General features: G+C 40.6%; 1 protein-coding gene across 3 annotated transcripts; it reads right to left on the minus strand.

Annotated features, from left to right (window-relative positions):
• Window positions 1–4,162: 4,162 nt before the first annotated feature.
• Window positions 4,163–40,474, minus strand: TPD52L1 (TPD52 like 1). Of its 3 annotated transcripts, XM_065888595.1 has the most exons (7): window positions 40,361–40,474; window positions 30,643–30,791; window positions 17,287–17,388; window positions 13,546–13,560; window positions 11,897–11,935; window positions 9,238–9,298; window positions 4,163–4,291 (listed from the first exon to the last, which is right to left on the minus strand). In XM_065888595.1, exons 1-7 carry the CDS (start codon window positions 40,406–40,408, stop codon window positions 4,163–4,165), a joined length of 543 nt encoding a protein of 180 aa, XP_065744667.1. In that variant the 5' UTR covers window positions 40,409–40,474. The 3 variants fall into 3 exon arrangements, with proteins under 3 accessions (XP_065744667.1, XP_065744668.1, XP_065744669.1); XM_065888596.1 differs by lacking the exon at window positions 13,546–13,560; XM_065888597.1 differs by lacking the exons at window positions 11,897–11,935; window positions 13,546–13,560.
• Between the last annotated feature and the right edge of the window lie 27,684 nt (window positions 40,475–68,158).

Here is a 68,158-nt window from a genome sequence, read left to right on the forward strand (position 1 = left end):
GATATAAATCTGGGCATGCGATCTCAAATGGCATTTCTCCTCCTCTGTTTTCCCCTGGCTGATTTATATTCTTCAGACCTTGATTATAAGATATTTATCACCAGATGAGAAATATATGAGTTATTACTGGGTCACGGGACCTTATGGAGCGAACACATCAGACCCGACTTCTTCCCCTCATTTCCCTAGCATAGGGTAAGTAATCTGCCTGCTTGCCTTTACATGTTGCACAGCCACTGAATGGTGAGGAAAGGAAGGCTATCCATGCAAACCTGCTCAGTAGTTTGGTGGGAGCGTGATGCCTGTCCCTTTAATTCAAATGTCAGTTTCCATTTGAAGAAGGCCTAAAAAGGCTGGCATGGTGAGGCTCCTAGGCACCGTTTCTTTGGAAACTCTTGGCAGTATCCATGGATACCCAATCTGCCGGAAGCAAGGTGCGTGATCTCTTTAGGAGCAACACAAGCGTGTACACAGAGCTGATCTGCACTGAAAAGAGCAGCGCTGCTCTGCACTGAAATGCTGCTGCATCACAGCAACAGTATGTAAAAGGCAGTAAATAGTTGAAAGTCAGCGAAGTCTGGTTGTTCATTGGAGATACGGTTTAGAAGAAAACAACTATATCTATCAGTGTTTTGGAGTTTTTTTCTCCTGGCATGAAAACGTGCACACAAAATAACCCTTGATAAAGTTCAAATATCTGTAACCGGAAGATTTCCTGTGGCCCTGGAGTTTTATTTGGGTCGTTTGCCTGTTGTAATTTTCATAAATCCACACAGAGACTCTCGAAGTCTTTACTGGGGTCAGACTTAATACTGGTCACAGTCATTATCTCAGTTTTCCATTTACCTACCAAATGAGGGTTCACAGTCCTAAACCTTCCTTATTGGGCTAATATATTTAAAAACAGAAAATGTAATGGTGTTATAAATAAAATATCCTTTAATAAGGACAAAATGAAGATCAGTAAAAGAAGATAGCTATTGCATTCACCAGCCGATGTCTACAAATAGTTAAGCATTATCAATCTAATGTTTTTTTCTTCTTAGGTACCTGTGCTACTTGTCTGGAATTGGTCTTCTGAATAACAAACCCTAGAACTATGTTGCCGAGTAAATAATTATTCTTGGGTTGAACTGTTGGTTGGCAGACCGGCTCCCCTACGTGGAGGGCAAGGAGAGACTGCAGAAGAGGCAGCCACTCCAGCTTAGTAGGTGGCCAGTTCATAAGCAAGGCAACTTACGTATGCAGCTTGTCTGGGGCGGCCTCAAGACAAGATCTCTGCACTCGCCTGTCAGAATCTTGAATTTATATAGAAGCTTTAACTGGCTTCAGTCAGTCATGTGTACCGTCCAGATGGTCTCAACCATTACCGTCACAAGGCAGCTTCCTGAAACAGCTCCTAGTGTGGGAATGGTAGGTGGAACACACATTACACGCACAGGGATGGGGGTGAGTAGCCTCCGATTGCCTGGGCCCAGCTCTCTGGTCAGCTGGTGGTCACATCCTCCTGATGACCTCCAACATGAACTCAACAAAAACAATTCCTTGTTACCTCTTGGTAATGAGGAAGAGACTACCCCGCACTCAAAAAGAGGAGCAGCTGGAAGGGTTGGTCTGCAGGGGGCACCTCAGGCTAGTTCTCCCTGCCTGGTCCCTGGGGCTGATCTGGGTCGGGTGGAGGTGGGGGTGGTTCTATCTCCAAAACAGTTCCTTGTTTTCCCATTGTCTGTGGGCTACCATTTCCCAAATTACAACAGACACACGAGCAGCTCCTGAGTAAGTAAGCAGTGAGAAGATGAGACCTACCAACCAAAAACTGATTTAATTATTCTACTCACACATCTCATGACAAAATGAAAAAAGAGATGTCATGGCCATTATATCGCTCCCAGATGAGAGGGAATAATTTTAATTAAAAACAAACTTTTCAATTAATAGAGGTGATGGGAATATAGTTTTTAAAAAACTGATGAAATTAGAATTTTTGAAGAATGGTTTAAAATAAACAGCTAGGGACTTTCCTGGTGGTCTAGTGGTTAAGACTCCATGCTCCCAATGCAGGGGACCTGGGTTCGATCCCTGGTCAGGGAACTAGATTCTGCATGCTGCAACTAAGACCTGGTGCAGCCAAACAAATTAAAATAAATAAACAGATAAAATATATTTTATTTTATTTTAGCTTTGAGGCATTAACACTAATTTTCTTGATTATTTTTCTACCTAATTTTAATACTGTGTTTTCAGATTGTAGGGTTGAGACTACTGTGTGCAGAAATGGGTTGGTGAATGAAAATACGTTTATAGCAACATAACTGCATTTTCTAATACAATGCAGGGTGCTGAATGCAATCAAAACAACGGCAGTGAGTTTACAAAAGGTGACCAGGCAACTGCAGATTGGTCACAGAGAGACCGAGGACACGCTGTAGCAGGGGGTGAGCAACACAGTCACAAGCCAGTTTGGCTTCAACCAGCAGGCTGGAAGGGTAAATTAGGGAGAATGCCAACGCTCCTACTGGCAGGGCTCCTTTGTCCACTCTGCTTCAAGTTTATAGCCCCACACCTATTGCTCCTGAGATTTCAGGCCTCAGAGATTATGTGGCCCTGAACCAGTTCGATTTTCAGTTAGGTGTATGGATTGTCCTGCTGCATTAACTTCAATGGAAGTTTTTAGGTTGGTCTTACTTCACTATTTACATATATCCACTTCTGTTTAATAATAAGTTAAAAAATGAACAATGGGGCTTCCCTGCTGGTGCAGTGGTTGAGAGTCCGCCTGCCGATGCAGGGGACGCGGGTTCGTGCCCCGGTCCGGGAAGATCCCACATGCCGCGGAGCGGCTGGGCCCGTGAGCCACGGCCGCTGAGCCTGCGCGTCCGGAGCCTGTGCTCCACAACGGGAGAGGCCACAGCAGTGAGAGGCCCGCACAACGCAAAAAAAACCAAACCAAACCAAAACACAATGAACATACTATCTCTCTATATTATGTATATTATATGTATTATATATTATTTATATATAATATAGTTATATATATTGCTATCTATATTATGTATATTATATGTATTATATATCATTTATATATAATATATAGTTATATATATTGCTTATTTAAATTGTGAATTTTTAGTTGGTAGGTCTATTCTACACTCTACAGTGTACATTTAAAAAACGTAGCTATAGGATGCTACTAACAACAAATGCTACCTTCTACCTAATAACAAATGTATGTTCCCATTTAGAAGAAAAAAGAAGCATATGATGTGGAAGGTAAGCAGTACTGCAGAAATCTGATTGTACTGATTGATGCTTTTTTCATTCTTGTGAGCAATTTGCAAACTGGAAACCGTTGCAGAGCCCTGCTTCTCCCATTTTCTAGCAATTCCCTTTTCAGCTATCTCTTGCCTACTTAACTCAGTAGTTACCAAGTTAACTACTACTCTAGGTAGATTAGAGAGAATTTTATAATTGTAGATTGTTTCAGCATCCTAAGGTAGTTGAGGTTATAATTACTTACATATCCTCTCTCATATTTTCCAAATTAGCAGAAGTTGATTTAAAATAGCATCTGCAGAATTATACCTACCACCTTTCAAGGTCATCAGCAGAACTGAAACGTAAAGAAATTAAGAATTCAAAGTCGTCATTAAAATCAATTATTTTAATTGCTTAAATAAACATAAAGAATTAAAGTAGGCGAGGGAGATTGGAAGCAGTTTGATGAAATTCTCAGCGTCATCCCAATCACTGCTAGAGACGGTCAGAAAGAGCCCCATCCTGTGGACAGAACTGAAAGGCGGCACTGAGCCTTCAAAGACATGCACTTTGTACAGGAGTCCAAGCAAAAATCAAAGCAAATAATTAATAGCTACATGTTTGGAAAATATGTTGAATTACACAAAAAACAAGGGTCGTGACCAACTGTGTACCTGCTGCAGCCGACATTTTAAAAGATGACAATCTATGAATACTAAAGTGTGATGGTCACGTGGTCCATCATCAACACAAATTCAAGTGGAAATCATTTAATTAAACTTTCAGGAGAAGCCATTTGAAGAACAAGGTCAAGGCCTGGGTCTTCCAGTGGGATTCTGGTCTTCATATCCGGTTGCGCGCGGGCAGGGCAGGGTGCCTGGAGGCGGCTGCGGGCGCGGGCGGGGCCCTAGCACTGCAGCTCCTCCTCCTCGGCCCGCCGGGGGCCGCCGGCCGAGCTCTGCGCGCTGGCTTGGGCCGTGGAGCTCAGCACCTCCTCAAAGCTGCCTCCGCCGTGGTTCGTCCCGCCTACTTTCGTCTGAAACGGGTTGAGACGCGCACATGCAGTTATTTCGTTATTTCTGTAATTTTAAAAATAAGATCGATTGCTTTCAAGTTCATAAATATACTTGTCTTCTTGAAAGGGGATGCAAAGGATGTAGAGAAGTTAGTTTCCTTTAGCAGGGGGCTAGGATATCATTCATATTTGGGTCCTGCGACTGGACTCGAAACTGTAATTTGTACAGATTTAGCGACTCTCTCTTTGTCTCTTCTACATCTAAAATTCTCAGTCCCTTCAGGGGCATATGCAGATCTGTGGATTTGCACCATCTACTCACTCACCCAGAGAACCGAGTTAATCAAATGGAATGGGATATTAGATAAATTCCCCCAATTTCACAAATGTGTGAATGCCTTTTAGTGACTCCAGCTTGAGTTTTCCATTTGGGATTTAGCAAGGCAATCTGGATTTCCGAAAAATGTCTCTTGAAAAGCAGAGTGGCTCAATGGAACATGATTTCTGGTTTCTAATACTTTGAGAGTTGGAGATGAATCATGGCTTAAGCACTGCTCCTCTCATATCTTTCCAGGCAGTTGTCTTTATAGGAGGAATATACCTTAAAATGCAAAGTTATGATGCTTTACGAAGCTCTCTTTTTGTGTACTTGTTATTGGCTAATAAGAATATAGTCAGGGGCTTCCCTGGTGGCGCAGTGGTTGAGAATCTGCCTGCCAATGCAGGGAACACGGGTTCGAGCCCTGGTCTGGGAAGATCGCACATACCGCAGAGCAACTGGGCCTGTGAGCCGCAATTACTGAGCCTGCGCGTCTGGAGCCTGTGCTCCGCAGAGAACAAGAGAGGCAGCGATAGTGAGAGGCCCGCGCACCGCGATGAAGAGTGGCCCCTGCTTGCCACAACTAGAGAAAGCCCTCGCACAGAAATGAAGACCCAACACAGCCATAAATAAATAAATAAATATTTTTAAAAATTAAAAAAAAAAAAAGAATATAGTCAGGAAGAAATCAATTTATAATAAAGAAATACGGTTAAGTATTTTGAAAAATTCCTTATTATAAGGTCTCTCAAAAGAATATTTAATGGTCCAAAATGCTTAATGCAAGTCTTGTTAATGGCCACATCGGCCTTCCTTTAACCATTAACAATATGGAAAAATACTTTGAGGAAAAGAAAGGTATAGAAGGTGTTGCTCTTCCCAAAATGCTGTCTACACCTCACTGTCACGTATGATCACTCACAAGGACATAAACCACACTGGGAAATGTACCTGCCAATTGCCTGGCCTGCCCTTTTAAAACCTTAACCAGGATTTAAAAGCAGTTCAGTCATCGCAAATCACACACGAACTTTTCTCCCATTGTCACTAAAATCCCTCTGCCTCTGTAAATTCAGTTACTAAGTTGAATTTTTCCACTCTGCTTGGGATTGGAAAACTCATTCTGGAAAGTGACAGATTATAAATATCTTAGGCTTAGGAACCACATCGTCTCTGTCACAAATACTCAAATCAGCCATTGTAGAAAGCAGCCAAGATAATACATAAGTGAATGAGCATGGCTGTGTTCCATACAGGCTGTATGAATGGACACTGAAATGTGAATTCCGTGTAATTTAATTTTCAAATCACAAAATATTGTTCTTCCTTTGATTTTTTTAACCATTAAAAAAAAGTGAAAACCATTCTTAGCATACAGACGGCTCAAAAATAGGCAACCAGCTGAATCTGGCCCATAAACCTTAGTTTGCAGACCTCAGGGACAGAGCACTGATTCCTCCTCCACTCTGTGTTACCTTAGCACTGGAAAGAAGCAGGGGGTTGGTTTCAACTATCTGATTGTTCACTATGGTTATTTCTTTTCCGAGAGAGGCAAGGTTAATTCAATGTAATTAACTCTACTAATAGTTCCCGTCTTCCGTCTTCCTCTTTAGTCGCATTCTCTTTAGCAAGAGAAGTCACACACAGTGTTGAAATCAGGTGAATACCAATTACTGATGTTTTCTTCTGGGCTTTGTTTTGTTCTTCTCTTCTAGTTCTTGATTTCTCAAATCAAAATAGAAAAATAAAGAGGGAGGAAACCACTTGGAAATAAAGCACTTTGGCCAAGAAAGGAGTGGACTAAAGGGGTTTCCTAACCATGCGGGTTTTAACTACACACTACAATACTTGAGCCAAGGACCTCCTTAAGCAGAGATGTGAACAATAAGCTTCTCCCGGACCCTTCCCTTCAAAATGTTTTTTCATCCAAGAAGTTGTCACTGTGTCCCCAACACTATAACTGCTCTTTGCAAAAAAATTTTATTTGAATTACTGAACTGGGCTTCCTGATCTTTCTTAATAAAAGTATCCGGTTGAAAGGACACAAAGAAACAGTAAGTATATCTTACCTTTTTTTATGGTTTTAATTCAGGCCATACAATGTGCTCACCAAAAAGTAGGGGCACTAAAAATATGTTCTGCTTGACATGGGTGCAGAACGGTCAGAGGGGATGTAGTTGCCCATGATTCACTGGAACATAGTAGAACATTCCAAATATGGTTTCATAGGAGCTGATTCTGGGTCTGTTTTCTGTTTGCTTGTTTTAGGTGAAATAGAAATTGTGCTTATTGAGTGTACAGGTGACACCAGCCAAGATGTCAAGTAATACATTGATGTATTACAAGGATGTAGGCAGAAAGGACTAAATTTTATATGATTTTGATGAACTGGCAAGTTTTTCATGGGAAATCAAACTATCTACACAATTGGGTATAAAATAAGAACGATCCATTGCGTGCAAATGCCAGATGGTGTGACAGATTGTGTGCAAAGATGGCAGGAACGGACGTCGCTTCACAGCAGAACATTACTCCTAATAGAACACAAATATGAACACGATTCCCTCTAAGTGGTGTTTGAAAAATCAGGCTTAAAGCAGGATGTGTGAGTGGAAATACAGCATATAGACCTGCAAGGAATTTCACTCATCTGTACTGATTCATGAGTCATTCCCTCAGCAGGAAATAACCTCAGGATTGAAAAGTTACAGAAGTTTTGGAGAAGATTCAGAACACAAAAGAAAACTATGCAGAAAATAAACTATACACAGAAGGGTTAAATATCTATTGTTTAGTCTGGAGGGAAAAAAAGGAATGAGAAGTTTGTAATTATTGAGGAAGTGGGAGGTCTGACACACAGCATGACTATTAGCTATTCTCTTGTTGCCTGTGTGGGCAGAGAAAGAGAAACTAGGTGGTGGGTGGGCCGTGAGTCTTGTTAGACCCATGGACAATCATGCAGACATAGAATCTGCTTTCAGGAGGCCTTGACACAGGCTAGTATCCAGTTGGCTGAGTTAGTTTTGTGCATGTCTGAGGAAGGCGGCAGGCTCTGTACCTTCCATCCAGATGCGGTGAGAAAAGTGAGAGGCTGACAGTGTGGATCAGACACTTATCTCATATATGAACTGTGAGCTAACCAGAGTTTCCTGAAAGCAAATGAAAACAGGTTGTTCTTTATTCTTCTTTTGCTTCTTCATACCTCCTTCTTCTAAAGAAAACCTAAAAAGCACAACTTCTCCTATGTCAGAACCTGACAACAGAATCCATCCTTCTTGGATTGTCTTAAGGCTGAGAACCAAATGTTGAGAAATTAACTCCTGGGGTTTTTGGAATCTTTTGTTTTGAAACTAGATATTCTGGCATGAGAAACGTCTGTGACACTGCAGGTCTCTACCCATAAAAAGTTTTTCCTACAAACAGCGGCAATTTAATGGCTCCCCTGGGTCCCTAAATAAATGATAATGTTGACAGGCAGAGCAGTAAAACTGCACAACTAGAGACTGCTGGTAAATGAAATCAATGAAAGCATGGTAAATGTTGAGTAATAATTTCATTCTTGAGCCTTAAACACCTAATCACAGATCTGGAAAAGAGAAGACTATGTGAAAGCCTCTTCTAAGGGGAAAGACCCTCCAGGTCAAAATCAATAAGAGCATCTAAGACCTCGACTAAGGAATAACTTATACCCTCACAGACTCTCATCTGGCAGCACATGTGAGCGTCGTATGATTCAGAAGCAGCTGGGTAATCAGCACGAGCCTATATGTGCTTTTGATCTGATTAAAGATCACACATATTCTTAATTTTCCTAGTAATAGGGAAATACAGAAATGGATTGTATGTAAAATAGTGATAATGGTATCAAGATGTAATTAAGTTTAGGTGGTATCTTTAAAAAATCTTAGTAGTATCAATGACTTTTCGTGTTTTAAACGTTCTATACAGTTAGGACTAGACTGATTTTACTTTTGCTCTTTTATCCTCTGTACGTTAACTTATCTATGCTCAAACAATAAATTCAATGATTTTTTTTTTTAGCACCTACTATAGAACAGGTATACTTTCAGTTTATACCCAGGGAACAAATGCACTATTACAAAATAATGCATTTTGTGATTCAGCTTTATTTTCCCTCCATGATAACCACACTGTGCTGTGCTCAGTACGTGAGTGGAGCAGGCAAGTGGTGTTGAGGGGCGGTGGATGGCAGGACAGCGCAAGGAACCAAGTTCATTTCTACTGGTCCGTGTCCAAACCAGAGGAGCTCTGAGCTGTTACTGAACTTTCACTTACACTCTAATTTCAGAGTTCACAGATCCTTTGTCCTATCCACAGTCATCTATCACATATCTGCTTCCTGGGGGATAGCATTAAGAGTTCTAACCAGTGAACAGATCAACACAAATCCCAGTTCGCTTTCATGAACAGTTCACTTCTGAATGATTCATTTATATAAACAACTTGGTATGGCTACAGTAACACTATTCAATATTGGTTTTCTTTATAGATTTATATGTGAAGAAAAGTGACTCTGTGCACTGCTGCCTTCAAATGCTGGTAGCCCCACCTTTGGAGCCAATGGCAGCAATGCCTAAGCTGTCCTGATTCAACGAACCCAGCGACACAAAATTCACTTCATCTGTACCTTAAGGCTTGTGACAGTTGTCTCAACCCTCTCCTCAAATGATTTGAAAGTAGGAGAATTCCTAAAATAACAAAAAAAGAGAAGTCAGCTCCGAAGACCTAGCTGTCTTAGCAATCGTGCTGCGCTGCCTGTTTTCTGCTCTTACTTGCAAACATCACCTCTGCACCAGAGTCAGTTGCTGATTTGCCACCTACACCAACCATGTTTTCAAATTTATTTCACTTCTGCTAGGTTAGATCCAGAAACCATAACCCGACATGGAATTTTTCTAAGTAAAATAGATAACTATAGAATAAATAATATAGCATTTGGCAAGGATACAACTGTAATAATTCCATGGTGCACCGTACATCATTTCCAACGAGTCAAAGGAGTGATAGCTTAATTTTTCATTTACTAATTAATTGTTTCTATCGTAACACTCCTTTTCCCAGCTCAGTTATTTTATAACCAATAGAAAGTCTATCTGAAGAACGTCACATTCGAGTTTTCCCACTTGGAATTTTAAAAGTCATTTATTTTAGTGAATGTGACATAAGACAGAAATAGCTAAAGGGAAAAAAAGGTTCAGATGTTTTCAAACTTTAAAGTTTTAAAACTAAGCATTTTCTCAACATCCAGGAAGCAGTGTTTCTGAAAGTCAGTGCGCCCATTATTTTAGGCTGAAATATACTCACTACTTGTTTAATGCTTGATCAAAATGCTGCTATTGGCACGTGTTATATTTCCTCCCAAAGAAGATACACTTACTTGTTCTTACCAGACAGAACCTTTGCTGTCTATCGACAATTTATTTGTGACTCATTCACTGTGTTAAATTATCTACATACCATCTTGTAACTTTAAGATTTAGATCTTTATTTGGTGCTTTTTGGTTTCCTATACTGGATTTGGCCACATGACATTATGACTTAATGACATCATTACCATTAAAAATGATATCACCAAGTCCAACTAAGGAAACAGGAACTGAATTAAAAATGTGTCTTAAATCTTGTGTTCATGTTGGCTTTCAGCAACAACAACTGCCATCATTTTCAGGTAAAAAATTCAACTGAACGTTACTATACTTGATAAGCCACTTGCCATTCTCTCTTGAGTGCAGAAGAAATAAAATAAGAGGAATGGCCTAAAGAAACTTCATAAGGGCGGATGGTTATAAAATACGGGCTTCATTGTATGGTGTGGGCTGCAGCATGGCTCTAATACTATCAAGAGGAAACTAATGTAGAGGATATGTTTTCGAATGAATTTGGCTTCATTAGGGATTGTCTCCCAAGACTCTGATGCTCTGGATGGTCACAAATGCATTTGCATCCAGGCTGTATGAAGTAACAGTGGTGAGTTCAGACGACCCAAGCATGGCATCACACCTTGTATATGACTCAAACATGAGTTGAATTCCTGTGAGGAATCCTCCACCGTACCTGTCTCACGATGAAATATTAGTGAAATTACATAAGAAGGATTCAGAAGTGTACACTTATTAGCACTTTACTTCCAATGCATGTTTTATTTGGCCAAGCTGGTCACATGACTAACTACCTGTCATCCATCAGTCGCACAGGACCACAGTGGGCAGACGTTCAGCCTAATGGTTCATGGTTTATGTTAGTTGAGCAAAACCTTTTTTTTTTTTTTTAAGTTAATTTCAGGCAAGCTCACAAGGAATACATTTGACCCATAAGTCACTAGATGGATTCCTGGTTTCATATTTTTATGAATTCCTGATTCATATTTTTTTTTCAAGGCTTTTTTGGACACCCAGACTTAAAATTTAACAAGTAAAGAAGCTCAGAGCTGCAGGCTGCACTGCTCAATTCTGGTGCTCTTATTCTACGGGCAGCAAGTCATTCAAATATGAACTAAGCCATCTTGAATCTATGCTCTCTACTTACCACCAAATTAGGGAAATCAAATGCTGTGGTTAAACTTCCAAAGTAACCACATAACCCCAGTGTAGAAGAGACATCATCAGATATATAAAACAGACATTCCTCTAATCAAATTACACTAGAGTGCATGCTGGGGAATACGGAGAAACTATTTATTCAGATTTAATCATGTCATATACAACTACAAACTTGTAGCACTGCAAATGACCCTGGAAAGAATTTGGCTTCAGTGGGCTCAAACTATTTAGAGTAACTGAACTCCCTCTAGAATGTATTCACACCACAGTATATAATATAAAGCAGGAAGAAGAGGCACAGTTCTGACTGAAGTGAGCGAGGGTCCCAGAGACTAGATCCCCTCCCATGGAGCCCCAACCAGGGCAGCGCAAGGAAGCACTAGGGCTCCTGGAAGCACCAAGGGAAGAGCAGTAAAGCTGGTTCTAGCCTCTTATTTTTAAACATGATGAAAATGCTGTCACTGAGGTGACCTTCCCAAGGCTGCCAAGTTCACCCCTCAGGTCACACAAATCAAGAGTGTCTGGACTTAACCCAGTGTGTCTGGTCAATAGCCCAAGCCCATGACACCTACAATACTTGTACAGGATTGTCAGCCTTTTTTCCTGAGGACTCTCAGAAAAGAGCATAAGATAGGTCATGGCATTTCCCTTTATATAAAGAAGGAAAAAACCCACAATGTATCAATAAAGTTAACACTTCATGCACATTATACACTGATATTATGTAAAATAATTTACACAGATTACCTCATAGCAGGCATACTTATGGAATGGCGAATGGAGTAGCTTCAGGGCAAAAGCAGATTAAAGGGAAAAAAAAAAGAAAGAAAAAAAGATAGCACAATATAAGTACATGAGAAACTCCCTATTCACAGTTTCAAAACAGCAATTTCAACTATCTGAAGTGTTCCCTGCACACCCCACCAAGATGAGATTTGTTTTTGTTGGGTAGGATGGGCCACAGTCACTTCCAAAGGAATAAGGAGACCAGGTGGTCCATGGCTGCATATTATTTCACTTCCTGTAGGTTCCCTGTAGGCCAGGGAGGAGAGGAGGAGACTGTCTGGTTTGCCCTAGGTCAGCCCAACAGCTGGTGGACATGCTCACCTGGTCCAGCTCCCTTCTCCTGTTCAGGAAGACAGTAAGGGGCAAGGGGCAGTGCCTACCTAGCACATAGAGCCAGGCAGCTAAAAGCTAATCATTCCATTGTAGAGAAGCACTCCAGAGGACTGTGTGTAGTTAACATGAGTCAATCAAGGAAACACATGCCAGGTAAACGCAATTCACACAGTCCAACATGGTGGCAGGGCTTCTGCATCCATCCCAGGACATCTGGTACAAAGATCAACTTTTCTGAGAACTCTTAAGATCATCAACCTTCTCACCCTGTTGATCCTACAGCGGCTAACTCGTCTTCCCTCTGATCGACTGCCTGTTATTTCTATGTGAGTTCCACTCGGAAATCAGGCTGCAGGAAGGGAGCAAGCAAAATGGGGTCCATTTTCCTAGGCTAGCATGCCCTCATCCAATTTCCACCACAGTCCCGGCCTTCTCTTCTCCCAGGAAGCTAACAGGTAGGGGATCAGACTCATCACCTTCCCCAACAATATCCACTGAGGTCATCAGTAGGGGCGGCACTTTACTAGAACTCAGAAAGAAAAGGACAAAGAAGTGCAGGGGATACTTACGGTCTTACCCTAGACCCTCCATTTAGAAATCATAGGCAAATATTTCCTCATAAGTTACATTAAAAAAAGAATTACTAAAAGAACTTCATCAGCGTTATAAATTATTCATCTCTTTAAATACAGGTAGTTTTCTTAATAAAAAAAATTTTTTTAAGGCATGTAATAAGATTCTACCTAAAAGGAGGCTTAATTCAGAGACGTGGGACTGACAGTTGCACACTTGCTAACATTTGAGCTCTTCCGGTGGCCTTTCTCCTCTTCACCTTCAGAAGGTACAGAGAGTTGAAGGTAAATCATCTGCCTAAGTAACAGTTACTAGGAATTCAGAAAAAGACAACAATCTAGAGGAAAAACTTCTGTTTCTCGACCTCACTTTCTGAAAGTTTCGTAAACATACGCAACTCGCAATTGCCACTTTCCTCTTCTTTGAATCTAAGGACCTCTGCCAGTGTAAGAAGGCATGATGCAGAAGGAGATTCCTGAGGGATGTCTCAGCAAGTGAAAGTCGTGTAAATGATTCAGAAGTGAGATACACAGGGGCTGAAATAGATTCAAATATATTAGGCGCCCTATACTCTGTAACTCTCCCTGGTTGTGAACACTCTCAGCAACAGAGACCTGGTCTTTGGCTGAAGCGCACCCACAGTGGGGCTCCGGGGAGGAAGGGAACTGCTAGGGAGCCAGCAGGGCCCTGGGGGCAGCGCTTACCCGATGGAGTGAGACCTGCAGCCGGAGCAGCACAGGAGAGAAGAGCAGGAGCAGGGTTAGCACATCAGGATGCAAGGAGCCGGCCTCACTGCCCACTGTCCCCTCTTTGAAGAGCCCCAAGGAAAAGACGAGGGGACCCCATTTGTTACTCTTTTAGAGTACACTGACTTTTTAATGTCTTCACAATTACTTTACCAACCTACCGTATGTGTGCTTCTCACTATTTTTCTCATGGACATATAGAGGTGGCTGGATTCTCTAATAAAGTCACACGCCTCCTCCAAAGATTTCCACTCCACTAGATCACACGCAGTTTGAACAAATTCACCGAGAAGTCCCAAGAAGATGGCAACATTATTAATATAAAAGTGATTCTAATAGCTTGCATTTCTTCAGAGTACTTTCATAAATGTGACCTTATTTTAACTTCAGAGAAAACAGTCTAGTTAGGTAGCTATTAACCACGTTACCTGACAGGTGGAGAAGAAGCCAGAGCAATTCCGTGACCAGGCTCAGGGGCCTTCACTTAGTGGCCGTCAGGAGAAAATGAGAACCTTAGCTCAGGAAATCTTATTTATTTTTATAAAACATCTAAATTAAATCCTAACATAGCGCTTTTCATCCAGTTATTAAAAGGCCCAAATTCTAGGTTTTCAAAACCTGTAAGCATTAACTTTTAATTATTTTAAAGAAAAACTGAGAGGGGATTCCCTGGAGGTCCAGTGGTTAGGACTCTGAGCTCTTACTGCCAAGGGCCCGAGTTCGATCCCTGTTCGGGGAACTAGGATCCCGTAAGCCTCGCGGTGCAGCCAACAACAACAGCAACAACCAAAAAAACCCCACAAAACTGAGAGGTACTGTTTTTCTTCTCAGGTATCTGAATTTTTCTGTCTATCTTTTTGAAGAAGTTCAGAAATTTGTTCCCAGAATTCACAAAAGAATTTTATGGTATACCCAACAAAATATAAAATAATATGATACTTTCAAACTGAAAAGGGGTTCAAAGTAAAATGCCTGTGATAAAATTTTAAAATTTCCCCACTATCATTTTATAAATTGGCAAATTAATTTGAACGAAAAATTTAAAACTTACTAATTGTTCTCTTTTGAGAATCGTTATTATATTAAACTTAAATACTTTTCAAATATGACTTTTACATATATTACTTGTTCTAGTATAAAAGTAACAATTCTTTGTAAAACTTTTTGCTTTCACAGAGAGTTATCCTCATTTATTTCAAATGTTAGATATTATAGTTTGAGAAAAATATAGGCCTGAAAATATAGGTCTACAAAATATTACAGGCCCATATCTGAATGTGGACTACATTTCCCAATATTTTTAGCCACAGTTTGTAATGGAAGTTTTGTATCCTCTACACAGAGCAATAATTAATGAAAAGTTTGGAACTCCTGGGAAACAGGTTATCCATTATGCTAAAACAAAGCCACATTGAAACAGGAGGAAAGGCAGTCAACACAACCTTGATACTATGCCCAGCTCTTGTAGGAACATGAGTATGTCAACATGCTGCACGTGTGAAACACAGTCCTCGTTCTCTACAACTTATGAAACACACTGCACTCCTGTTCATGGACTCTCCCAATTTCAATCCTGTGGGGTCACCTTGTAACTGAGAGAGTCACTTAGTAAAGGTAAAAACTGGCATTTATTGAGTGCTTAATACATGGCAGGCTCTCTTTTGCTACTTGTATAATAAACTGAAGATGTTGTTACTTATATCCCCATTTATAACTGGGAACAGCCACAGATTCCTAGACGCCACCCAAGACCTACTGAGGTGCAACCTTGGAGAGAGAGGTGGAATCTGGGAATATGCATTTGTCAAGCTTCAGAGGTGTCCCTAAGGTCTGCTACCGTTAGAGAAACACTATTCTAGTCGGCAGTATTATGCCACTGAATCCCAGTGTTCAAGTGAAAGGTTTCAACTAAGTATGTGGAGAACAAACTTTATAAACATGACAAAATATATTTTCTTGGATATAACTGGTGATAAGGTCTTTCCTGTTTTAAGGAGTTATTTAATTAGTTTAGATAAATGTTTTAATGCCACTGAAATGACTGCAAATTTTTATATAATAAAGTTAGGGTTAATTCATAATCCAGAGTATTTACCGTTCATCACACACTGCCTCTGAAGAATTTTAACTGCTTTTTGTTATTGCTTTATTAGCAAAAATGAAGATAAAGCAATGTACTCAGATTCATGCACATGTACTTACTTAACTCTAGCCTCAGAATGCCAAGTTGTTAAGATGATGCATGAATTTTGGGCACAATCCAGTAATTTTTGACGTCAAAAAATAACTTAAACACAAAGATATAAATATTTGCCTCTAGGTATCAAAGCTGCAGGGTAACAAAGAAAGCAATAGTTTAAGAATCCAGTAAAATAATACACACATATTTTTTAAAAAGAAGAAATATAAAATGTACTTGAGAAGTTTTTAAAAAGTGAATTTGATTTCTAGAGAGAAAAGTGACATTGATTTATACAGAAAAATCTCCTAAGCATATCAGCCAAATTCAAAATAAACTATGATAGGTATTTAAACAAGCAAAAAAAATGAGAGTAACAACTCTATGTAAGATAACTTCCTAGTACATAATATGAAAAATAAAAATGGTCAATACTACATTGTTTTCCTGGTGCCTATAGTGAGGTCACTTGGTTCTCGGTTCAAAATCTCGATATTCACCCTAATTTTATATAACAAATACTGAAAATAACCAAAATGAGCAAAGGGACTGGTTTAAAAATTTTGCTACAGCTATGCACTGGAAGATAATACAGCCATTAAAAATGAAGATGTAAGGACTTCCCTGGTGGTGCACTGGTTTGGAGTCCACCTGCCAATGCAGGAGACATGGGTTCGATCCCTGCTCCGGGAGGATCCCATGTGCCGTGGAGCAACTGGGCCCATGAGCCACAACTACTGAGCCTTTGAGCCTCGGGCCCGTGCTCTGCAGCGGGAGAGGCCACCGCAATGAGAAGCCTGCACACCGCAACGAGAAGTGGCCCTTGCTCTCCGCAACTAGAGAATGCCTGTGTGCAGTAACAAAGACCCGATGCAGACAAAAATAAATAAATAATTTTTAAAAAAATGAAGATGCAATAAACATTTATTAACATACTCACAATATATTGCTAAAGTAAAGAAAGAATACTACCAGGAGCATACACTATATGGTACCTTTTTAGAATAAAAGAATAAATATCTATGCATTTAGCATAGAAAAAATACATGTACTAGTTGGATATATACAAAAATGTAACCAAGAATAGTTTATCAGAGAATATTCCACTGAAGGCATATTTTAACTTATTGTTTAAATTACAGTGATTAAAATTCAGTGTGTGCTGCATTCTTTTGAAATCTCTCCTTATTACTGGTGATTAAAGGCACCCCACTCTATCTTCTATTTCTACTAGGTCGGGTCCTAGTGGAAAGGGCATCTCTGGGACCAGGCCCACTAACCTGACCTTCAGGCAGAAAATGTCCCAATATAAAAATGTATCTCAGTCACCAATACTATCAGCCACATAAAATTTTAATCCAACTTAAAAAAAAAGAATGTGTTAGGAAGACCAGTTGATATATATATATATATATATATATATATATATATATATATATATATATATATATATATAATGCTCCCCTTCTCTCAGAAAGCCAAAGGCTTAGCCCCATTCCCGTGGTTCTTTCCCACAGTACCTCATGTCTCCAAACTTCTTGCTGATGGCCGTCCCAACGTTGCTGAAAGCTGCAGTTGCCTTCTGCCCTGCGTGACTCAGAGTTTCATGTGTTTTCTTGTAGCTAGAAATAAAACAGAGAAAGATAATATCATGATTTCCCATAAAACATTCATCATACTTCTCTCTCCTGACTTTGAAAATTCTCTTTCCAAGCCAGATTTAGGAAGATGATCCACAGAAGTAATTGTTTCTATTCATTGTTTGGGGAGGATGGGTTGGTGGCCGCTCATCAGAGGGAAACTCAGACCATTAAACCTGAATTCAGGAAAAATATACATATATAAGTCCAGATCTGAATGTGCAGATCTTTAATCACAAATAGTGGAACTGCTCTGAGAGTAGAGAATTATTCTTAAAGAGATGTATTAACTCTATGAAGTGACGATGAAAGCTCTAGCCATCAATGGTAACATGAATTAGAAAATGTATATTTCAAAGGGAAATTTAAGCTTTTACTGCTTATGTGGGTAAAAGTAACCATAAAATGGCAAAATAGAACTAGTTACTTAATTTTCAAATACTCAGAGCTGGGAATAAGAAGGGTGCATAATCTTAATATAGTTACTTTTTTTAAAACAGTTTTAGGACTATAGTACTGCAATGATCTGTTCACAAACCTATGTCCCCACAAGGCTGACTCCCTGAGGGCAAGGAAGCCATTCATCTTTGTGTCCCCAGTATGTGGCAGAGGGATACAGGGGAAACTTAATAAATATTAGAGGAATGAATCAATGATCAAAGAGGAAGCTCCTCTGTAGCTCTGAACTAGGAGTCATGACAGTAAGAACAATGCAGTGTGATGGATTATAGAGAGAGAATGGACGGACCTGACAGGAGGTTATAAGTGACAAATGGAACAAGACGAATAAATTGGTTTAAGGTTTTGAGCATGGTGACAGGAAAGGCGGTGGTGTATCCACTGGGCTAGGAAATTTCTAAGTGTTAACTAATAAAGTAGAAAACAAAAGGCACCTAACCTGAGGGAATAAAAAGAAATCAGCCGAAAGTTTTGTACACCATTTCACAGTATATGTAAGTCAAGTCATTATGCTATACAGCTTAAACTTATACAGTGTTGTATGTATTATATTTAATTTAATATATCTCAATAAAACTGAAACAAACCAAACCAAAAAGTGTTCAACTGACTTTTAAAAAATAAACGAGTTCTTTTTTTTTTAACATCTTTATTGGAGTATAATTGCTTTACAATGGTGTGTTAGTTTCTGCTTTATAACAAAGAGAATCAGCTCTACATATACATATATCCCCGTATCTCCTCCCTCTTGTGTCTCCTTCCCACCCTCCCTATCCCACCCCTCTAGGTGGTCACAAAGCACCGAGCTGATCTCCCTGTGCTATGCGGCTGCTATGTGGCTGCTTCCCACTGAACTATAAACTAATTCTTATAATGCACATACCATCTTCTTCCCATATATGTTGCTCCCAGGTAAGTTCCCCCAAAGCTCCTTGCTTAGCCTAGAACACTTGCATGCATATGGTACATCTAAGAAGACTATGTCCTGTGACATTCATTGTGTAGGAACTTCCGTTATCCCTCCCACCCTTCCACTTCCCACAAATCATCCGGCCCTAAATATACTATCAGACGCTACACAAATGCTTTAAAACATGCTCCTTGGTCTTCCTTGGGACTGAAATCACTTTATTAACATGGTATTCTATTATTCTTTTTTTGTTAGCAGGAAGGAATGAGTCTGATATTATCAGCACCGTATGTTATTTATTTACACAATGCCTGTTTTTCAGGAAGTGTAAAAATCAAGTATTATCTAGATGATATAACCAAACCAAATATTCATTTACTAAACAGACATTTTCTAGGGAATAGGGAAAGACTGACAGGAAAAAGGGTCAAAGCAGAATTTGGTGAACGGGAGGTAATTTGTCTCTGGGGAGAGGTATGTGATTAGGGGAGGTGGACCCCAGACGGCTCTGGGTCAAGCAGCAAATGAGAAGTGGGAAAATGAAAGAAAGGAACAGCTTTTAGAACGTTTGCTTAATTTTGTTCGCTGCCAAGTTACAAAAATATCAGTTATTCAAATTACAACTTTCTTTTTACATTTTACTATAGGATGTTAGGTTTTAATTATGGCGGGAGAATATTTTTGATCATGTGAAATCATGGAATTGCAGGCAGATTACACATAAAATAAAATATTAATCTCTAACTTCTTATTAGTGATAAGGCAGTTAATATAGCACTAAATGTGGACCAGAAATAAAAACCTCAATCATTATTACAAGAATTCAGGAGATGTGATCTTGAAATGGCACATGCTGAGAATTCTTCAGAAGAAACATGCTACTAAACAGGTTCCCAAAGCAGTGTCCTGATGGTTGGATTAACTAGGCATAGAGATAGACTTTAAAACAAAGATTTAAAGGTAGTAGTTTTAGCCTTAAAAACAAAAGGATTTATTTACAAATAAACAAAGAAAAATGTGGAATTGCTATTCCAGTTATATTTTTAGGATGCTGACAAAGTTTTCACAAAGTAGTAACCTGGCCATGAAATCAGATCTGTAGAGGGAACTCCCTGACGGTCCAGTGGCTACGATTCTGTGCTTTCACTGCCGAGGGCGCAGGTTCGATCCCTGGTTGGGGAACTAAGATCCCACAAGCTGCACAGCATGGCCCAAAAAACCCCCAAAAATCAGATCTATGGAAAATGGGCTGTAAAACATGAAATCCATACATGATGGAAGTGAGGAAGACACTATATTATACACAGATGAAACACGGTCTTGCACCATGGACTGGAATTTAGAATTAGGCTCAGTTCTAATTAGCAAGGAAAATGTTTCCCTATGCAAAAGTTTCTCAGGCATATTGGTGAGGAAATAATCCATTAAATAACCCAAAGAGGAGACTTTGTATCTTCTCTTCCCTTCTATTCCTTTCACACTCCATAGTCAACCCATCAAGAGACCCTGCTAGTTCAGCCCTCCAAATAGATCTCGAATCTGTCTACTGTCTCACCACCTCTACTCATCTCTGCCTTAGATCAATTCACCATCATCGCTCACCTGGGGTCTTGGCCAAGTGAGTGTCAGAGGAACAGACTTGGGTTCTGGGGGGAAATGGGCACAGAAGAGGGAATCAAGGAAGGCCAAGGGAAGACAGTCAATCGGGTATCCACTCAGTACTGCATCTGTAAGGCCTGAAAGGTGACTCAAGGGAAAAGTAAAAAAGTACTCTGTCACACTGTGGTCTTTGCATGAGGTTGGGACTGGGTACCAGTTAGAGAATTCCTTCTTGTGTTGGTCCTGCATTTCTTTCGGGAATTTCTTGCAATTAAAGCAAATATTTAATTTACTTGTAAACTTTCCACGTAGTTTAACTTTTATATATTTGAGAATGCTTTGAATTTTGAGGTAAGAAGTGACTTTTGAACACTTTGTGTGTGTGTGTGTGTGTGAGAGACATTCTAAATTTAATGACTTCATTTAAAAATAGCTGGTCAGGGAGAAGTACAGTTAGCCCGCCACGTCTGTGGGTTCTGCATCTGCGCCTTCAACCAACCACAGATGGAAAACGTTCAGGAAAAAAATTCCAGGAAGTTCTAAAAAGCAAAACTTGAATTTGCCATCAGTAGGTAACTATTTCCATAGCATTTACACTGTATTTACAACTATTTACACTGCATTAGGTAGTATAAGTAATCTAGAGATGATTTCATGTGTATGGGAGGATGCATATAGGTCATGCAAATACTACACCATTTTATATAAGGGACTCGAGCATCCATGGATTTTGGTACCTTCATGGGTCCTGGGACAAAACCCCCGCAGATACCTAGGGGTGACTCTACATATAGTAAGCAATAAGTGTTAGCACATTATGTTTTAAAAACGCTTCTGTATCAAAATGTGAGACAGGTGTTTACAGGCATCTGACTACTTTAGTGAGGTATTAGGGGCATTTAAGTCCTCACCATGAAAAATGCATCTCTATATCTATGTGAAATTTCAAAGTTAAAATTCAAACATATGGATAGCTCAATGGAGTGTTAAAGATTTTAGGGACTGTTAACTCTATTTCTGGGAATTATAAAATGTTAAATCTGAAAGGCACTAGAGCCCGATCCCTTAAGACTACTTGATGAAACTAGATGAAGACTAGATGATGAAACTGAGGCTCAGAAGAACTGAGTGACTCTTTAATGACAGAGGTAGGGTTAGAGTAGGCAGTGTGCCTGCCTTCCATCAGAGTGTCTTGTTGCCTAGGAGATGACAAGGGTGAATTAGATCAACTCCAGTGTTTGTGGAGAGAAATAATAATACTATATTTTGAGAAATTTTAAAATGCACATTTTCTACCCACACTTTTAGGCCTCTTCCCCTAAGCTAACCACTACATTTCTTGAAAACAATTAGTAGTCCTTATATACATTACTTAGAGACCAATAATTGAGGACAAGAGATTTCTAGGGGTTAGGCAATGAGAGAGGGTTATACATGGGGAAGTGAGCTCCAGGAACAAAATAACTAGGGAATCCATGAGAAATAGGTCAGCAGGCTCAGAGCATTTAAAAGCTCCAAGGAGTACCACACACATTACAGCCTAAGTGAAGGGTCCCTCTGGAGTTGTGCACTGCACAGACCCTGTACCTTATGGTGCATCCCAACTGGGCTTGATCTTAAAACTGAATAAGTAATATACATCCTCATCCACAGGCTAGGAGCCTGTGTCTTGAAACAATGCTCTTCTGTCAGGCCACAGATAACCCCCAAGGAAGTCGGTGTATTTGCATTTTACTCCCTTTACTGTGCCATGAAATTCTGTACATAGTTTGTACTACTAATACTGAAAACTGTTTTTTCAACTCTATCACATAAAATTATGTTCAACAGTATTCAAATAATGAAAAACAATTTAAATACTAACATTCTGACTGACTTGACAACCTTATAATTTAAATGGAAGTGGTATTTAGCAGTTTACATTACTAGCATCTCTTATTTTAAGCTAAAGATAAATTATACCATTGCTGAGTTCCATAATTGATAGAGCGGACAACTAACACATTTTCCTTAAATAAAAATCAAGTGTTAAGATATCCTCAGGGACTTCCCTGGTGGCACAGTGGTTAAGAATCCGCCTGACAATGCAGGGGACACGGGCTCGAGCCCTGGTCTGGGAAGATCCCACATGCCACAGAGCAACTAAGCACATGTGCCACAACTACTGGGCCTGCGCCCTAGAGCCTGCAAGCCACAACTACTGAGCCTGTGTGCCACAACTACTGAAGCCCGTGCTCCTAGAGCCCGTGCTCCGCAGCAAGAGAAGTCACTGCAATGAGAAGCCCGTGCACCGCAACGAAGAGTAGACCCCACTCGCCACAACTATAGAAAGCCTGCGCGCAACGACGGAGACCCAACGCAGCCATAAATAAACAAACAAATAAATAAATAAATAAATAAATTTACTGAAAAGAAAAAAGATATCCTCAGGTTGCTGTCAATTGTGCACTGGGAGGCAAGAAAATTGGGAGTATTTGCTTCAAGAAGTCTGTGTTGGGTGCCTCTCCTCAGGGTTCCCATAATCCCCTCTGCACAGCTCTTTGCAAACATCCTCCCAATGTGCTGCAGTCACGGTTTTTAAACCTCTCTCTGGGACTCGCCTGAACTTCCTGAGGGCAGAACCACATCTTTTTCATCATCACTGTATCCCCAGTGCCTGAATCAAGTACAGCAAGAGTCACGTGAGTCTCCTCTGGATTCTGGAGGCTGGGATGCCCCAGCCTCAGCTACAGGTGCAGAGTCAGGACTTGGCAGTGCGAAGTTTCTAACTCTGGAGAAGAGCCACAGCGACCTTAAGGTGAGTGAGGGCAATTCTGCCTTGCGTGCTCTAAAGCAATCCAGCTAACAGTAGCTTTGGAGGAACCTGCACTTCCCAACAAGGCTCGAATATGGTCCAGTGTTGAACCTTTCTTTGGCACAAGTTTAACTGTGATACGCAAATGGCAGCTCACATTTATTAAGCACTTTGTATGCGTTAACCTATTGAAGATGCATTTTGTTTGCTTGTTTGGAGTACAAGTAATCTTCCTCTTTTCTAATGAAAGTCAACAGAAAAATAGGCTTTACTTTTCAGAGATTCAGTTTGGCTGGAATGGATAGCTTCCCCCTTCCCAGCTTTACTGAGGTATAACTGACGAAACAAAATTGTGAGATATTGGATTTGATATACATATACACTGTGAAAGGACTCTTTTCCTTCTAGTAAATTAACATACCCATCACCTCACATACGTGTGTGTGTGTGTGTGTGTGTGTGTGTGTAGATGAGAACATTTAAGTTCTACTCTCTTAGCAATTTCAATTATACAATACAGTGTTACCAACTATAGTCATGATATTATACATTAGATCCTCAGACCTTATTCATCTTATAACTGAAAGTATGTATTCTTACCAACCTCTCCCTATTTCACCCATACGCCCACCTCTAGCAACCATCCTTGAACTCTGTTTCCAAGAGTTTGACGTTTATTTAGATTCCACATATAAGTAATACCATGCAGTATCTGTCCTTCTCTGACTTACTTCACTTAGGATAATGCCCTCAAGGTCCATCCATGTTGTCGCAAACAGCAGGATTTCTTTCTTTCTCATGGCTGAATAATATTCCATTGCATTCGTGTGTGTGTGTGTGAGTGTGTGTGTGTGTGTGTGTGAGTGTGTGTGTGTGCGCACGCACGCACATCTTTAAGGAATGGGTAGCATTTAACTGCTAGAACAGGTGAGCTGTTTGGCCAGCACACCAACAAGGGGCTCTTCAGTAGTGTGGGGTAAGGTTCTCTGCAAGCCAAATAAAAGGCATTCTGTTGACTTTCCACGCAGATTCCTCTTCATGTCTTACAGATTTGAAAGTCAGTGTTAATAATCAAAAGGAGAAAGCGTGTCATCTTCTAACATGTTCTGACTTAAAGCATTTTTCTACACACGGATCGAAGAAAAAAATTTTAATTCAATAGTCTTCTTACAAGAAGATATCTTATAGCCCAAATCTGTTTTCTATTATGGAATTTAAAAGAGAGCATTACTTGAACAGTGGCATATGCGGCATTTCACCAAAGACACAAAAACTAGGCTTCGTTTCTTCCAAAGCTTCCCTAAACACACTATCAAAACATAGATTTGCCACTTGAATCTAGAAAAGCAGAACCTACTTCCTGCCTTGTGTGATACGATGAAAGCCAAAAGGTAAGAAGAATGAACGACCATGTGAGAGATGCGCTACGTGGTCTTTTAAAATTAGGTCTTTAATCTTCATTGGCGCTTCTGAACCCAATGGTGCCACAACAGGCTCCTCATAAAAAGAGATGATAATCTTTACTGACCATAATAAGCTGGAAGTCTTAGAAGCACAAAGCAAAGAGTAAATAAATCATAAATTGAGCTTCAATTTTCAAGCACTGTGCTTTTTTTTTTTTTTAATGCTGAATGTTAGTTTTACTCCTCTGTATATAGGATGAAGTTATTAAGTTTTCTGAAAAGATGGAATGGTTTAAATTCCATTCCACAACCTTATCCCCTTTGTAGACCTGCCATTTGTTCTATGATACAACTCAGTGTTTATTGGTGGGCAATTTCACAGGTTAGCAAAGGCTGAACACTCACTAAAATGCAGCATATCAGTTTTAACAGCCCACCACGACATCAAGCTTACAAATTCCTTTTCCTTCTGTTTCCAGAAGAGATTCAATTTCTCCTCCAGTGGTCTCCCCACCTCTTCACCCCAAAGCCGCCCACCTCCCCCATGCTTCCTTGAAGCCTAAAAACATTAAAAAGCTTCAAAGGATGAGGGTGGGGGGAATTTTTTGTGAGTGTTCTTAGATTCTCCAAAATCAGGGCAAATAAAAAACTATGACAAAAACAGCAGCAAAGACAAACCCAGGGACACAGATAGCCTCTTGACCTACTACTGTATGGTTATCTTTCTATAAAGGAGATAACTTCAGTCTGCGGTGTAGTTACTCCTACTCATCTGGTCCTATTCCAATTTGAATCCTACCACAGACTAAAATATGCCAAGATCTTTCATTAACATATCACAGATTTTCTTTTCATTATAAATCAAACTAAATAGGTCATGATTGCTTAATCAGTATGCAAAGTATTGCCTCTGGGATACCTGCAATACTCTGACAGCTGAGATTCTTTTTGGTGCTTTGAAATCTAATTCTATCCAATCTAACCTTACCCCAGTTCATCATTCCCCCACATCAAAATTTCATTGTATGAGGTACAGATATTGTTCTAGAATGGGTATCATGGACACTAATAGCAGGGATTTAAATATTCAAGGGAAAAATAGATTCTGCTTTTCTGTCTGCCCCCCCTCCCCCCAACATATGATTAAGACTTTTCCCTTTCCCTCAGCAGCCAAGATGCTCTCCTGAAATTATGCTGCTGATAGACTCATGCCTCCCTCTTAAGAAAGAGATTTATTCTTCTTTACAAAGGAAAGTTCACATCATTCCTAAAGGTTAGTGAGTCCACGATCATCTGTATTTATTAACTAATCTCTGAGGAAATCTCATCTAGGTCTGCAACTTTCAATGCATCAATATGTAGATGACTCTCAAATGTCCATTTCCATCCCTGACTTTTCCTCCGAGTTGCCCTCTCAATATATCAACTTATTTATCTACTGGACATCTCAGACTGCGCACAGCCAAAGCAGAATTCTTGGGTGTCCTCACCAGACCTGTTTCCTAGAAGAGCAAACAGGCCTACAAAGTATCAGACACTGTTCTGCGCTCATTGAATCCTCACTACCTATGATAGGTACTAATACGATCTCATTTCGTGGAGGCAGGGGACCTAGATTTCAAACCAGGCAATTGGTTGGAGTCCGCAGCCCACCAGGTTAACCACAATGCTAAATCCCCACTGCTGTAACCAGTCTCGGTATTCACCCAGCAGCCCAAGTCAGAGACCTAATGTCACATTTGATCCCTCTATTTCCCTCAACCCCCCACATCCAAACCACTGGGAAGTCCCATTGGGTCGACCTCCAGATCCTGTCCCCTCTCTGCTCATGACTCTCCATCACGACAACCTGGGCCACTGCAACAGACTTATAAATGATTTTCTGGTTTCCATTCCTGCCTCTTCACAATCAATATTACAAAAACCAACCAGAACGTTCTTTTTAAAAGGTGAATTAGAACAAGTCACTTCCTGCTGCAAATTCTCCAACGGCATCCAAAGCTCTTGGAATAAAATCCTCACTCCTCGCCTTGGCCTGGGAGGCCCCAGAGGCTCTGACCTCAAGCTCCTCTCACTACACTCCAGACACAGCCCTTTCCTCTGCTTCCTGAAACCTGTAAAGCTAGGTCTTGCCTCAGTGTCCTTGTGGCAATTTTTTCCTCAGCCTAAAAGCTCTTCCCCAGATCCTCACAAGGTCATATCTTTCTGTCATTCAGGTCTCAGCTCAAAGAAACCTCCCAGGACAGGATTTCCCTGTCAGGGACCCATCAAAGCAGCTTCCACCCTCTCCGGCAAGTCACTCTCTAGTACCTCAACCTATGCTGTCTTCATCATAGCGTCCCGACAGATCCTCATTTGTTTGCTGCTTGTTTCATGCCCTTTTCCCTTTCAACATTCATAGATTAGGAACTTTGTCCATCTTGTTGAATCCTGTATCCTGAGGGCTTAGATTAGCCCCTGGGTAATAATGCCTAATAGCAGACACTCACTAACACTTGTTGGGTAAACAAACTGTCAGGACCCCCCTAACAGCTTTCTATTGCCTGTGGATAAAGAATAACTCTGTTATAAACAGATGCCACAAGCCCCGGCCCCTTCTCCCCACCATCTCAACAAGCCTAAGTAATTGGATGGATTTTCCTTAGGAGAAGGAGTCTTCTCTGCCAGCCTCAACCAGGCTGTGCCTGTGCGTCCCCCAGGACGTCCCTCCTGCCCGCCGTGGCCGGATTAAACTCCAAATCATCCTCCAGAGTTCTGCTTAGACATCTTACTCAAAAAAGCTTCCCTGAGACCCCAGGCAAGGTTCCATCCCCTGCTTTACGTCCCCTACAATACCCTGGATTTGCCGTTACAACCCTGTCACACTTAGCTTTTAACCGGTTACTTGTAAAAACTTGTAAAATAAACAAAAACAGAACTGTTTTCCTGACCACGACTTTAAACTCGATAACCCCAGGGAATAACTCTGTTCTACTCATTCAACAAAAAGCTTGATACTAAGTGTACTGCCTGACTATAAAACCAATTGGTTTTTTCAAACGTGGGAAAACAAGAAACTATACATTCTCCAGTGTGCAAAGAGGCTACGAGCCTTCCTTGAACTTGCCTGCTCTAATTCCATGTCTCAGGAAACCATGACCCATTCCCCTCACTCCCCCCCGCCGCCTGCCCTGGCAGACCCAGAACAAACTGGCCACATCCTCTGCTCAGATATTCGCTGCTCCCTCCCTCCTCTCAGCAACAGAAGAGCCAGAATTGCCCTCCCTCCATTGGGTTCTCTTATCCTTGCAGTGTGGTCAGGGAGCCCAAGCAGAAAGATCCTGCCTGGTTCTGACACCCCAGAAGGAAGTTCAGATCAAGTGACAAGAAAGCCCAGACCTGGATTAAATACAGAGGCCACCAGACCCAGGGAATTAGAGATGGCTCGGCCTCACCCTATCAGGGCCATTAATTGGTATAGGCCACCAAAGTGCAAAGACAAAAAGCAAAACTACTGACAGATAAGCTCATTTAGTTTAGTGCCTAAAATCCAGCTATCCTGAATTTTCAAGAGATTGTTCATATGGTGTTGGCGAGATATACATATATATATATTTTTTTTTCTTTTGTGGTACGCGGGCCTCTCATTTCTGTGGTCTCTCCCGTTGCGGAGCACAGGCTCCGGACGCGCAGGCCCAGCGGCCACGGCTCACGGGCCCAGCCGCTCCGCGGCATGTGGGATCTTCCCAGACCGGGGCACGAACCCGTGTCCCCTGCATCGGCAGGCGGACTCTCAACCACTGCGCCACCAGGGAAGCCCGATATATATTTTTTAAATTGATAAACATCAGTGTGTAGTTTCTTATCTTCTTCCAAATCATCAGGTTGGGGAAGGTTGGTTAACCTCTGGAGAGACACTGATGGGCTCCCTGGCTCCATCCTGCCCTACTCTGGACTGTGTCCTTACCCTTTCTGGATGAGCCCACGGGGTGCACATGCACAGATGCAGATAGAATTGCTAGGCTTTTAGAGCTGGAGAGAACATTCCCCTTTACATGGACACTAAGGGAACCACAGTGTGGAGACGTCAGGCTCCTCTTAGATCTAACTCCTCATGCAAAGGGTATCTTCGCTAAGGTCTTAGATCTTAGTTCTCAGTAACCAGCAGGCAAAGTTGGCCCCCAGCCAAACTGAAATAATTGCTCTCTATCATGGGTACCTTTTCTTACTACCAGGCCCCTCTACACCTGGGAGAAAAGTACCAGCAAAGAGAAAAATTGTTTCCCACTTAGATACTAGCAATGTAATATCTTTACCTTCCAAGGAGGAATACTAGGGAAGAAAATGCATAACACAAAGACAAAAATTTCTTGATGGTGGAATCTGGGGTCAAGGGATAGGAAGCTTCTGTGGTTTCTCCATCGGCCCCCAGCTCCCAACACACAAAAGGAAGCACAATCGCATTATGATGCGGGCACCTTCTTCGCTTTGGCACAAGACCCCCTGGCAAGCAAAATATTTTAAATCATTAGAGAAGTACCACAATAGTTAAATATTTCACATAGTTTAAAAAGTAACGCCATGAAAGCATGATTGTAGAATACCCAAACCTATTCTGTACCTTGCCTAACATCAGACAGGAAGATAACGGCAAAGCTGAAAAACATTTCTGTTGGTCTAAGTAAGAAAAACTTGCTTCTCCTGTGTTTCTCCTTTACTCTCACATTACTATCAGACTCACAATACTTCTGACATCAGCTATGGGGGCGTTTTCACACACCAAGCAATTCTGTGACACCAGCTGGGCGTCCTACAATTTAACTCAATTCTGACACTATCTACCTGGAGATCGAGTCAGATCCCACAGGTTAAGGGCTCAGCCCCACAAGACTGCCCCCCACTCACCTCACTCCAGATGCCAATCGCAAGTCCAGATTATCACCAGTGCTTCTGACCAGTGGGCTATAAATCAGAGGTTCCCACAACCTCCTCCTTGAGTTCAATTAATTTGCTAGAGTGCCTCACAGAACTCAGGAAAACAGGTTTCTTACTGGGTTACCGATTTATTGTAAAAATGATATGATAAAAGATACAGATGTACAACCAGATGGAAGAGGCATGTGGGGATGGGTACCGAGCTTCCATTCTCTCTCCTGGCACGCCACCCTCCCGGCACCTCCATGTGTTCAGCAACCCTAAAGCTCTCCAAACCCCATATTTTTGAGATTTCTATGGAAGCTTCATCATGTAGGCATGATAGATCACTTCCAGCTCCTTTTCCCTCTCTAGAGAACGGGGGTGTGGGACTGACAGTTCCAAGCTTCTAATAATGGCTTGGTCTTTCTGGTGACCAGCCCTCATCCAGGAGTCCACCAAAAGTCACCTCATTAGAACCAAGGATACTGCTATCACCCAGGAAATTCCAAGGGATCTAGGAACTCTGTGTCAGGAACAAGGGTCAAAATGCAAATGTTAGAACAAAAGATGCTCCTGGTGTAGGAAATTATAAGGGTTTTGGGAGCTCTGTGCCAGAAACCAGGGGCAGAAACCAATATATTCTATCATTTCATGAGGCCTTAACCCAGTTCTAACATTCCCTAGAGTAGTGGGGATAAAAGCACACCCCCAAACATGAGAGGTACAAACTTTTCTTTTCATGTAAATGGACCAAAAGTCTGTACAGTTTTTAAAGCTGTCAACCATTTTTGATAGTAACTCAAAATATGCACTGAATGCCAAGTATTCTGAGGATTTAGAATTTTATGAAAAAACATAAGGAAAAAGTATATATTTAACAAATGTTAAAAAATATATATATATATAAAATGAAGAGAAAGAACTTTAAACTGTAAAACTCCATAAAAGTAGTCTAAGTGAAAACAGAGTGTTGGTGAACAAAGTTTTATTTCATGAAGCTACTTTATAGAGTCTGCATCATGCAACATATTAATGATTGTTCATATTTCCTTATTTTACTTCTGGAGGAAATATTTTTCCCTAGCCACCAGTATGAAATCAGCCTCATGGGGAAAAAACTGAAGAGGCAAGAGAGCAGGCTGAGTGAATTTTTTTTAAGAAAAACATATACTTACGCCGTAGTGGTCTGCACGTCATGCCAGCTTCTGCTGAAGTTCTGTTTTAATTCATTCATCAAGTTCAGGCCGAGTTTTTGTTTTATCTCAACCAGACGCCTTTCTTTCGCTGATAAAACTTGTCGTAATGTTGTAATTTCGTCTTCTAGCTACAGGTAGGAGGGGAAATGGTGGGGAAAGAGGTCAGACCAGCTGAAACACACACGGGTGCCCTCGGTGCTCCAAAGCAGCCTCTGCGCCCTCTTGTTTACATAGCCCGGTGCGTGGCCTTAGCAAACACGTCCTGTAGAGAAGACCGTCTAATATTTAAAAATGAAAGTAGATTTTTTTAGCTTTAATAATTCTAAAAGAAATCACTACTCCTTGTAAAAAATTCACTCATACAGGGGCTTCCCTGGTGGCGCAGTGGTTGAGAGTCCGCCTGCCGATGCAGGGGACACGGGTTCGTGCCCTGGTCCGGGAGGGTCCCACATGCCGCAGAGCGGCTGGGCCCGTTAGCCATGGCCGCTGAGCCTGCGCGTCCGGAGCCTGTGCTCCGCAACGGGAGAGGCCACAACAGTGAGAAGCCCATGTACTGCAAAAAAAAAAAAAAAAAATTCACTCATACAGCAAAATGTAAAGAAAATAAAAATCATGTGTAATCTACTAGGAAACAGCCACTGCTTAATTTTTTTGGTTTCTCATCATCCAAACGTTTTTCTAAAATTATACATAGATATAATTTTTGAAAAGACTGTTTTTGTAGTCTATGCCTAACAAGTTCTTTTAAAGTGTTATTAGTCAGTGTTGTTTATTTTTTGCCAACCATACCTAGCATATGTTGTGGTTTGCCAAGGTGGTGCCTCAGGAGAGAATGAACAAGGGAGGAGAGGATGTATGCAAGGGAGTGATTTGTATTGATTTTTCTTTTTAACAATCTTAATTGACATGTAGTTAACATACAATAAACTGTACACACATAAAGCGTCCAATCTGTAAGTTTTGATATATGTATACTCCTTTGAAGTCATCGCCTTAATCAACATAGTAAAGAAATCATCACCTCCAAAAGTTTTCTGGTTCTTCTTTGTTAATTCCTCCCTCCCTTTTCTCTTCCCTCACCCAGGCAGTCACTGATCTTTCACTGGAGTTTAGTTTGTATTTTCTGGAATTTAATATAAATTGAACTATACAGTATGAACTCATTCTTGCCTGACTTTGTTCACTCAATATAATAATTTGAAATCATTTGATTCATCCATGTTGCTGCATCATCAATGGCTTTTCCTTTTTTTCTGCAGAGTAGTACTCCATTGTATGGATCTACCACAGTTTGTTTTCTATTCAACTACTGAAGGATATTTGGGTTTGGCTAATGCAACTAAAGCTAATATTAACATTCATGTAGAAGTCTTTGTACTGATGTATCTCCTGTTTCCCCTGTGTTAGCAGAACAGTAAATCTCTCCAGCATCATAAAACTGCTCTTGGACACTATGGAAAAGAGTATGGAGATTCTTTTAAAAATTACAAATAGAACTCTCATATGATCCAGGAATTCCACTTCTGAGGATTTATCCAAAGAAAATAAAAACACTAGCTCAGAAAAGATACATGTACCCCCCACATGTTCATTGCAGCATTATTAACAATAGCTAAGATATGGAAATAACCTAAGTGTCCATTGATAGATAAATGGATAAAGAAGATATTTTACATACACACACATACACACACACACACACATACAGAAATATTATTCAGCCATTTTAAAACGAAGGAAATCTTGCCATTTAAAACATGAATGGACCTTGAAGGCAATATGCTAAGTAAAAGAAGTCAGACAGAGAAAGACAAATACCATATGACTGTATGATCTCATTTATATGTGGAATCTTAAAAAAACCACCAACCCCACAGATAAAGAGAATAGACTGGTGGTTGCCAGAGGCAAGGGAGGGGGGTGGGTGAAATGGGTGAAGGGGATCAAAAGGTATAAACTTCCTGTTATAAAATAAATAAGTCATGAAAAACTTGCTCTTGCAAATCTAATTTCTAACAAAGGAGTTCTGTAAAATACCCAGATTTTAGAGAGCATTGCTATATTTTGTGAAAATAATTTTGAACCTCCTCAAAGTCTTTGATTCCAGTTATCATACTTTATTCTATTGTCACACTCTGTAACATATTGCCCTGGTAATATTGCTTAAATTTACATCTTGGTTTTCTGAAAAGTATAAATATTTGTGACTTTCTTTGTGAAGCCAGAAGAGAATCAATAGTACTCCCTTAGTATCCCACATGCACAGAGGTAAAAAAAAAAAAAGTGCCTGACACTTTACGAGATTATTATATTTTTTAATGGAGATCTGTGTCTCATTTACATTCTAAGTGTCACTCTACTTCTGACCACAAGGAGCATCACTAACCCTGTCAGTCATCTTGCAAATGTGTTCCTTGGGTCACCAGAGACGTAGCTGCTAAAAAACACATCTCAACAATGACAGTTAGCTTTGCAAAAATTAGTCCTTTTTATTAGAGCAAGGAAGATTTTACCGCAATGGTGAACAGACAAAAATAGCATTGTAAACCTTCATATTCACAAAAAATCACTTAAGCAAAACAGGTAGAAATACTGAATCAAGCATCTTAAATAATCTAGTAGAAAAGAACAATATCTTGGAGCTTTTAATATCAGCAAAATGTCCTAGTAATCTAACATTATCCATTTTTTTTATGGTTATGGAACATTTCTTATATGTTCATGGAAATCTTTCTGAAATGAATTTCACCTTCCATAAACATGTTATAATCAATAGCACCCTGTCTTTTCTTGATGAGCAAGAGTCTTCAGTATGCAGACATATACTCATTACTGCAAAAGGAGTGTACGTAGGGACCACCAAAGGGGATTATGTTTTTAGTCTTTCCATTAAATGAGAACATACTGTCATTTATTTATTTTTTTTTTTTGGCGGTACGCAGGGCTCTCACTGTTGTGGCCTCTCCCGTTGCGGAGCACAGGCTCCGGACGCGCAGGTCCAGCGGCCATGGCTCATGGGCCCAGCCGCTCCGTGGCATGTGGGATCTTCCCAGACCGGGTCACGAACCCGTGTCCCCTGCATCGGCAGGCGGACTCTGAACCACTGCGCCACCAGGGAAGCCCAGACACTGTCATTTTAAAGTCAAACCCTTCTATCGTTTTGTTCTCATGTTATATTCCACTTTTTCATCTTTGTCAATGTGTTCTTCTGCATTTAGTTTGCTGCCTAAGATTTCTCAAGGTTGTATCTCTATCTCTTTTACCATAGAAAATATGTGGGCTTCATTTCAGCCTTTTATTCTGTATTAGAAAGACCTTTTTGGCTTTCTTTCAGTTTGGGTGACTGAAATGACTAGGAATCTGGTTTTGTACATATATCAGGTATTACTGTAGTTTCCAACTTGTAACAAAATTAATGGGAAGTTTTTTAACTTGCAAAAAGAAATTAAAGATGTAGAGAAGAAGAAAGAGGTTTAAACAACTTGGTATTCTCAATCTTATATCTATGGAACCCCAGAAATTTATTCAAAACTATGGGGGACAGTAAGATATTTTTAGTTATTTGGGGGTGGGAGGAGTGGGTAAAGTATTCACAATTTCCTAATGAAATCCACAATCCCAAAAAGTGATAGAAACATTGAAGTGACCAATTTACCAAACAACATCCTAAAGAAAGATAAAATTCCACACCTAATAATTTAAAAATCGAAGCATACATTAAAAGGCATTTGTAGAGAAAAAACTTCTAATGATGGAAACATGAACTCAGTTACTCTGTTGGGTCTATTATCAGGTTCTATAATGAAAGTCTCACCATTTCAATAAAATGTAAGGCTCACACTTCTTAAAGCTTTCATTTATTTATCAGTGATCTAAATATATGCCAAAATATCTATGAAGCAAAACCCAGAGGGTGAAAAAACAGATAATCTTAAATTACATTAACATGCCAGACTGAAAATGGCCAATCTCATCTCTCTCAGCAGAGCAGAGAGTCCTGACACAGCAGAAAGGCCTTTAATCACAAATGGTTTAAATGACAATCCTGGTGAGATTCATTCACTTATTTGACTAATGAGAATTTTTGGCCTAGTTACACCAGTGGTTCTCAATTTCAGTTTATATAAAAGTCACTCAGAGAGCACATTTAAAATACAGATTCCAGAAGTAGGCCCCTTTTAATGCCCTAAGATTCTGATATCTCAAATTTGGTGAGGCCAGCCTACATATATTTTTTAACAAGCACCCCCAGTTATTCTGATGCAGGTAGTATGCAAATTCTACATTGTAAGTACCTCTGTAGCCATATCAAATTCGTTTTGGAATGAGCTGGAGTGCAGGTAAATCATCAATTAAAGTATTTAAGATATCCTTTCCCCTTTAATTTTAAATTAATCATATCTTCACTAGAAACTGATAGTCTGGTTCTTTGGTTTCTTGACCCCTTAGAAGATATTTTTTTTTTTTTTTTTTTGTGGTACGCGGGCCTCTCACCGTTGTGGCCTCTCCCATTGCGGAGCACAGGCTCCGGACCCGCAGGCTCAGCGGCCATGGCTCACGGGCCCAGCCGCTCCGCGGCATGTGGGATCTTCCCGGACCGGGGCACGAACCCGCGTCCCCTGCATCGGCAGGCGGACTCCCAACCACCGCGCCACCAGGGAAGCCCAGAAGATCTTCTTATAGGATAAATATTTATGCACAAGATTAGATATTTCAACTTGATTACTCAGATATGAATGAATAGGAATGAAAGTGTTGGTGAGGATGTGGAGAAATTGAAACCCTTGTTCATTGCTGGTGGGAATGAAAAATGGTTCAGCCACTGCGGAAAACAGTCTCTCAGTTTCTCAAAAAGTTAAACATGGAATTACCATATGACACAGCACTCCTGCTCCTAGGCATATTCTCCAAAGAATTGAGAACAGGTACTCAAATAAATACATGTATATGCATGCTCAAAACAGCACTACTCACAATAGCCAAAAGGTGAAAACAACCCAAATATTCATCAAAGGACGAATGGATAAACAAATTGCAGTATATACATAAAATGGAATATTATTCAGTGGTAAAAATGAATGAAGTACTGATATAAGCTACAACACAGGTGAACCTCAAAAACACTAGGCTAAGTGAAATAAAGCCAGCCACTAAAGGTCACATACTGTATGATTCCATTTACATGAAATATCTAATCCATAGAGACAGAATGCAGGCTGATGGCTGCAGAGAAGAAAGAGAAATGGGAAGCAACTGCTTAGTGGGTATGGGGTTCCCTTTTGGGACAATTAAAATGTTTTGGGGCTGGACAGAGGTGGTAGTTACACAACACTGTAAGTTTCTAAATGCCATTGAATGGTTCAATTTAAAATAATTTTATGTTATGCCAATTTATTTCAATAAAAAAATGAAAAAAATTATAAATTAAGTAATGAGTTAGCTTCAATATGAAATTTATACTAGAAGATTGAAAACTTACTTTTCTATTTAATCTGCTATATTACATAAAATATCTAACTTAAATCCAGAAAAAGAAATACTTTTATAAACTATTAAGTATCAGTATGATGTTTAGGAGTAAGAGCATTTGGTCTCTTGTACACACTGCTTCAAGTCCTGCCACTTCTCCTGGTTTACTCCTGCCTTGGCTAAGAATATGGAAGAATTCAAATTCAAATTCAAATAATATCTGGGAGGGTGTGACAGGCCATGGGGTGCCCAGACATTTGGTCAAACATTATTCTGGGTGTGTCTGTGAGGGTTAGTCTGCATGAGATTAACATTTGAATTAGCAGACTGAGTAAAGCAGGTTGCTCTCCCCAAGTGGGTGGGCCTCATCTAATCAGTTGAAGACCTATATAGAACAAAAAGGCTGACCCTCCCTTGAGTAAAAAGGAACTCTATCTGCCTGTCTGCTTTTGAGATGGGCCACTGTTTTGTCTTGTTGTTTTTTTGTTTTTTCCTGCCTTCAGATTCAAACTGTAACATTGCCTCTTCCTAGGCCTTCAGACTGGAGCTACACAATCAGCTAAGTCCTTATAATAAATCTCTTTCTATATACATATATATATATCCTATTGGTTCTGCTTCTCTGCAGAACCCTGATTAACACAGAGGGGTGTTACAATAAGACAGTATTGGTTGTGAAGACTTTAGTTGTTCACTAGCTCAGTCCAGAAAAAATGAAAGTCTTGAAGGAAAAAAACTGAGAGAGGAAGGAAGAGCTTAGGGCACTTCTTTGGAAAGGCTAAGAGACGGGTGGCTTGAGGGCACTGTGTGCTTTTCTTGGGGAACGACACACTGAGCAACAGCCACTGTCTATTTGATGATGCTGTCTGGTATTTTTCCTACTCCTATTAATGCCCATTTTTCTTGAGTCATTTTATCTAGGGGACATTGGCAGTACCTGATTGTTATATAATCATAAATTTATGGTTCTAATGCTAACACTTCATCCTTTTCAAAAGGCAAGCCACATTACAGAATACTGAGCATCAAATGCAGCTTAGCGAAATGAAAGTGGGAGTGGGATGTTAGTAGCACAGAAATATTGAGCAAGTTTATCTAAAAAGGGAGAATGGAAAAGACAACCCACAGAATAGATGCATAAAAACCTCAGAAAAGATGTTAGGAGCAGCTGGTAATAAGACTAATGAGAACAAATATCTGAAACAAAATAATATTTCTTTATATATTGACAAGATTTGTAAAAAAAAAAAAATATTCTCCTTCCAGTATTGACAAATATAAATGTTTGCTGGTGCTATGATTCAAGTTAATTATAAATCTTAATTGTGCACCTTCTGTGCACAAACTACTGCACCAGATCAGAAGTGATATTGGCCCCGCATTGAAGGAACTTTTAAAAACACACTTATTGCGTGAACATAATAATAAACTCGAGACTGAACTGTGTTAACGACAGATTCCTCTTTTAAGATGCAGACCTCGGCTAAGATGTAGCCCCTTGGACAATACTGGCTTATTTTATGTCTCTCCCCACAAGGACAGGTCTTCTGCCAGCACTTGGTCAGCACAACAGTGCGCTGGCTGTGCGGCTGAGTGGGGTTACAGGCTCGCCTGAAGTCTAAGGGCGCCCTCATGAGAATACAGACCACAAAACAGTGCAGGGTAAAGCCCTGGGGCGGGGATCCAGCACAGTCAGCAAACAGAAGGAGAATCTGAGGAAACGAGGGAGAGGAGTGTACAGAAGAGGAGAGCGGGTGCCTGGAACACCCCAAGACCCCTCTAAGCAAAGCAATCAGACATAAGAAGTCCTCCTACACGAAGCTCTTGCTTTGGATCACAGCCACAACTGACTGCCTGATGCAAAAGCAGTCTAACAGGCTGACGTGTGAGGTGTCCTGTTACCCAAGTGCCTAACAGACCCAGTAGGATCTTCCCTCAAACAGAGAGGGGTTGCTTATGACCAGGGGCCCCAGAGGAATATCTGTGGAGAATTGAGGCAGAGAAGCTGAGCTGTCTGCACGACGTCTCAGTTCTTCATAGGGCCAGCCGTGGGACTGCTGAGATGTCCTTGATGCAATTAAACCCTAGCATTTACGGTAATCTGAATGCATGTGTGATATGAAAGAACCTAATTTGTGGTGTGTGTGTGTGCTCACATACGCTGTGAAAGGGCAGAGAAAGTGGATTTAAGAGAATAATGAGCAGAAAGCAGAGGTGACATAGATGGAGGGAGAAGAAATGGAAATGTGAAGAGGAAAAATAGGAAAGATCCCCTCCTTTGCTTTTTGCTGGGCCTGAGGCAAACAGCTGTGCCCAGTGCCCCTGGAGGTTACACTGCTACCTTTGGCAAGACATGGTGCTTCTCCACCCCTGAGGAATCCAGAAATAAGAGACAGGAAGCATGGAGGCTAATGCATCCTAAAGGATGAAAACATGAATCCTGGTAACGTGAAAAAGTAATAAGGAGTCTGGTGTTATTTTCAGAAGTCAGGCTCAAAAAGTCGTAGGAATGAGACACACTGGAGGGTCATTAATGTGGCCAAATGAGACAAGAATGTGTGAAAACACTGGTTTTTTATATTCATGGGGGCATCCATTGAGAACCAAGGCTTACTGTTTCTTGATTATAAACATAATACTTGCTCATTGTTGAAAGTTTAGAAAATACAGCATGCAGGCACACAAAAAACACAGATGTATGTACGTGTGTGTGTGTGTGTGTGTGTGTATATATATATCCCAGTAATCCCAGAACTGAGAAAAATCAAGTCATTTTATAAAAGTTGGTCTGTTACAGAGGTTGTGTATGAACTTAAACTTGGATGATAACAGTGAAGGAGTTAAATTTCAGTTTAGAATCAGTTAGCTGATGACAGTCTGCAGAATATAACTTTTGTCAACACAATTGACAGGAACAAGTCATAATCCAGGATTCCAGGCCCTAAGAAAACGTGGAGCTCAGATATTCTCTGTTTAGGTTGACTTTGGTCCCTGCACTCTGGCAGGTGTAGCCAATCTGAAATAAACGAGGTGGCTCTGGATCAGTGGCCACAGACAGGTCCAGCTAAAGAACCAGGCTATTTGATCTGAGGCACTGTCCTTACTAACATAATTTCTGCTGTACTAGAAGAACAAGCTGCTCCTTCATTTTATCATGAGGTTATTCTAGGGTGTGTCTTACGAAAGCACCTGAAATGTCTTTAGTATTATTATGAGCTGTCATAAACACACACTATCAGAACCTTAGAGCTTGGAGAGTCTGGGGTGGACACAGCGGGGTGAAGCTTAATTTAAAGCTGTGTCTCCAGCCTGTAGAAGAGGCCAGAGGAAGAAGACAAGCCTTGATTCCAGCTGGACCAGGAGCTTCCTACTCTCTGGGCCAGGGATTCAAATGGGGAGGAATGCTGGCCTCTTCCCCTCTTGCCTTACTGCTTCTTCTACTTGAGAAGCTCCCTTCTCCTGCCCTTTCCTCCTACGATGTAAACGCTCCCTAGCAAAGTATTTAAGAGGTAGCAAAGTGTATGTAGTGGGTGCTACGAACAAATGGCTTGAACAAAGAGTTGTCTTCACGACAAGCCAGGCACCCTCCTTATCTCTAGGTCCAGATGCCCATGGCAACTACACAAGCTCTAATGAAGCCTAAAGTCATCATAGCTTCCCTCTCTACCACCGGAGCTTTATTCTTCTGAAAAAGAGCACATCAACTTAACAAATTCAGTTGTTTCTATGAATGAAGTTTTCATTATAAACATAAATCCTTTCACAGTATTTGTTGAGCTAAGCTGCTGACCTCAAACAACAACTGCTCTTCAAAGGCAGCTTGCGCCTGTACCAAGGTCTTGAAGGAATTCCATAAGGTTTGTAAGTGATTCATTGTCCCCATAGCATTGTGAGACTAAAAAGAGTAAGAGGTGCATATTTACAACTAATTATCGTTGCTCAAGCAGCATAACCGTTTGTTTTCCCATGGCCACCAATGGATAATGGACAATTAGCATCACAAAAATACCTCAGAAAAATGAATCATCTTACAATATATCACTTATTAAATCTTATTAAATGGAAGACAAAAATACCTCAGAAAAATGAATCACCTTACAATATATCACTTATTAAATCTTATTAAATGGAAGACAACATAATTGTAATATGCAACTTATATCAACTAACAATAATTCTCAGGATTTGGAGATAGACGTAGCAACAATAAGAAGATTACTAAACATACCTGAACTAGTTCTGCCTTTAATTCTTCTTTTTCCTCCTCAGAGAGCATGCTAGGGAAGTCAGCACTGGCTACTGTGTCTTCATCTCTTCCTTGCAGTGGTTCAGTCTCCAACAAACCTTTAGGTAAGATTGGCAAAACATAATGCAAGTTAAAAAATGAATTTAGGGCTTCCCTGGTGGCGCAGTGGTTGAGAGTCCGCCTGCCGATGCAGGAGACACGGGTTCGTGCCCCTGTCTGGGAAGATCCCACATGCCGCGGAGCGGCTGGGCCCATGAGCCATGGCCGCTGAGCCTGTGTGTCCTGAGCCTGTGCTCCGCAATGGGAGAGGCCACAACAGTGAGAGGCCCGCGTACCGCAAAAAAAAAAAAAAAGAATTTAGCCAAATTCTACTTCCATGGTCTGAAGAACTAGATACTCTGACTGACCCTCCCACTGAAAAATAACTAAAAATTCCAGAAGAAAATAATCCTTCTAAATGTGTCATGAGCTGCCAAGAAAGTAAAGAATACTAAGAATCCCAAAAACTAAGTGAAAGTGGGAAGTTGAGATGTAAACAAAACAAGTCGTCATTAATTCTACATTTACCACCCAGATGAATCCCAGCCTCAGTTTTTACTGTCCCATGGGATGCAGGGGGCAGAGGACAAAGCCCAGGGCCACGGAGGGAGAGAAGGTTATGGTGAGACCCTCCTGCCCACAGGGCTACACCCCGAGAGTAAGGTGACCGGGAAGTAAATACCTTCACTCCCCACAGGCATCTGCAAGGCAAATTGCCTGCCTTGACACTCAGCATGAAATGGACAGGACAAAAGGGCTTCCCCTGAGAATTCACAACCTCCCAGGTGGTCCAAAAGAACCTCGAGATAAGAGTATTAAAACTTTTTTCCACTTTGATGTGGAAATATGCAGATATGGAACCTGGAGCAGCTGCAGCCGTGAGGAAGTATTGTGGCCACACTGACTGTCAGAGGGAGGTGGGAAGTGCCTGGACAACGCAAATGCATGTGTCCTCTGTAAACAGGCACACATATATATGGAAGTTTTATTTATGACATGAATTATGACAGAGCTGGCATTTATACAACTCTGGAAAAAGGGAGGTCTTTTAATAAATTGTCCTGGAACAAACAGTTTTCCGTATTGTAAAAATAAAATCGGACACCTTCACACCATTAACAGAGATTAAATTATAAACATTTTAGAAGACAATATGGGACTTTATATTTATGAACCTCTGGGTAGGAAGGGATTTCTTGAGACACAAAAAATGGGCAAATCATGAAAGAAAGGATGGATAAGATTAAGAATGAGCTATCACTTCACACCTGTCGGAATGGCTATTGTCAAAAAGACCACAAATAACAAATGCTGGTGAGGAGAAAAGGGAACACCTGTGCACTCTTGGTGGGAATGCAAATTGGTGCAGCCGTTATGGAAATAGTAAGGAGGTCCCTCAGAAAACCAAAAATAGAACTACTATATGATCCATCAATTTCACTTCTGGGTGTTTATCCAAAGAAAACAAAAACACTGACTTGAAAGATATATACACCCCAATGTTCATAGAAGCATAATTTACAATAACAAAGATCTGGAAGCAACCTAAGTGTCCATCAACAGATGAATGGATAAAGAAGACACGGCATATATATATATATATATATATATATATATATATATATATATATACACACACACACACACACGCAATGGAACATTAGTCATATAAAAGAATGAAATTCTGCTATTTGCAAAAATGTGGAGGGACCTAGAGGGTATTATGTTTAGTGAAATAAGTCAGACAGAGAAAGACAAATACTGTTTGTTATAACTTATATGTGGAACATAAAAAAATAAAGCAGAAACAGCTCACAGATATAGAAAACAAACTAGTCATTACCAGTGGGAAGAAGGATGGAGGAGGGAGAAGGTAGGGGTAGAGGATTAAAAGAGACAAACTACTATATAAAATAAATGAGATACAAGGATATACTGTACAGCACAGGGAATATAGGCAATATTTTTAGAATAACTTTAAATGCAGTATAATCTATCAAAATACTGAATCACTATATTGTACATCTGAAACTAATATAATATTGTAAATCAATTCTTAATCAAAAAATAAGAATGGGTATTCCCTGGTGGTGCAGTGGTTGAGAGTCCGCCTGCCGATGCAGGGGACGCGGGTTCGTGTCCCGGTCCGGGAAGATCCCACATGCCGCGGAGCGGCTGGGCCCGTGAGCCATGGCCGCTGAGCCTGCGCATCCAGAGCCTGTGCTCCGCAACGGGAGAGGCCACAACAGTGAGAGGCCCATGTACCGCAAAAAAAAAAAAAAAAAAAAGAATGTTTCTTCATCAAAAACACTAACTGTATGGAAAATAAAAAGACAAGCCACTAATGGAAGAAGATATCTCCCAGATGTAGAACTAGCAAAATTAGTTCCCAGAATAAACAGAATTCCTACCAACCCACATAAACAATGGAAACAACCCAATAGAAACATGGGCCAAAAAACCCAAACAGATTCATTACAGGGAGAAATCACAAGTGGTTAATAAATCCCGAATAACATGCTCAACTTCACTGATATTCCGGGAAATACAAATTAAAACATTTCATACCCACTGGATTAGCAAAAAGTTAAAAGTTTGATGATATTAATAAAAGTTGATGACTATGTAGAGGATGGAAACTCTGATACACTGCTTGCAAAAATATAAACAGATACAAATAACTTGAAAAAAATGTATCATCTAGTAAAGTTGAACATTCACACACCCTACAATCCAGCATTCCACACCTATGGATATACCCAAGACACTCATACATGAGTACCTGAGGTCATTAATAAGAACTTTCATGGTAGCAGAAAACTGTAAATCAGCAAATGTCTATCAACAGGAGAACATGAAAGCACACCGTGGTCATTTACACCAAGACAACTCGACCCTAGTGAAATGAGTCAACTACAGCCATGCACGCCACATGGGTGAAACTCAGAAACAAGATGCTGAGTGAAAAACACAAGTTGCAGAAGAATAATAAAGTATAATTGCACTTATATGAAGTCCCCAAACACACAAACTAAATAAAATACTGTTTAGGAATAAAAGTAAAAAGACAAGCAAGGCTATGGTAAAAAATTCAGGACCATGGCTTTCTCTGAGGAGTGGGAGAGACCAGTTTCAATGCTAAGTATTTCTTTTTCATAAGTAATACCTGCTCGTTGTAAAAGATAATAAAATAAAATGACCCATTAGTCATTAAAATTACTATTAATCACACTACCCAGAAATAATGATCATTTTGCCCATCCTTTCTGGTATTTCTTCTATGCATTTGTTTACATTTTCTTGTATATATTTATATGCATTTACTGTTGTGAATTTAATTTACTTTTTCAATAGGATAACATGATATCCTTCATGTCTAAAACCACATATCTACCTTGATTTATTTTTATGGTTGTACAGTATTTTGTCTCACGTATGACTGATAAATTATCCTGTTTATTGGGGAGCTGCAGTGAACATCTCCTTGCCAAGTCATTAGGCAAAATCTTGATGATTTCCTACACACTGGGTTACAGAGGCAAAGGCCATGGACATTTTTAAACCTTCTGCCTAGTTATCCCCCAGAAAGGTGGTGCCAGTTTTATGCAAACATCAGCTACCTAGGAGAGTATCTCTAGATTCTTGGTACAGGAATGTTAAGTAGGTCATTTAAAAGGTTTTAAACACTGTCATTTATTTTTGCTGGTAAATATTTATGTTTACATGTGGCCAATATATTTTTAGTCAGTGTTCTAGGATAACTGTCTAAATCAGGAATCAGCAGTAATTCCAAGCACAGTTTTAAGAGATGCGCCCAGAAGGTAAGCTGCCCGCCTGCACTGGGGGCTGGGGAAGAGCCATAGGAGGAACCTGTAAGACACTCTGGTCTTCTCCCCAACTCAGCCTGGCCCAGGAACTTAGCAGATACTGCTCAAACTTAGCCAGAACCTAAATTCTCCATCTTCTCCTTTCTTGACAGTATGAGAGGACATGTACCAGGGAACAGACAACAGTTCCAGGCACTTTGATGACTTTTCAGGACATCAAACGTCTTTAGTATCTTCCTATATTCTAGGAAGATTCGAAATCCATTTTAATTGCTAATATGTGAATTGGGAAACCTCTAGCAAGTTTAGGGAAGGACAGACCTCCCCTTATCCAGCAGGTAGCTTCTACTCTTCAGGGGGAAGGTATATAAATCTTATAAAGTGAGATATTTCCTGCACTGGCTTCAGCTCTGATCTGTCACACATGCCTCTCCTCAGAGACATCATGAATCTCAAAGTTTCTCTCCCAGAAAGCAGCCATTCAGGAAATCTGCCTAGAGCCCAGAAGCTGCTAGTTAGGTCAGGTCTAATTAGACCAGCTACCTTCCTTACTCTTGTCTTTGAAATAAATGTCAGTTCCCCATCATTTTTTTGACTCACTGCGTTAGGGAAGCAGCAATCACTCATGAGGTCAAAGGATAATTCCAGAATCAAGGAGTAGGGGGAAAAAGGAGTTCGATTTTAAAAAGTGATTAAACAGTGAAAGAGTCAAAATCAGAAAGAAAAAAAAAGCAAATAGGAAGAGATACCAAGTGACAGATGATAATGTGAGAAGGGCAGTAAAATGAGTATAAAATAACCTAGTTACTATGGAAGAAGATATTAGAGAAGATTAAAAACATATTTTTAATAAAAGCAATAATTAGTGGGCAAAACTGTTCAAGAAGCAGAGTTTTTAGCAGGTACCAATACATTATGAATTTTGTTCTCTTTTCCAAATGTGCAGAACTACGCCGCCTTTATCTGGCATAGAAGAAAGAGCATTACAACAGGAGGTGGGACACTTGGAATTCTGCCTACCTGTGGGCTTGCCACTAACCAGCAGAGGACACTTGACCTCAATTATCTCATCTGTAAAATGAGTACCTTACAGGATTGTTGTTAAGATTAAATGATGTTAAATCAGATAAGATATGTGAAAATGTTTAAATTTCCATACAGACCTCAGCAACATATTGGTGAAATTTGGGGGTGACAGTTTTTAAAAGTATTAATGTGCTATGTTCTCTTTTGTGTTTTAGCCTCCCCAAGATATAGTATTTTCCTAGCTGGTCTAAGGCATCCATCTGTCTGAGGTAGAGAAAGGAGCAAAAGAAACACAAAGATTAATATTTAGATTTTTGGCATCTGAAATTGGATTTGCCAGGAAGACAACAGTTTTGCAAAATAGGCAATATTCTCAGGAGGGGATGTTCTCCACATCTTTATTTCCCTCTTTGTACATCAGAAGCCAAGGCCAGGACATCCAGGCCAGGAAGTTCCCCTTAGGTACACAGTGCATGAGGATTTACCAAGGATGTACGTACCTCCTGCTCTGTGCCCCGGAGCAGGCGGGAAGAGGGAAGGGAGAAAGAAGGAGAGGAGCTGTGAGGTGTGTATGTCCAATCTTTCCCTTTGGGCTTTGGCCCAGAAAGATTTATAGATGAACCTGCTGGAGGTTCTGTTTGCTTCTCCAGACCCACCCTCTATCCTCTTCCACTCTGCTCTGTGCCTGGGAGACTGGCCTAAGGATTACATCAACATGGTTCCGTCACCCTTCTGCTTCCTTTCTGCATTGGCCATCAGAGCTCCAGCGGGACCCTGCAGGACAGAAAGGGGCAGGGACTGCCTCTCTCCCTGCCAGGCTGCGCTGTGCAGTTTTATTTTTCCACCACCAAAGACCACAGCTTCTATTCAGTAGTTTTCTTCTACAGCTCAGCTCTCGTCAAGTTCCTAGAACCCCGCCCTGTCCTCCAGCCTAGGGATTGTAATGACTTCCTGCTGCTATCGCTCTGAGGAGCTTCAACATCCCCTGTTGGTTTCCCTTAATTCTTCCTATCTTTCTAATAGTCCCTTCATTAAACTCTTGAGTCAGACACCCCTTTGAGCACGTCATCCATTTACTTCTTTCCTGGTCCCTGACTGATATAGGAAGCCTGCCCCACTCTGATTTGGAGGGCAGTGGTCGCTCCAGAGAAAAATATCTTTCCGGCTGTCTTGCACCAACATGGACCACGTCCCTATCAACAGGTGCTGGGCAGTTGGGCATCTTGGCCCTTGGTGTTTAGTTCCCCAATTCACTCTTCTGCAGTCAGTTAACCACGCATGGGATCCAGAACTCCCCTTAGCACTTAGAGAAAACTTGCTGCCTTGGCAAAGGGTTGGTGCCCCTGCAGCAGGAGCGGAGGTTACTGGCCCTGACCAGAGGTCTGGGTGGAGGGGGTGGAGAAATCAGCCATCAAGAGCCAAAGTGAAGCTGAATCAGCTTGGAAAGGTTACTGGGCCCAGACGCAGGTAAGGAAGACAGGATCATAAGTGATATCTGCAGAAAACGTCAGCACTGGAAGACTTCATGGTCCCAGTGGCCCAAAGAGCCAGAGAAGAAGCCAAGGCACTACATGGGCCCTTCCTGCTTACCTATATCAGACATCCCCTTAGCTGGGACAAGGAAAAGGGGAGCTGAAAAAGGAGAATTCTGAGCTAGAGGGTAATTTTACTAAGGAATTAAGTACTATTTAAAGGGGCTTTAAAAATGATTGTATTGGAATGGACTAAAGCAATTTTTTCTTCCCCACTATCCAAAGCACAAGGGTAGTAGAGGTACAGGTATAGGTCAGGTATGGAGCGCAAGTATGTGCACCAAGGTGTGGTGTGAATAAATCTTGCAAACCTGCTGTGGGGTATTTTGCACTTCAAGATGCCCATTTTACTTTCATTAGTACATGCAACAAAATATACAGACCTGTCTTAATAAAAGTAACAAATATTCACAGGAATGACTCTACCGCAGGAATTGTGCTTCTGCATTGGCCAGGTGACATCCTGGTCTTTAAATACTCGTCAAATGCTACCATCCGCCTGCTTTCACTATACCTACAATGACCCAGTGATGACTCATTTAAGTCCCACATATGGGACTGAATGACACAACAAACTGAACCAGATCCAACTGAGAAGTCACTGTGGGCCAGTCTCAGCCTTTGCTAATGGGGACCTTCACTCATGGGACCTGGGTTCAGAGTCTGGCTCAGCTACAAGTTGCTGTGTTCTAACTTAGGTTAGTCTGAGTCCTAAGCCTATGCCTTTACCTGGCTTACAACCATCTGAAGAATAGTAAACAAAATGCTGCTGAGTACAAGTCAAGAATGAACTTTGGATGAAAGTGCCTCCCCTCCAACCTTGAAATGAAATCACCTGTTGGCATCAGCATACTTGAATGCATCCGGTCAAGCGCTCCCCTGGGTTAGGCTGTGGCTTCACGCACATGACTGAAACAGTACAGATAGCTATGAGGTAAAATGATTATGAACTGTGATTTCAGATGAGTGACCATACCCTGAATTGTTGGCAAATATATAAAAGTTCCAGAATTTCTTTTAAATAACAAAAGAATCTTGCATGTTTGTGTGCGTGCACCATATTCAGGAATTAAGAAATAAATCCAGCGAAGGAAGTGCATATTTTCAAAAAGAATACAAAGTTATCCTAGGACTTAATAAAAAAAAAGATAGACCTGGATAGACCTAGAGTCTGTCATACAGAGTGAAGTAAGTCAGAAAGAGAAAGACAAATACCGTATGCTAACACATATATATGGAATTTAAGAAAAAAAAATGTCATGAAGAACCTAGGGGTAAGACAGGAATAAAGACACAGACCTACTAGAGAATGGACTTGAGGATATGGGGAGGGGGAAGGGTAAGCTGTGACAAAGCAAGAGAGAGGCATGGACATACATACACTACCAAACGTAAGGTAGATAGCTAGTGGGAAGCAGCCGCATAGCACAGGGAGATCAGCTCCGTGCTTTGTGACTGCCTGGAGGGGTGGGATAGGGAGGGTAGGAGGAAGGGAGACGCAAGAGGGAAGAGATATGGGAACATATGTATATATATAACTGATTCATTTTGTTGTAAAGCAGAAGCTAACACACCATTGTAAAGCAATTATACTCTAATAAAGATGTTAAAAAAATTTTAAAAAGAATTCAATAAAATAGCTTAAATGAAAATTCACCATGCTTTAAACAATAAATTTACAACTGTAATATTTATTACTTAATTATATTTTCTTCATGATGTTTGGTAAAAATAGCTTCAGGCATTCTTTTAACATAAAACTTCAAAATATCTCCATTTATTCCCTAGGGAAAGGCTATTGAGCTAATCTCATTATTGTTGGATTTATGATTATCTCTGAGTATACACACAAAAAGCAAATACATGTTAATCTGAGTAGAAATTAAAGCTATAAAACAAATTAGTTTATTAGAATCCCTTCTGCACATTTACTAAATCTTCCACACAAAAAAACAAAATATTATTTCTTATGCACCTCCCTTCTGGAACTGCTGTTCATTCATTTACCAGAAACTCGTATCTAGCCTATTGTTGAATCACATGTAGAGCAGATAGGGCTTTGAATGCTTTTCCTTGTTTTGCCCTGTAGTTTTGGCAGAGGGCTCAAATGCTAAGAACAATATAATGAAAGCTTTAAACTCCCACATCCTAAAAGCAAGGCTGGAACCCTAATGTAGGACACGCCAGTGGGATAACCTATCACCAGCCTTTGAGAGAGGGGGTGACACATAAACCCCAGCTGCCACCTATGGCAGTCTGTAGCTTTAATATATGCAGGGTCTCCCACTGTTGAGCACCGGGAAGAGTCCACCGTGGCCTTTCATCTCCCAAACCCTCTCATATAGGAGTTGCTCAACTAATATTTGCTGAGTTAATCCCCTAGAATAGAAAATCAAGCTATCAACTCTTCTTTTTTTTTTTTTTTTTTTTTTGCGATACGCGGGCCTCTCACTGTTGTGGCCTCTCCCGTTGCGGAGCACAGGCTCCGGACGCGCAGGCTCAGCGGCCATGGCTCACGGGCCCAGCCGCTCCGCGGCATGTGGGATCTTCCCGGACCGGGGCACGAACCCCTGTCCCCTGCATCGGCAGGTGGACTCTCAACCACTGCGCCACCAGGGAAGCCCCAACTCTTCTTTTTTTAAAAACACTGAAGTATTGTTGATTTACAATGTTGTGTAAAGTGATTCAATTATACACATATATGTCTATATATTCTTTTCCATTATGGCTTATTATAGGGTATTGAATATAGTTCCCTGTGCAATACAGTAGGATCTTGCGGTTTATCTATTTTATATATAGTAGTTTGTATCTGCTAATCTCAAACTCCTAATTTATCCCTCCCCCAATCCCTTTCCCCTTTGGTAACCACAGGCTTGTTTTCTATGTCTTACCAAGTCTTCCTGATGCCCTTTGCATATCTTTTCATCATCTATCATATCTGTCTATCCTTCTGAATTTTCATTGCTATGACACAGTACTGCTTGCTGTGCATACTGCTTGCTGTGATTTAGGGCTTTTGTCACTACACACTCAAAATTATTTAAATCTCAGCTAAATTTTACCTCCTTGCTTGTAGTCTCTTTCTCCACCACCCAATCTACACAACACTCAAATTAATATTCTGAACACATAACCTTCATCATGTTAAAACCCAGCTGCAAAAACATTACATGGATGGAATGGAATTGCTTCTAGCCTGAATTTGAAAATTCTTACACTAGCATTCAAAACCTTCCACGGCTGGCTACAAGTGGTGATTCCAACTAGCCTGCCTATGATTCTCCCGCCAAGGCCTCAAAACCCACCAGGCTGTCATATGCAGTGTTCCTCACTCGTGTTCTATTCATTCTTATGTTTTTGTGCCACTCCATCTCTCTCGAAAGCCTCTCTCCCCTTCCTCTTCAGTTTCTCTTCTAAGAATCCTACCAAGTTGCCAACAACACTAGAATAACAAGTTAACATGTCGTGTGTCTTAAATTGATCTAAAATGGCTCTTTTGCTTTCTCTATGTATTACGATGTACATTACTCTATATATTATGATATACATTATTCTATATATTACTACTAACTATTATATAGAGTAAAAGCTACACTACAACTTGCATTTTATAAATTGCATTAATACACATAATACTATATGTTACTATAATTATAGTTAAACAAGTTTATGAAGAAAATATTTCAGGCACTGTCCTGTAAAATTTTATTATCCTTCTTAAAATATGAAGAACACATGAGTCACCACTACTAATAGCATTATTTTCTAAAGCTTTGGTGTCATTTAATAATGTAGCTAAAAAAGACCATCTCTGTAATGCTCAGCCTGAGAGTGTACTTATCAGTTGAATAAGGACTTTATGCTTTTTACTAAGTATTTTATCTAAAGATGCTTCTGAGGTTGTAGACGACTAAATTAAATTATTATACTCCATCTTTGCCCTTTTTTTAAAATATGCTGTTTAGGTAATAATCCACATAGTCAGATGCTGGTTAAAATAGACTCTACTCTCTAAAGAAAAATTTGTGACTGACCAAAGCCTAACGTTGGCTGAAGAGGGAAGTGACATGCTATCACAGATAGAGATAAACAAATATATGGAAATATTTCCTTCCATTTCTCATTTACCCATATGTACAAGGTAACTGTCTTCTGACTGTAAGAGGAAACATACCTTTGATATAAAATTTTTAGGTGCATTGTGTATTGATGAGGTTACCAAAATTCAATAGGATACTAAAGTTAGCAGAAAGTATATGGCACGCAAGAGTTAAATAAGTACTGCACAGCCCTGAAGGGCAGGCCATCTTCAAGGAGCTCAAATCAATCAGGGATGCACATAAACCTAAATTATCATTTCTGTGACTAAGGTCTGATCAGGACTCTTACCTACCGTCAGGGATAAGAATCCCAGACAGTCTGAACTGGCCCCATTTACCCAAGGCTTCCCTGGGCTCATGCCCAACCCACGCCTTTAGGGTGCTTCTGAAGGTACTGAGAGCTGTGGAAATTTGAGGGATGGAGAGGTCCTGCTCCCCTATGGCTACAGTGGTGCTGCCCAGGCCCATGGGAGTGGCTTGCTTTGTGGCATCATTTTACTGGGCTAACTACAGAAAATGTCCTTGCATTAAGACACGGCTTCAATTATTGTGAAAGATCAGCTGGCCATTCAGGCTGGGATCCCCAGGTTGGCTGCATCTTTGAGAGATGTCATATTCTGTAGTCTGTTAAGTCCAGATATTTTATTTCACATTGTGGTAATCAGCCTCTTAGATGATAGTTTCCACTAACAAATCTTCTGGGAGATTGATTTGCCAAGAAGACCAAATTTCTTTCGGGAAATTCTGTGCTCTCTACTTTCTCAGAACAAAATCTACTAGAGAAACCAAATGAACAGCAAAAGATTATCTGGTAAGCATTGGGAAGAATAAAGAGAGTTTGATGACTTCAAGATATTTATCACTTATGCTATATTTTAACCACACAATTCATTGTCTTTCTCCTCCTTCAGATTATGAGGTACTTCATACACTCTTAATACAAGGTTCTCCATAAATATCAATATTTGTGGACTAATTTAATTAGCTCTCATGACCTTACATATGTACTATTCAAATGTCTATAAATTAAACCTGATATTCAGTCAGGGGAGACTCTGTCTTTTTGCAGTGTTGAAGACAAAATGATCAAGACTTACAACCATTAAACTCTTAGAGGAAAACATAGGCAGAACACTCTATGACATAAATCACAGCAAGATCCGTTTTGACCCACCTCCTAGAGAAATGGAAATAAAAATAAACAAATGGGACCTAATGAAACTTCAAAGCTTTTGCACAGCAAAGGAAACCATAAACAAGACCAAAAGACAACCCTCAGAATAGGAGAAAATATTTGCAAATGAAGCAACTGACAAAGGATTAATCTCCAAAATTTATAAGCAGCTCATGCAGCTCAATAACAAAAAAACAAATAACCCAATCCAAAACTTGGCAGAAGACCTAAATAGACATTTCTCTAAAGAAGATATACAGACTGCCAACAAACACATGAAAGAATGCTCAACTTCATTAATCATTAGAGAAATTCAAATCAAAACTACAATGAGATATCATCTCACACCAGTCAGAATGGCCATCATCAAAAAATCTAGAAACAATGAATACTGGAGAGGGTGTGGAGAAAAGGGAACCCTCTTGCACTATTGGTGGGAATGTAAATTGATACAGCCACTGTGGAGAACAGTATGGAGGTTCCTTAAAAAACTACAAATAGAACTACCATATGACCCAGCAATCCCACTACTGGGCATATACCCTGAGAAAACCATAATTCAAAAAGAGTCATGTACCACAATGTTCATTGCAGCTCTATTTACAATAGCCCAGAGATGGAAACAACCTAAGTGTCCATCATCAGATGAATGGATAAAGAAGATGTGGCACATATATACAATGGAATATTACTCAGCCATAAAAAGAAATGAAATTGAGCTATTTGTAATGAGGTGGATAGACCTAGAGTCTGTCATACAGAGTGAAGTAAGCCAGAAAGAGAAAGACAAATACCGTATGCTAACACATATGTATGGAATTTAAGGAAAAAAATGTCATGAAGAACCTAGGGGTAAGACAGGAATAAAGACACAGACCTACTAGAGAATGGACTTGAGGATATGGGGAGGGGGAAGGGTAAGCTGTGACAAAGCGAGAGAGAGGCATGGACATATATACACTACCAAACGTAAGCTAGTGGGAAGCAGCCGCATAGCACAAGATCAGCTCGGTGCTTTGTGACCGCCTGGAGGGGTGGGATAGGGAGGGTGGGAGAGAGGGAGACGCAAGAGGGAAGAGGTATGGGAACATATGTATATGTATAACTGATTCACTTTGTTATAAAGCAGTAACTAACACACATTGTAAAGCAATTATACTCCAATAAAGATGTAAGAAAAAAAAAAGACTTACAACCAACGCAGTGGCCATTGACAGAAGTATTAAATAACGCAGCAGAGAAGTAACAATCAGTACACATCAATGTATCAGCTGTCCTGGCACCATCACTACATTTTTGTTACTGCATCTAGTCCCTTCAAGAACTACATTAAGCCAGAGGCTAGCTTTCATTCTATCAATGTTCTGCCTGAGTTTATACCTTTATATTCCCCAATAAAACAATTCTGTTTCTACTTCCTTGAAAGAGATACAAGTAATTAAAGGGAGAAAGTTTAAGAGGAACTAGGATCCTCAAGACATGATGGGTGTCCCTAGAATATTAACTCCATTTGGTAACAGAAAACACCTACAGCAAGATCTTACCCAACATCCCGACAAGTTGAAAATTGACATATACCTGGGACTATCTGTGGTAGAAAGGTGTCCCTTCATGTCACCCAGGACATGGTTGTGTTACACTGTCCAACTTCTGTGTTAATTTAGGTTGTTTAGAAAATATCAATAAAAGAAAACTTTAGTTAACTGTGAATACTGTAGAAAAAAATTTCTTTAAATGTTTAAAAGCGGGTCAAGGGAACAAGTGTAGAAAACACTGGGTTTTCTTTAATGAAAGTCAGAAACAGAGAAGCTTAAGTTCCTTACAGTTGATGTGGTAGATGTGTTCCTCCGGGGGCTGCTTCTGAAATTCACTCATGTGAGGCCAATGTGAATCACAACCAAAGAGTGAGCCACTCAGACCTGAGTTTTTATTCCTCACCTGAGGTCACATGGCCTTATCCACACCAATGGCTTCTGTTGGTTACAAGCATTTCAAGTGACCACACTCAAAGCCATGGGAAAAAACCACGAAGTCAACTTTCAATTAAAAGATGTGACACGAGGCAGGCCTGGATGGGGAGGCTGCAGGATGGGGAGAGGGGACAGAGCCTGGAGCCGTGCCCCACGCTCCCGGCTGGGACATCAAGGCTGTCCATGGGGCCCGGTCCGCCGTGCAGGCTGTGCAGCGGGGCCGCAGTAGGCTGCCCAGGGAGGTGCGAGGGGCAGGAAAGCATCCCTGGCAGGTTTGTAGCAGCCCACCCGGACGGACCCCTTTTGAGGACGGCAGCTTAGCTTGCACTGAGGACTGTGAAAGCATTTCATTGAGTGCTTGCTATGTGCCGAGCCTGGTTCTTGGCACCAAACGGACTGTGCCAGCCATGCAGCAAGGGGAGCGGGGGAGCAAATGGACGGTTTCCTGAGCGACAGGGGCCTCGATGACGGCCGCTACCTGCCCAGGCCCAGGCCGTCCGCAGGTGGAGATGGCTATCCCTTGTACAGCAACCCACAAGGCAACAGGATAGCAAAAATCCTGTCTCCTATCGTGTGCGGGGTGGTGGTGACCCTGGTGGGGGCAACGGCCAGCTATTTCCAGTACAACAGGAAGAGGAATTGTTTCAGGACAAATGAACCAGAAAACATCTGAGGCCTTGAAGATCCACCCATTGCTTTGAGAAAAGCTCCACCCAGACAAGATCCACCTTCATCGATCCCGTGCAAAGTTCATTTCCTTCTTGGCTTAAGCAGCTGCCCTGAAGGGTTTTCTCTTCTGTCTGCAATAGACATGCTACCTAACCAAGAATTCCTAATTCCTCAGACACCTCAATCATGATAAGGTAGACAGCTGGACCTTGGGTTGTAAAAAGATTGCTTGATCTGTTGGTTCCATCGTGAATCCGGACAGAGATTCCAGCTCTGGAATGAACTCCGAAACTACCTCCAGGTGTGACCTCAGGCCATGGTCATGGTCACAAAGCACAGGGGCAGCAGAATGACACCGGGGTCTTGGGCGGGAATGCCATCGGCTTCTAAAAGATGGAGATAGACTGCTGTTTGGGTTTCCAAGAAGCTGGTAAGAAGCTCAACTGATGCTGCAAGTTCCCTACGTCAGGAATCCAGACCCGCTCATCACCGCCCGTGAATCGGGAATGAGTGATTTCTGACACTAACAGCAGAATTTGAACATTATTTCAGCTCACAAAAGTATTGTCATCTGCAGAGGATGAGGCTGGATTTGGGAAATTTAAGTGCAAGATTGCTGATGTGGAAACCGTCTCGGGGAAGTGATCATGGGGTGCTTTTTCCTGTGACACAGTACAGTTTCTACATTTTTTTGTAGAACGTGGGGTAGAAATAGAGATTTGCAGATGTTGAGGCTTTTCGTATTATTTTTGGTCTTTGATCCTCTGTGGGTACCAGTTCTTAAGGCGACGGCAATGCTTTCCTTGGTTTATACTTTTCTTTTTACTGGACTAGATAATCTATCTTCAAACATCTAAAAAGTATACTACATTTTAGTAAAACTTTAGGGGAAAGGAAAAAGGATGGTTTGGGCAGATGAGTATAGTTTGATTCAACTGAGATTAATGCTGATAGAATTTGAGAGTTTAAATATTAGAACCAAAGAGGAAACCAGTCACTAGAATCTGGATCTCATAAAGAGGACACATTAAAATTCCAAATATGCATGCTTTGTGCTCACCCTTAAGGACTGAGAGCTAGGTCTCCAAAGAGAAGTTGAAAGCACAAAGCATTTGAAAGAGCTTCCCCAAAATGGAAAAGAACTTAAAACTAAAGGTCCTGATTAGATGTGTCAGAATTGCATGACTTCTGTCCTGGATTTACAAAGATTTGAGCCATTTGAAGACAGCCTGCATTTCCTATTTTAATATGAATGTCCTAGGCCTCTTCCCAAATCTTGTTGAGCTTCCCCATAAGTGAGGATGCCCACTACACATTTCCCATATATGATTGTTAGTGGAGAGTTTAATTTAACTCTTGTTAAAAAGTGCATGTATGTACACACACAGATGTACATAAATGGAACTTAAGCATTTTTAAGGTAACTCCATCCATTTTCCGTAACTGTCATGGGCAACTTTTCGTCATTTAAAATACATGTAAGAGAATAAATAAATAAAATACGTGACATATTTATCATGAATCTTCTTGGCTTCTCCAATTGCCTACGTTTCAAGTATAAGATTAAGGCACTTGGAATATTCTTCCCATTCCAAACCATCATTTGCTATTCTAGAAAGGCACAGTTTGACACACACAAAATAGATGCACAGTGGATAAATCTGCAACTCAGACCAAAACAATCCAAAAGCAGAGTGATAAAAACACAGCAGCCGCGAAGTTGTGAATAAAAAACTAAATAAATAGTTATGGAAAAACAAAAAATAACTAATCTTCCTGATGGACAGACTCTAGGAACTTCCTTCTCTGAATAAACTCGTACATTGATGTGGAAAAATAAAACTATTGCAAGAATGTGTATAGACAAACCAAAAATAGGTAGATCATTTAACTTTTAAATAATCCTTTTTTTGTATCCCCATCCTCATTTCACACCCCCCAGCCCTATATATACATATTCAACTTTACCTCTCATGAAACTTGGAAAAGGAAACCAAACCTGACAAAAGATAAATCCGCGGAATTTAACACCCAGCCTTAGATTTTTGCCTTGAACAAGAAGGAAGACAGTCTCACTTATATTACAAGAAAAGCCCAAGGTAATAAACTATCCTGTATTCAAACTCATCAACAAAAATTAACACTCATTTAAAAAAAAGAAAGAATCCCTTCTCCTTTTCTCTCTACTTCTCCCCTCTTTCTTCTTACACCATCAGAAATAGACTCGAGAATTAGATTTTCCATTTATTTATTTGGTGAGTCATCTTGAGATAACTGAGCTACAGTCAAGGGACCTGGGACCAGTTTCTCATTTCCTCCAACCCCTGAGGGAGTGAGACAGACACAAGCTTACATATGGTCAGCTTCACTGGACAGGCTACACTCCCATCCTCGGTCATTCCTTGAATGCTCATGGGTCTTTGTAAAGGTCTGGGTCATTCTTCGGGGCAAGTTCAAGCAAAAAAAGTAAAACCATTCCCTTTACAATAGAAGACATCTTCTAGGGACTCAAGCAGAACAAAATATAACTCCCCCCCCCCCGCCACCGCATATTTACAGAAAGGGGTAAATAGTAAGAAAGACCTCCATAGAACCAAGGTTTTTTTTTTTTTAATAAGCTTTTAAGAGTTCTTTAGTCCTTATACAACATTATGGCTATGGTGAGAGCTAAAAAATAATGCCAGGATGCAGCCTATTGGTACCACAGCCAGACTTGAAGGCCTGATCATTTAAAAAGCATTGGCCAGAGTTATAGGCAGCCTTCCCTTTACTGTTAACAACCAGTTCAGTAGCATTCACATTTCCCCAGTTTTGCTTATCAAATCTTTAGCATTTCAAATTGCTGCTACTGACAATGTCCAGGAGAAAATCTTCTTCTCCTGAAATCTCAGTAGGAAAATAAATGCTAAAAGAGATGGAAAGATGTGTTTCTGCATCATGAAATGTTTAGCAGAAATAAAGTATGCAAGAACTAGGAAAGTTTAAGGCAAGTCATACACAAGAAAATACAATGGCTAAATAATATATGAAAAGACAACCTTACTAGTAGAAGGAAAATGCAAATTAAAATTGCAAAGTGGTATGATTTTTCGTCTAAGAGATTAGCAAAAATTCGAACGCTGGAGGACAGCCTGTGTTGGCAAGGTTGTAGAGAAACCGGTCCTCCACCACATCACTGGCTTCCGGACTCTGACAGCTGATTGGGAGAGCCTCTGACCCTGCCATCCCACTCTTGAGAATCAATCTTACAGAAAAAAACGAGAAGATGTAAGAAAATAGGTATAAGTATTTACTGCAGCATTGTTGGTAGCGGCAGAAAACTAAAAAAACCTGGCTACCCATCAGTAGGGGAACACCTGAAAGAAGTACAGGATACCCATACTGCGTTATTAAAAATAATGAACCGGATTGACATTCATGGACCAGGAGGAATGTTCACTGTATGTTGTTAAATGTGTAAAGCAACCTGCTACATCGTGTTCACCCATGACCCATTTGGGGACAGCAATAAAAACTGTTGGGGAAGGCAGTCTCAGGCATGCAGTCTTTGGACCCCCATTTGGCTGAATGAGAAATGGGCCTTGTGCCTGGAACACTTCCTTACTAAGAGATAAAGAGCCCACATAGCCTGTGCTGGGCTTATCACCTCGTGAGGGAATCTCTTTCCCTATCTCAGGCTCAGTGGGTGCTCTTTTGCTCTGCTTAAGCATGTGTGTCCATGGCCTTCAAGTGCACCCCACCTTTCAGTATTTCAGACTCCACAGGGGTGCAGTTGGGATCATTCCTCTCTATTGCTGATGCTGGTAGAAAGGAGAGGGGTGAGTAAGGTCAACTGCCCCAGCCAGCTGCTGGGTGAGGGAGGGGACCTGCTAGCCATGAAGGACCTAGGCACAATACTGAAGCTCACCTTGCTCTCTTTCCTATACAAGTAAAGCACTGCTCCATCTAGAGCCTGACCGCGTTGTTTTATTTTCCTTGGCAACTCCAATATCAAGATACAATGGACAGGAGTGTTTAGAGTCCTAGCATTGGTGCACAGTGTTCTGCTCCCGTGGGATTAATAACCAGCACACAGTACTCTGCCCAACAAAAGTACCTTTTACATGTGGACATGAATGTCTGTGTGTTTGGAAGAACACTGAGGAAGGTGAGAAAAGATACACACCAAATCATTAATGCTGTTCACTTCAAAAGGGTGAGATTGGATACGGAAAAGATTAACTCTGTTTTACATAGCTCTGTATTACCTGGCTGGTTACAGTAAGCGTGTGCAAGGGACTGAATGTTTGTGGTCCCCAAATTCACATGTTGAAATCATAATACCCAATGTTATGATATTAGGAGGTGGGGGGTCTTTGAGAAGTGATTAGGTCATGAGGGTTGAGCCCTCATGAATGGGATTAGTGCTCAGAGAGATCTCTCCCCACTTCCACCATGTGAGGACATAGCAAAAGATGGCCATCTATGAACCGGGAAGCGGGCTCCCACCAGACACAGGATCTGCTGGCACCTTGATCTTGGACTTCCTAGCCTCCAGAACTGTGATAAATAAATTTCTATTGTTTAAGCCACCCAGTCTATGGTATTTTTGTTATGGCATCCCGAATGGACCAACATAGCATGTAATTGTTAAAATTTTTCAAAATTTGTAATTTCAAATTTATGTATAAGTAAAACTTAAAAGGATTACAAAAGTATAAATATAGATATAAGATACTACCTATCCTAGTCAATTCAGGTAAGAAAGATAATACTTAAATCTTGGCTACTAATTTTTAAAATATCCAGAAAATGGGTTCAGGAGTCCCATGGTTGCAAATATGTCTCACAATTGTTATAGTAAGGAAGTCCTTTCTAATGTCTAACTCAAATTATTCTCACTACCATCAAAGCAAATGCCTCATTTCCATTCAGGTCAACCAACATTCATTTATTTACAATTTATTATCTTTTGTCAGTGGAATTTGTGAAAAAATACACAATATCACTGACGTGGTATTTTCAACAATATTAACTGGTATGCTCAGCAAACTCTCTTAAAGACAAATATCGAAGACTAACAACAATAAAAAGGGTGAAATATGTTAAATGCCAAAAAATGGAGGACTATTTATACACTCTGGTAAATCCATAAAAAGGAACATTTTGCATCATAAAAAAATCATTTTCCAGAAAAACAATTAATAATAACATTAAAAGTTAAAAATACCATGTTAATTTTAAAACATATAAAACCATAGTTTTAAATTTTATATCAAATATTAAAGTGCATAGGGCTTCCCTGGTGGCGCAGTGGTTGAGAGTCCGCCTGCCGATGTAGGGGACACGGGTTTGTGCCCCGGTCCAGGAAGATCCCACATGCCGCGGAGTGGCTGGGCCCGTGAGCCGTGGCCGCTGAGCCTGTGCATCCAGAGCCTGTGCTCCGCAACGGGAGAGGCCACAACAGTGAGAGGCCCGTGTACCGCAAAAAAAAAAAAAAAAAAAAAACTGCATATATTTTCTATGCATAGAAAAAGACTATATGAAGGAAATCCACAAAAATCTTAAAAATGAATATTACTGGGAAGTGGATTTACAGGTGATTTTTTTTCATTTACTTCCACTTTCCTGTATTCTTCAAATTTTCTAAAATAAATATATATTAAGAAGAAAGTACAGATCTTTCTAGTTGGGTTCCTCAGGGTCCCTACATCATTCCTATCCTGGTCTGTAACATCACAGTAGAGCCTTTGATGTCTCTTTACCGGATTCAGAATAAAATATAACCCTCGAAGCAGAGCATCGAGACTGAGTAGAGCCCCTCTATGCTGGGCCCTTCAGCCTTTCTCCATCAGGCAGCCTACTTTACAGCTGTACCAGCTCACCAGTCATTCTCAGAGCCCTGGGCAATCTCTGCTCCCATTCCTCTACTCACGCTACTCTTTGGCAAGTCATGCCCTTCCCTACCATCTTCATGTGTCCAACACTGCTTCGTCCTCTAAGTCCAGGTCAAATGGTGCCTACACTGTGAAAGCTTTTCTCTGCATTAACTGCTTCCTCATGTATGTGTCTTATCTGTTCTCACTGGTTCCATTCCGGCACTCATCACATTGAATTTAGGGCTTATTAGTCCTTACCCATGAACTCTTCAAGAATAGAGACACGGTCATAATCATGTCTGAATCTCCAGCACTTAGCATCGTTGTGGCATATAACAGGAGAATTATTGGAACCTCCAGCCAAAAATCACCAGGAAAACAGAAAAAACAAGAAGGATCACTGGATCAAGGAGACCTTTCTGAGCAAGAGAGTCACAGAGTCTTACAAATTGCAATCAAAAATCAAAATCAAGGACCATTTTTAAAAAGCCATACGTGGGAAGATAGATTTTTTACATATGTAAGAACAAATACGTAGAACCAATAGATGAGTCTTTTCAATTGTGTCAATGTTATCATCAAAGAACAGTATATATACAGTATATGTATAAACCATTAAATAACTCATTCACTTTACAGTCTTGGTATCAGTGGGAGACAATGCACACTTCTAAATCATGAATGGTGGTTTTTATTTCAAATACAGAGTGGGCGAAGGAACATGCATGAAGAAATCCTAACTTACACAAACTGAGCGAAATGGACCCAGGCAAAGGAGGTCTGGCTTTTCGAAGGTGGCTGAGGAGACAGTGCCTTTGGAGACAGCCAGGGAGGTACAGGGAGAGCATACAGTTCCAGAGCCTCCGCCCTCCCTGTCTCTCAGACAGTGCTAACATGCCCACCGCAATCAGAAGTCTTCAGAAGCCGGTCGACTGTCCCACACTCGCAGACACACAAGCCTTTGCTCACTCTGGGGATAAATGACTATTGAGGAACATTTAAAAATTAGGTCACACTGAATTATTGAGAAACTGTGTATATCATTTGTCTCTATTTTGTGAAAACATTTCTGATATTTTCAATGCACATTTTTTCAAAGAAAATATGTATTTAAATCTGTGGCTAGTACAATTCTGTACACATGTCATCAATTTTCAACACATTTTTAACAGATGACTAAATCTAGAACTATTTTTTTAAAAAAGATCAAAGAATTTATTAATGGAACTTATGGCATGCTAAACATAGAAGCAGGAAGAATCCTGGTCCTCTTTTAAAATCCTTCCCAGTCGGTGGCAAACAAAACTTAAAAACCAGTCTTCAAGTAAGATAACTGAAAGAAGGTTTTAAATAATAATCATGGCTTTAAAATGTATGTTCTTTTAGAAAGGTGCCACCGCAGAAGTTCAACACAGACTACGAAACATGGCAGTGACTGCAGGCTCACCTACGTATCCCAGGCAACCCAACCCAGGCAGGCAGGTGGTAATCACCCAATAAGGAGACATCATCTAATGATGCAACAACGTGGAAACACAAGGCAACTGGAGCTTTACATAGTGCCCTATGATTCTAAAGCATTCTTGTGCAGTAAGTCATATAAAAAAATTTTCATCAACATCTGATATTTTGTGATACAAGTGCTCAATTCTAGCACATTTTCTTGTATATTAAGGCAAGCTGAACTTGATATCCTTTTCCTTTAGAGTTTCATTTGAATTGAAGTGTCTAAACACAGAATTTAACACTTGACCTTTTCTTGGTTTTCTGTGTCATGCAAACATCAGTAATTATTTAGTAAATCATACAAATCTAGCAAAACATTTTTTAGGCTGTATGATTGTTAAAAATTAAAATCAATAAAATCCAGCCTTAGATCCTTCAATCCACAATCAAGAAACCAGCTGAATAGATAGGACTGCTTATTTAAATTAAAACAAACAAACAAACAAAATACCTTTACTTTTGTTTTCTTTCACCACAATCAGATTTAGTTTCATAGCATTGTCTAGATTTTATAGGCTGTTTCTTTAAGTGCCAGAAGAGGTCAGTATTGTTATGTTATCATGTATGTTCTTTTTCTTAAGGATGAAGGAAAATGAGCCAACCTTGCCCTTTTTTGCTATGACTTTTCAGTCAGATGGGTTTCTCTACCCCAGCACTATTTGACATTTGGGGCCAGAGGATTCTTTGTTGTGGAAGACCGTCCTGTGCATTGTAGGATGTTCAGTAATTTACAGGGTTCCTGCCAGACAGATACCAGTAGTACCCTTCCCCCAGCTGGGACTATCAAACTCTCTCCAGACATTGCCCCGTGTTTGCAGGGCAAAACCACACCCAGTTGAGAACCATTAAGGAAGCCCTCCTGGGGCACAGAGGCAGCCCCACATCCACAGTTATGGCTGCTGGGAAGGAGCTGACACTTGTGTTCTTCATGTGTCAGGCCCTGGGTCAAGGGGTTCGATGCTCATTAATTCATATGGTTAGGCATCCCTACCCCTAATTTATAGATGAGAAAATCGATGCTCACAGAGAGAAAACGGTCGAGCCAGGTTTCCCTGCTTTTTCTGTGTTCAGGCAACTTTTCATCTCAGCGTGTCCCTAGGCCTCCCAGCTCCGGAAGCTGCTCGCGTGTTTGCAAATAGATTTCCCTTACTCCATGCATCCAAACGTGTGTAGAGGGGTAGGATGGGGGCAGCCACTGCAAGTGAGTAGAAATGTAAAATAAAGAAGAATTTTGTGATTTTTTTTCCATCTCCAGTGAATAACTGAAAAATCGCTTGACCTGGCCACTACAGGTTTCAAACACTACACAAGATGCCTTCATGCCTTCAAAGACAACAGACACAGAAGACTCAAATTGCCTTAAAGGGTTTAAAGTACTTTAAGAGCCTCCCAGTGGCTGAGAGCCTTTGCGGCTGCCTCTGCTGTAATTGGGATCCACTGGAAACTAACCGCAGATATTCTGTCCCTAAAGGTGGACAGACCTTGAGCTCCTCCATTCAGGGAGCAAAGCAGAGCTCAAGATCAAATGAAGATGGGGCTGAGGGCCAGGGTCTCAGCTTGAAGCCCTGGGCACAGTCCTACTTCCTGGTAGTGCTCTGACAGTGCTGACCTTCCCAGATCCTGACCCTTACTTATTTAACTGGAGCCACGGGCTCACTCAGAGGGCCCTGGGCTACCTGATCCCTCAGCCAGCCTCACGCTGACCCAGAGCTGCAGAGGCGCTGGCCAGCCTCACCCATGTGGACACCAGCAGTGACTGTTACTAACCACACTTGGTTGTGACATCCCCTACCTCTCTCTTTTCTTTTTTTCTGGAGACACTAGTGCCTCTACTGTCTCAGGTAAATGACACCCAAATGCCTCTTTGAAAATTGGGTGGTGCAACCCCTCACCTCTGAGGTTTAGCGGGCTTCATTCAATTCCCTTTGGGTTCTTCCACGTCACCAATTACGTACACTTTCGTTTACTTAGTTTCTGCCACCCATCTGAATCCTGAGCACTAAGATGAAAGGAAAAGTAACTTGGCAAGTTTTTAATAATCTTTTGGGGTACAGCTTAGTTAAGAGTAATCACTGGAAAAGCAATCTTGTTTCTGAAGTGTGGTCTAACTTTAAGAAAGTGTTAAATTATATATTATTTTAGAAATAACTAGTTTGCACATCTGATTAGAACATCATATTTTACTTTGGGTAGAAAATAGCTTTTGCTTAAAAAAATTCATCCAACTATTCTGCCTCTTACAGGCCTGAATCGTACACTTGACCCTCAAAAAAGTCTTTACTTTAGGGTCTCGCAGGACAAAAGAGGGAAGTGCCTCCTGATTTGGGGGACAAACATTTCACTAAAATACTCTACGGTAGAAAAGGAACTCAAAAGAGACATGAAAATGAGAATGCAGAAAAATAAGAAAAGTTACATTTGCTGCATTTCTGAGCACGTGAGCTTGATTCATACCGCTCAATACTGAACTGGATCAAGGGGCAGATATGTACTGTTTAGAACTATTTAATTAGAGATTATGAAGAGAACAGACCTACCAAGAAGGAAAAGTAAAATGGTTCAAGGATTTAGAAGGTCAAAGTGATAGCATATAAACAGAGATTGTAGTCTAGAAAAGTGACATCTCTAGAGACTGTTCAAAAGGAAAAGGACAGCAGCTCTTCTTTTCAGCAAGCAATAAGAAAGATGAAATAAAATTTCAGCAAGCAAGATTATGAGTCTATGTTTGGAATATTTTCAGATTATAAATTAAATGTAGTTCCTCATGATCTAGAAAAGGTTGGGAAAATCCTTTCTGGAGCTCCTTAGTGGGAGATTCACCACACGAATGTTCTGATTAAAAGCACAGACATGCCCAGATATCTCTGAGGAACAGTTTCAAGGTTGTTGTTTTTATTTCCCTGCCTAATGATTTAGGAATATGACTACACTTTTGCTACTAAGGGGGAGGAATCCTGATGCTGGGTCTGCCACTCACTGGGTAAGTGGCTCCGGGCTCTCGCCTCTGTGCCCCATGTGTAAAATGAGGGGCACAGCATGTCACGGTCATAAATCTGTTTAGATACCATGGTGATGAGGGAGGTGGAGAGTCTAAGAATAAAGTCTGATATCAAATACACAAATATGAGGAAAAAGAAAAAGTTCTATTTCCACTGAAACTTGTTTTACAATTTTAATGGAATCTGATAAATACCAAAGTACATATTATGGATAAAATAAACATTTATTTCAAATACGTTACTCAGTGTCATGTATTTTATATAAGCTAATAAAAATAACCATTTAACATGTAGTGTATTTCTTAAAAATAATTTGGTGATTGTTGGTCTTGCATTGAGACAGAAGGCCGGATGATAATTATATTTCCTTTATTTGTAGGGCGACATACCCAAACTCGTTTCAACACTCAAACTATAATTAAGCTCTTAACATTACTGAAACGGTAATTAAAACTTTGGAACTGCCCCAGATGTTTCTTTGGCTAATGTAAGTTCGTGTTTAATCTTCTTATTATCTCTCTGTGACAGTCACGAGGATTAAGGATATGAGATGAGGTCTTAAAATAAAATGTAGAAAGTCTTATAAACAACCACAACTTTGGAAGCTGTGGAAAGCTTATCTTTCCTTGTTTTCCTGAGCTTTTGATGATTCATACATTTAGAGCTAAATTTAAGGGCGTCACTCCAGGTCAACTGAATTGGAATCTTTGCAGTCAACTTGGCACATCTGTGTTTTTTTAAGCCCCACAGGTGACACTGGTGTGCAGCCAGTGTTGAGAACCACTGATTTTAAATAATATAATATGATGTAAGTGGTGCCACTGTGAAACCGGCCCTGGTCTAGTTCTTAGATAAAGCCTCTGCTCTCATGAAGCTTAAGAGACGCTTGATGAGCAGATAAGCAACAACTCTCGTGGCTGTGGCAGTGCTCTGGTACAACAGGGCACCGTGACAGAGCAACTGGAAGCAGGGTTTCTGTCTCAACACATGACCGACAATGATTTGAGAAGTCAAAGGAAGCCTCGCTAAGATGGGTCAGGTGTGCTGACTCCAAGAATGGGCTGAAGTTTAAAACTCCCAAAAGGAAAGAGAGCTCCAGGGAGAGATAACAGCTAGTTCAAAAGCCCTAAGGTTAAAATCTCTGCTTGGAACATCAAAGAATCAAAATATGCAAGTGATGATTAGAGCAACTGGAGATGACAATGCTGATTTGCCCAGTATTATCAGGGAATGTCACATCAGTTCCTTATCCACAGATCTAAAGTTTACTTAATGTTAAAGCATTTTAAACTACTCATTTTATATAAAATCTTTCTCTCATTAAAGGGTGATACAAAAAATGCATGACATGCTTCTTACACTCAAAGAACAGAGTAGAGAGCCTTAGTGTACTCAGCTAACTATAAATTAAGAATGTATTAAACACTTTAGCCAAGGTCTAAACAATGTATTATTAGCATAAATAAGAAATGTTTAATGCAAAAACTAATCCTGAAGGTCTTCACAGAGATAATGTTGTTTGATTTTGGTCTTACAAAATAGGAGAATTTCGACAGGTAGAGATGGGGAGGGAGATCTTGTAGGAAGAGCACTGGCAAAGTATAAGAACCAAAAAGTTCAGGCATAGTACAAGAATGAAGAGTTGCTTAACTATCTGAAGTTAGGCTTTTAGGGGAAGGAGTTGAGGAATGTACCAAAAAGCATGTGTGATCTAGATCACAGAGGATCCTGAATTGGAAAAAAGATGGAAAGGAGACTGGAGGCAGAAGAGGAAAAGAGAAGCGCAGGTTGAGCAGAGGAGTGATAGGATGTGCTTAAGGAAGAAAACACGACTTTCCTGATGCTATGATGTGCTCATGGACGACCTCAGGGGCTGCTGAATTATGAATGGCCCTTTCATCCTTAAACAGAAAACCCAGAAATGCTGAGCTTCCAGATCTATCCCTGTTTCTTCCAGACTTTTCCCTGTTGTGAACTGCCACTTCTAATTGATTGCAAACTAGACGTTGCCAAGGGAAACAAAAAAGTCGCACTCAATATTAATCATTAATTGAGTAAATAAGCTTGAATTCCAAAGGTGGTCCTAGTCAGCTCTTAGGGACTAAAAGGCATGGAGCCTTAGTATTCGTTTTCTGGGTTTTTTGGGGCGGTTTTTTAGACTTTTTTTTTTTTTCACGTGGACCATCTTTAAAGCCTTTATTGAATTTGTTACAACATTGCTTCTGTTTTATGTTTTGGTTCCTTGGCCGTAGGCATGTGGGATATTAGCTCCCCGACCAGGGATCAAACCCGCACCCCCTGCGTTGGAAGGTGAAGTCTTAACCACTGGACCGCCAGGAAAGTCTCTGTATTCATTTTTTCATTCTTTTACTTTTCAGAAGACTTTTCCACAGAATTCTCTGGCTGTCTAAATCTTGACGATCTAAAAGAATGGATCTATAAATAGAACCGTCAGTATTATCCTCAAGAAAAAAAGCCCTTTGGGTTGTGAGATCCTTGAAGGCCTGGGCATGGCCTTCAACCCCACCAACTCCCCAGCTCAGTCTTGCAAGTCTCCAAGGAGAACTGCCCCGCAATGAACATATCACAGCTTTGCACCCTTACTAAGGTTGATGCTGGAATTGGGAGAGGAGGAAGCGCAAACCTGGAGTCCAACGCATACACATCAATATCTATACCTAGGTATATAGATTCATATATAAAATATATGTGCATATATATTTTCTCATATATGTATGTATTTTTCATGTATATGTTTTGCATATGTATGTTTTCCATGTGTATATGCACTTTATATACATGTTTCCTGCTTTTGATATACATACAATTCTCATATCCAGAGAGGCTGTTTTCCAGCCCGCCTTAGCACTCTGCTGCTGTGTGCGCCCCCTGAAGCTATGCCGTCACAGAGAGAACGCCTCACACTGAAAGTCACAGAAAAATTGTTTGCGGATTTGTCAGCCCACTGGTTCTCAGCTATTTTCCATCACGGTGCCCCTAAGGGCTGTAGCACAGCCCTCAGGAACAGTACTCAGTGTGGCACTGAGTGGCAATGGTGAGGACAGGCACTCCCCTAT

The sequence above is a fragment of the Phocoena phocoena genome, chromosome 12 (genome assembly GCF_963924675.1).
Source record: "Phocoena phocoena chromosome 12, mPhoPho1.1, whole genome shotgun sequence".
Taxonomy (NCBI): Eukaryota; Metazoa; Chordata; class Mammalia; order Artiodactyla; family Phocoenidae; genus Phocoena; species Phocoena phocoena.

Bases quoted from the DNA above. Each gene is read 5' to 3' on its own strand.
- TPD52L1 (XM_065888595.1), bottom strand. From the start codon at position 40,408: ATGCTCTCTGAGGAGGAAAAAGAAGAATTAAAGGCAGAACTAGTTCAG. The intron at 30,792-40,360 runs GTATGTTTAGTA...TCCTACCTGTAG, and splicing joins TAAAGGCAGAACTAGTTCAG to CTAGAAGACGAAATTACAAC. The intron at 17,389-30,642 runs GTAAGTATATGT...TTTTATTTCTAG, and splicing joins GACGTGCAGACCACTACGGC to CTACAAGAAAACACATGAAA.